At 36.2% G+C, this 66,998-nt stretch overlaps 5 protein-coding genes across 5 annotated transcripts in view; 3 read left to right on the top strand and 2 right to left on the bottom strand.

Moving 5' to 3' along the window:
- LOC120624617 (probable chitinase 2) overlaps positions 1–4,000 on the top strand; it is a 6,330-nt gene extending 2,330 nt beyond the window's left edge. Inside the window, exons 4-8 of the mRNA XM_039891269.1 lie at positions 179–444; positions 981–1,141; positions 1,452–1,606; positions 1,975–2,272; positions 3,662–4,000. Of these exons, the coding sequence (XP_039747203.1) occupies positions 179–444; positions 981–1,141; positions 1,452–1,606; positions 1,975–2,272; positions 3,662–3,855 (1,074 nt within the window). The 3' untranslated portion in view covers positions 3,856–4,000. The remainder of the gene's footprint in view (positions 1–178; positions 445–980; positions 1,142–1,451; positions 1,607–1,974; positions 2,273–3,661) is intronic.
- Positions 4,001–12,859: 8,859 nt separating this feature from the next.
- Positions 12,860–20,490, top strand: LOC120623372 (protein SAND). Its single transcript, XM_039889369.1, has 6 exons — positions 12,860–13,189; positions 14,088–14,245; positions 14,857–15,057; positions 15,714–16,133; positions 17,299–17,773; positions 18,972–20,490. The coding sequence occupies exons 1-6, from the start codon at positions 12,923–12,925 to the stop codon at positions 19,110–19,112; spliced, it is 1,662 nt and encodes a 553-aa protein (XP_039745303.1). The 5' UTR covers positions 12,860–12,922; the 3' UTR covers positions 19,113–20,490.
- A 2,589-nt stretch (positions 20,491–23,079) lies between these two features.
- LOC120623377 (pre-mRNA-splicing factor 38) lies at positions 23,080–24,241 on the bottom strand. Its single transcript, XM_039889381.1, has 2 exons — positions 23,560–24,241; positions 23,080–23,296 (listed from the first exon to the last, which is right to left on the bottom strand). The coding sequence occupies exons 1-2, from the start codon at positions 24,219–24,221 to the stop codon at positions 23,107–23,109; spliced, it is 852 nt and encodes a 283-aa protein (XP_039745315.1). The 5' UTR covers positions 24,222–24,241; the 3' UTR covers positions 23,080–23,106.
- Positions 24,242–25,799: 1,558 nt separating this feature from the next.
- On the top strand, positions 25,800–42,858 carry LOC120637211 (structural maintenance of chromosomes protein 4). Its single transcript, XM_039908931.1, has 24 exons — positions 25,800–26,266; positions 26,709–26,900; positions 27,761–27,937; positions 28,021–28,125; positions 28,577–28,764; positions 29,013–29,153; positions 29,339–29,507; positions 30,331–30,443; positions 30,757–30,969; positions 31,440–31,562; positions 31,856–31,973; positions 32,412–32,614; positions 33,214–33,398; positions 34,135–34,264; positions 34,551–34,692; positions 35,197–35,325; positions 36,324–36,481; positions 36,993–37,131; positions 37,779–37,958; positions 38,737–38,919; positions 39,498–39,627; positions 40,517–40,634; positions 41,115–41,298; positions 42,267–42,858. Exons 1-24 carry the CDS (start codon positions 26,000–26,002, stop codon positions 42,432–42,434), a joined length of 3,855 nt encoding a protein of 1,284 aa, XP_039764865.1. The 5' UTR covers positions 25,800–25,999; the 3' UTR covers positions 42,435–42,858.
- A 3,900-nt stretch (positions 42,859–46,758) lies between these two features.
- LOC120625582 (UBX domain-containing protein 6) lies at positions 46,759–55,655 on the bottom strand. The gene is made up of 8 exons (XM_039892646.1): positions 55,319–55,655; positions 54,806–54,942; positions 50,894–51,035; positions 50,048–50,142; positions 49,658–49,811; positions 48,632–48,789; positions 47,998–48,127; positions 46,759–47,089 (listed from the first exon to the last, which is right to left on the bottom strand). Exons 1-8 carry the CDS (start codon positions 55,568–55,570, stop codon positions 46,814–46,816), a joined length of 1,344 nt encoding a protein of 447 aa, XP_039748580.1. The 5' UTR covers positions 55,571–55,655; the 3' UTR covers positions 46,759–46,813.
- Positions 55,656–66,998: the final 11,343 nt, after the last annotated feature.

Raw genomic sequence — 66,998 nt, forward strand, 5'->3', positions numbered from 1 at the left:
GGTAACTAGCCCTAGCCAAAGCCTCCCACCAGACTAGACCAGAGAAAATTCAGAAATTATAAATTCCCAAATTGCCGGGAATCGAACCCGGAACCTGCTTAAATTCACAGCTCTCATCATTGCACCAGGGAGGTCGTAGAATGCTTTCTAAGATAGTGCTGTTTCTCACCTTTCATAGATGGCCGGCAACCCTACTCTTCGAAAGAACTTCGTCAAAACTGCCCTTGAAATGGTTCAGAAATATAACTTCGATGGCTTAGACATTGACTGGGAGTACCCCAACCGGTACGACTCAGTGTATGGGCCTGCCGACGTTGATAACTTTTCTCAACTCTTGAAAGAACTACGAGAAGAATTTGATAAAAACGGACTATTGTTAACCGCTGCCGTCTCATCTATAAAGAAAGTGGCTTCGCAGTCGTACGATATACCGGTTATTAGCCAGTAAGTATCCTAATTGTACAAAGATCAAAAACTACAAAAAACAGATAACTTTCAGAATTCATGAATATAATCATAATTTTTAAACTTAATTATTTAAAAAATATTTTAGACAATAATCAACATCAATAATAATTATTATTAACCCCCAACGCAAAAATTACGGGGTGTTATGAGTTCGATATGTCCGTGTGTGTGTACTGTGTGTTCTTCTGGGGCTTGTTTCTACCGAACGGATAAACCGATTTTGATTTTGTTTTTTTTAGTTTGACAGGTAAATTAATTGGAAGCATTGTTAGCTATGTTTAAAAAAAATAATAGCAAATTACATATTTTTTCACAACTTTCTCATTATAGGTATTAAATGAAAGGGATTGGCTAGTAGAATAATATACACTATATTGAAAGTCGTAGGATTTAAAATTTTACTCTTTATTGATGGTACTGATTGTAATCAGTGAGTGCCAACCAATACATATGATTGAGATTGTTATGTTACACTTTTATTAGAAAAGCTTCAAATTCTTTTTATTTTTCAGATATTTAGATTTTATAAATGTAATGGCGTACGACATGTACGTAGCGACGGATCCTGAGACTGGTCATAATGCTCCTCTACATAAAAGCGAAGATGATGACGACATACCGATAGAAGACTTAAATACTGTTGATGGTGTTTTGGAGTATTGGCTTAGTCAAGGTATAAAAATACAATAGAAAAGTGATATAATTTTAAGCCTGGAAATAAAAGTGTCGTTCATTCATAAACAATAAGTACTACTTGTAGTTGAAAAAGTGGGTATCTGAGATTCATGATACGTGAAGTCTGGGTACAACCTTGTACTTTGAATTTTGTATAAAAAAAGATACATAAAGATTTGATGGACATACTGAAATGTACAAAACTCTTGTATGATTTTGATTGAAAAATTCGTACTCGACCAATTCGTAGTTAAACATTTTTCCAGGAATAATATTGAATACTCTTTCCATTTTGTTATTTTTTTAAGGTTGCCCACCAGAGAAACTTGTACTGGGTGTACCATTATACGGCCATACCTTCAAATTAACAAATGCTAATGAGAATGGAGTTAGAGCACCCTCAAGTGGGCCTGGTATCGCAGGGCCTTATACTGCAACAAAAGGCCTCATCGGATATAATGAGGTATGATCTTTAAATTTAAACTACGTAAGCTTTCGTTATTTATTAAAAATATTCGGAGCTACGAGAGTAATTCGTAAACTCACTTCTAAATAATATATACTAGACTAGCAGAGGATTAAAATAGAATATATACTAGACGAGCATTCCATATTCCAACAGATACTTTTAAGAATTCTTGCTGCCCACAAAAAGTGATGTATAAAGCCTTAGATAACACCTAGGGGAATCCCCGTAGGATTTATTACGTCAAATTGAAGCTGCATAGGTTTTGCTGCGTTGGTTGAGTAATAAAACCACCGTACAGTGATGGATATTTTTTTAGTATATGTTATACTGAAAAAATATTCATATATTTTTTTATATTTTAGTTGTGCCAGAAATTTAAAGCAGAAACTTGGAATCTTCTATATGACGATTCAGCCAAAGTACCGTATGCTGTACAAGGTGAAAATTGGATTTCCTTCGATGATGCAGATTCTATAGCAGATAAAGTACAATATGCCCTTGAAAATAACGTCACTGGTGTTATGGCTTGGAGTATAGAGACTGATGACTTCCGAGGAATATGTCAAGATGAAGATTATCCTTTGCTAAGGTCAATTAATAAAGCTTTAGGACGATCTGTGGAAGCTCCGAATACAACACCTTCCAGTCCACTGACTACTGGTAAAATCATTATGTTAGATCTTTGATCAATTTCATCATATCAAGTGATTGACGTCCACTGAGCATAGATCTTTTGTAGAGGGTTATAAACCCTCGGTCTTGGGTCACTTGTTTCCAGCTAATTCCGGCAACTCGGTTGATGTCGTCTGTCTACTTTGTTGCACGCACACAACGCTGCGTTTACAGTTTTTGTCTTCTACACCGTTTAATCAACCGTTTTGTTGGACTGCCTGCCCTGCTGAAAAAGGGCCTATACCGGCTTTAATTCAACAACTATTATTATATTTCGAAACTAGCGGACCCGCGCGACTTCGTCTGCCAATGAGTCAACTTCAAAAGCTGTTGTTGGCGCGGACTGTTTTATAGAACTTTAAAGAAACAATTCCGATATACTAACCACATATATCCGTGGCGTAACGTTTACGCACGCATCGGAATCTCTCAAAAAGCATTTTTTTGTCATAGCGTGATGTTATACAGCCTTAATTGATACTACCAATCCAAATAAAATACCAAAAAAATCGAAGTCGAAACAGCATTTTCTGAGATTAGCGCGTTCCACCAAACAAACTCAAAAGCTTGATAATATTTCAACTTTGCCTATCTAAAAAAACCACGTCAATCTAAAACTCCGTTGCGCGGATTTTGAAAGACAAATGCGGAAAATATAGCGAAGCTAGGAGCTGTTTGCTTTTACGGGATAAAAAGAAGCCTATGAGCTATTCCAGGCTTGTACGCATGCAATCGATCGTAATATTGATAAAAAATTTCAACCCATTTCCCGGAGGAAACTTACTGTTTATGGGGATAAAAAGTCCCGGGACTTTTTAGTTTCGGTTGACCCGGAATATCAGCTACAACTATACCAAATTTCATTTGAATCCGTTCAGTAGTTTTCACGTGAAGCCGGGACAGACAGACAGACAGATAGACAGACATACAGACAGACATACAGACAGACAGATAGACAGACAGACAGACAGACAGACAGACGGATGGACAGATAGACAGACAGACAAATATTAAATAAAAATCTGTTTTGGACTCAGTATCGATTATAAAGCATCCCCCGTTCAAAATTTTCAAAATATATTAAATGTACATAAATCTTCCAGTTACAGATTTATTATAAGTATAGATATTTTGAATTTAAATTCTTTAAACACAAAGAGCAACTAGCTCCTCTGGCTTAACATTCATATAAGCTGGTTATTAGTTTAGCGACTATAAATATTTATGAGTGACACTCATGAGTATTTATAATCGCTAAACTATACTTTACATTCATAAATACTAACATACGATTACGATTAAGGTTGATCCTTTTCTGTCCTAGTACAAATTAACTACTGTTACATTTAGCAATATAATTATCATTATTTCTTTCAGCAACAACTGTTTCTACAGGAGCTGTTTGTAAAGAAGACGGATTTCAAGCAAATTCTGAAGACTGTTCATCTTTTTATTATTGCATACGCGATTCAGGTGGTAACTTTGTAGCAAAGTTGCTCCACTGTCCTGGAACCCTTTTATGGGATCAGACAAATCAAATCTGTAACTATCCCGATCAAGTTATTTGTTAAATTTATTGTTTATGACTTTTTTTTTGTATTTGAATTGTACCGATGGAAAAGAGACTAATAAAAAAGTGAGCTTTAAGAATAAAAGTATAATACTGATCGGACAGAACCAGCTCCTTTGTTAAAAAAACACTAATGTTTAAACCCATTCTATTTTTTTTTTATTTAAACAAAAATAATCTAAGTCTAAATAATTCAAAGGGGCAATAGCGCCTTCATTTTGGGTACCAGGCAAATAAGTAAACAGTTGGACTGCTTATATTTATCGTAAATATTAATTTTAGTTTGTAATTATTATTACCCTAAAAAAAATATTTTTCGTTGGTTTATTAATAATGAATATTTTCCGCAGTCATCTACTCTAATAAGAATAATAAGTGTATATGTAAATATTTACAAAAACTGTTCACCTTATAGGGATGGTAACTAAAAGTCTGGCACTATTTCCACTTTGAATTGCTAGATTGGAGTCTCAAACGTAAGCAAAACCTCGATACAATAAACAGACTCTGCAGTTGCCCCTCTTTTTACACGTGTACGTCCCAAAAATCGGGTACTTGACGATAAAAGAATACTCTGCCACCGTACCAATGTTAAATCGCATCCCACACTATCGTCCCCCGATAGTCATCGTCTGGTCTCTTACCGACATCCCTGAACCAATCGGAAGGTTGTTGCTAGGATGAATGCATAGGCCAGAGCGTGACGCAACGGCCCATTCGATTATTAGTTATACCGCAGCGACACTTTAAAAATAAGAACCAAAAAATTGGATAATTTCAATCAAAAAAAACATCTTTGAATATGTGGCTAAAATTGGAAATTGTCTAAAATTGGAAAATCTCTAGCTACATTGCACAACCTTCTCTTAGTACTCTTTCTTTTATACATACATAAATCTGACCTTAGATAATGCTTTCCAGCTTTATCTGTTACCCGGGATAATAAACTAATTTTCGACGTCGTCAAACTAAATAAAGGAATAAAACATAATCATACCAGTCTATTTAGACAAAGGGTCAAAAGGATATTGGATATTTAAATAATTCGTAATGAAGGATTCCGGAGTACAAACAAAGACTTCGCCGATGGCAAACATAAAATAATATTTGCAAAGGACCTTAGACCTTTCCATTATAAAACATTGGACAACTCATTTTTGTAAGAGATTTTAAATAATCACATCCTAGAGGATGATGACTTTCGAGATATTCAAATATGTACTTCCATATGTGTATGGCAATTCAGCCAAAAAATGTAATTTTGTAAGGTGTTTGACATACTAAAGCAAGGCCTCCCCTGTGGAAGATTCATTCGTTAAACTCAAAATCAATAACAGTGTATTCGGTAATATACCTATTAGTAACCGATTATAAAGCGTTTGTTTTTAAGTTACACGCTAGTTTAAAGTTAATAAATGTAGCCATCGCATTACAATAATAAAAACAATTATGGGTAACTTACGGATCTCCTCATTACTGATTTGATCACATAGATATACTCCCAAAATAGCCCTCTCCATCGCCCGCTGAGTGACTCTGAGCATTCCTATGAGGCCCATACAAAAACATAATTTAATATTTGACGCCTTTGTTAGTAAAACGACTTTCTTTTGTACTTTTATCGTCATCAACCTATTAAAGTACTACCGCTGATAACAGGCCTCGTCAGTCTTGGAGTGAGAATATTAGACCCCAGATTCATAACGCTGTTCTAATATGCGCTTCATACAGTTTTTACTGTCCTATGAGAAAGGAGGCTTGTTAAACGCTTGAGAAAATTTAAGCCCTACTTGAAAAAAAGCGGAGGACATAAAAAGGCTGAAACTGATTTTTTTATTTTTGCGTTTGATGGGTAAGTGTTGATGCAGTCTAAGATTGTAGTGGGCTAACCTGTTAGGGAGTATGCCAGTTATATTTAAACTATACATCTAATCGGTTTCTACGCGACATCGTACCAGAACGCCAAATCGCTTAGCGGCACCTCTTTGTCGTTAGGGTGGTAACTAGCCACCCTAACGACAAAGCATCCTACCAGACCAGACCAGAAATTATATATTCACAAATTGCCCCTGCCGGAAGTCGAGCCCGGAACCTCCAACATAAAACCACAGCGCTCACAGCTGCGCCAGGAAGGTCGTCAAAATAATGAATAGTTGAGTTTTAAAATTCATTCCGAGGGGATAGCCGTGCTATGTACTTGGTCGGTCATCATATCATCCCATTACCGGCCCACTACAGAGCACGGGTCTCCTCCCACAATGAGAAGGGTGTAAAGCCGTAGTCCACCACGCTGGCCCAGTGCGGATTTGTGGTGTCCACATATCTTTGAGAACATTATGTAGAACTCTCAGGCATACAGGTTTCCTCAAGATGTTTTCCTTCACCGTCGAAGCAAGTGATATATTTAATTACTTAAAACGCACATAACTTAGAAAAGTCAGAGACGCGTGCTGGGATTTAAACTCGGCCCGAAAGTGAAGTCGAGCTCCTACCCACTACGATATCACCGCTTCTTAGTGGATCGGTAATGGGTTCAAAATAATGATGCTGAAGATCATCATTCCGTTTGCCCGCTTCACCAAAAAACTTCCTAACAGAATAATAAAATCTTGCGTAATGACTTGTTTAATTTAACTATTATTCTGCAAGTGATGAATTGCCGCTCATGAATATGAATTGGCGTATCTAATCCAATCTAAATTTTTATCATGAGAACCCTCCGGGAACACTTAAGCGGTTATTTCGACACTTTATGACGCAATCTTGATCTCTCTTGCGAAGTTGTTTAACAGCTAGAAAAATCGCATTTGATTCTTTTTCCTTCCACTCCAAGTGACCGCTTGACTTTATCTCCTGTTGTTTAATGATTATGTGATTATGCTGTCTAAATGGTACCAGGCTAACCTGTTAGAGGTATGGCAGTTATATTGGAAGCATACCCCTACTAGGTCAATACGCTACATCGTACCAGAATCCTAATTCGCTTAGCGGACAACGCCTCAGACAAATGCGTATCTTTGTCTGAGGCATGGAACTAGCCACAATCTAAACCTCCGATCAATCCAAAATTCAGAGATTGTAAATTCCATTATAAGTCGCCTTCCACTTAAAAAACGCTTTAACAGAACTTCGCTTCAAACGCTCACCGCTGTGCTAAAGAATCCATAGGTACTACTATTGTAATCGCGAAATATTGTCTGTTTGTTTGTTTGTCACATATGTTCAGATATAGGCACAAAGCTTCATGGAACACGGCACAAATATATGATGAAGAGAATGATAAGGATAATGAAGTCATCATTATGAAATTGTGTAGTTGTATGTGTGTTTTGTGGTGACGCCATAACACAATACAGTTGTCCAAACCCCTTCTCTTCCCGCGAGTGTCGTACGAGCCGACTATGTGAATATAACAAAGAAAAGGCTGCAGCGTCTTCTGTGTAGTAGCACTACCATCCACTCCGATCACCAACCCGTCTGGCCACCGGTCCGATTACGGGAAAGGCAGTAGACTGTTATAGGCTATAAATGTTATGGTCTCATCATCATGCTGGAAATAGTAAAAAAATATATAAAAAATCTGGGGAATTACTGAGAATGTAGTTTCGTAAGGTATTTGACATACTAAAGTAGATCCTCTCCTGTGGAACATTGACTCATTAAACTCAAAATCAAAAATAGTGTATTCGGTAATGGGCCTATCCATTACCGAATACACTATTTTTGATTTTGACATTTATAGCCTATAAAAGTCTACTGCCTTTCCCGTAATCGGACCGGTGGCCAGACGGGTGATCGGAGTGGATGGTAGTGCTACTACACAGAAGACGCTGCAGCCTTTTCTTTGTTATATTCACATAGTCGGCTCGTGCGACACTCGCGGGAAGAGTTAGTTACACATTCTTAAGCGTTTGTTTTTAAGTCAGGCGCTAGTTTAAACTTAATAAATGTCATCGCATTACAAAAACAATGATGGGTATATTTACTTATGTTTTTATTATTGTTACAAACGTGTTTGGTTCTAAGAAGGAGAACTTCTTAGAGCCAAACTTAGCTATAAATTATCTTCATTATCATCATCATCCCTTCAACCGAAGTGAAGTCCACTGCTGGACATAGGTATTTTATAGAGAGTTCAAATACCACGGACTTAGGCCGCTTGGGTCCAGCGGCTCCCTCCGCTCTGTCCACCTCGTCGGGGTCTACCAATATTATTCGATTGGGTTAAAGACATTGTCTTAGGCATATTAATAAACTGGCATCGAGCTGAGGTCAGATCAAGGTTAGATATCATATTAGGTTCTGTCTCGTTTTATTAATGCGGGCCTAAGAGGAAAAGAGAGCACACTAATCGTGGCCACCCCGAAGTCACTGCACGTGCGAGCACCGTTAGGAGTTCAATAACGTTAGCGTCTATTTATCAAATGTCATAGATTTCAGTTCTCTCTTTTACCTTTGAGCTATGAATTATATCTTTAAAGTAGAAGAGTGTTGAAAAAATACATAAATTGCAGAGTAAGTTTAATCTGCTATTATTTTAGAAGTTATTCAATAACACGGATTTATTGACGCTGTTCCCAGCATGACACCGCTATTGGGGAAGAATGATGGCGTAACGTGATTGATTTATTTGCTCCTCTGTACAAAATTGGCGCTTTTTTGGCTTAGTAAAACTTTATTGCTGTTTTGTACATAAATATCATTTTGCGCATGATTTATTTGCTTTAGGGAAACTATGCAGACAATATTATTCATCGGCTACATCGTTCAGATCCACAATTTTAATCTCGGAATATCTCTACTTGTGACAGGCGTAAATCTCGCGATCTTTGCTGTTAAACGTCCCTTTTGCATACAAAAAAATACAAAAGTCACGTATGACAGCAACGATTGCAAGATGCCTGTCGTAAGCCTGTAGTGAGGTACGTTATCACCCTGCCGGGAAGAGGAGGAGTGGTGACAACTCTTTTCTGATATGCCGTCACCACACGGACACAATTACAGATAAGATACTTATTATTTTCTTAATATGCCTGAGCTGGACACAGGCCTCTTCACTCATAAGTTAACGGACATAAATATAAATACATACAGATATAAATGTAGATCGAAACTGCAATGTTTCCGACTTAGATGCTACAGTCGCCATAAAACTGAAAAAGGCACAGGGAGAGGATGAGTAGTGACAATTATATTCTGATCTGCCATCGCCACACGGCATTATTCTTTCTAGACATGCTCGTAGGTCAATCAATTGAAACGGGCTACGCCTACCGCCTACCGTTAAACTTCAAGTAAGTACCTATGGGCTACGCCACAGAAATGTGCCCACTTATTCCTTCCATAAAGCGTTACAGAATTAGGTATATGATTCATTTTAGATAGCTAATTGAGGAAGTAAGCCAGTAAGTGGCAAGTTATCCAAAAGTGTATAAAACGACTACGTTTTAGTGTTATCTACGCTTTCCACTCCGTCGCCCGCAAGACGCATGGCGGAGAGCGATTTTCGGGCACTTCAGTTGAAGCATGCTATTTATTACATTTTCGAGAAACTCCATTATGATTCTCTTGAATTCCTGGATCGCTAAGCTAGTTGAAAGATGGTTATATGCTAATGGGGTATATATACATGATATTAAAAAAAAACTTTTGTTGCACAACTTTCTACTGAGATCACTACTACTTTTAGAGAAATAGGTCGCTATACAAAATTGATATGAAAAATATTAAGTGACCACCAGCTATGTTTATATTTTTTAAAGTCAAATGAGATCATGGACTAATTATCATCATGATCATCGTCTATCCATTATGCACGGGTCTCCTTCTCAGAATGAGAAAAGCGTTTTGGTCTGGCCCAGTGCGAATAGTTAGACTTACGACATGAGACACGCCCTTGAGAACATTGCGAATAACTGTCAGACATAGACGGTTTCATCAAGATGTTTTCCTTCGGCGTTAAAGCAATTTATAGGTACTTAATTGCTTCAATCAAAAACGCACATAACTCCGGAGAGTAAGTGGTGCGTGCTGGTGATCATACTTAAGACTAAAAGGGCAACAGAAGAAAGGTTATGGACCCACATAATATTGAAACAATATTTATTTACATACACAAAATTATTTCGAGTCGTGACAATTATGCCTAGCACACACCGGGGATGGCAAGGTTGCTAGGGAAAACAAAGCTTAGGTTCTAATGATTAGAGATATACCCGTGGAATGAAAAAAAAACCGCTTAGAATGCCGCCGGTTTTTAATTTTTGACATTCTAATTAGCTTAAAAATAGAAATATAGATTAAAGTCAAACAAAATCTTTCTTTTGTGCATGGGATCTAAGTTTTATTAGTAGAATAACACTTACTATAAAGACCTACATACCTACTCTTACAATCATACTTAGCTTACTCTTAAGCCGTTGTTCGGAAATGACGCGTTATCTGTAGTTTCCAGACTGTTGGCCGCGAAACGTGTGGTCCGTAGCGAGCTTCGGCTGCGCCAATTGCATTTATCAATATGTAGCAAAAAATTAAGACGAAAGGTACTTGCCTGCTAGTAATGGACATTTTATTTTATTTTTACTACAAAATATAACCCATAAGGTGTAAAATGAACATACATAGAAATTATGATACCTACTGTTAAAACGTCAAAATACTATCGCACTGGTATTGAATAGATCTAATAAAAGTTGTTGTTGTGCTCGGAGCTTAAACGGAGCTGGTTTTTGTTAGTAGATTGACCCGTTCGTATCCCTATTCTTGGCCAATGTATTAAAAAACTTTGACTATGCCTGTTCCGCAGTCGGACTTGAAGACAAAACTTATAATTGACATTTAACCTGTGTAGACTAAAAATATTATACCTGTGTAGACTACAATAAGTCAATGTAACAGTGACATTGACAATAATAATAATGTCATACCGTCTAATGTCAACGTCAATTACATTTGACAATTCTCAAAAAGTTTTTTCGGCGGGAAACTTCGTACATGGCGGACGCGGTTTTCTCAAATTTTTCTTTGATTTTACTGTAAACTCGTCTTGAAAAGGATTTGGTGTTGTTTATATTGAACTGTAACTTGGCCTGTCAATTTGTGCACACGTGTTAGTGAGATTCCGGTGTAATTTCGGTGTTTTATGTGAATTTACACAGCAGCAGAAATAGTTGTTATTGGTGATATTCGTATAAATCTAACCGTATTTGGTGTTGGTTAAATATTTATTATGTGTCTGTAGTTATAGTGTTTCCAGTAAAATGGATCTAGATACACCTCCTGAGCCGCCCGACCCGGGGGCATCAGCCTCGTCTCGCAAACGACAAGGAGAGGATACCAACGTATATGCGGCCAAAAAAACTATAACTGATCCTACTCAGGTAAACCCATCCGTTCAAAGCCTTTACATACATCCTTCCTTCACCGAAGGCGCCAAGTCATACTCTGACGATGATAATGGGCCTTTTATCGTCCAAGTCTCACGGGAAGTGGAGGACCCATCCTCTGGAGCGTCATTACGGGCTATAAATTTCGGTCAATTCTTGCACAAACACAAAATTGGTTCAATTATCCACGACGGCGTCAAAAATATAGGCCGCAACAAAATTACTGTAGAGTTTACTTCTGCCCAAGCTGCCAACAACTTTCTGGTTAGTCCAGTTTTGAAGTTATGCAAATATAGAGCTATAATTCCCACATACAACATAACCAGAATGGGGCTGGTGAAAGGAGTTCCCGTGGACTGGTCGATGGACGAGCTTGTTGATTCGCTAGAGCTCCCGCCTGGCTGTGGTGAGGTTCTGAAATCAAGGCGACTGAACAGAAAATCTGTCACAGAGGGTGTCATCACTTGGGTGCCTACCCAATCTGTTGTCCTAACCTTCAGGGGGCAAATGCTTCCTGCTAAGGTATATTCATACCACACCTCACTGCCAGTTGAAACATATAAACTTCCAACAATACAGTGCCAGAACTGCTGCCGTTTTGGCCACATTAAAACAATCTGCAGATCTAAGCCCAGATGCTACAGATGTGCTCAGCCCCATACAGGTGACTCATGTTTGGTCATCAAGGAATTATCTACATGTTTACACTGCTCTGGTAGTCATTTTGCTACTGATAAAGACTGCCCAGAATTCTCCAGGCAGCAATCTATTAAAATGGTCATGTCTCAGAATAATAAATCTTACATTGAAGCATCATCTCAGTTTCCTCCTGTCCGCAGGTCCTATGCTGAGATAACAAAAGAAATGTTTACTCCTACTAATGTAACTTCCTCCAAAACCTCCTACCGGCAAACAGTTTTCCGCTCTCCTCGTCCCCGAGCTCCTCTAGCAAAGGGCTACGATAAAAAAGCTGTTCAGACTATTGTCGGTGATTACTCCTCATCCCTTCCTAATGGATGCGCTCTCAACAACAATGTTGAGAACCCTCCCTCCCAAGGTAAAATGCTTGAGTTTATCTCCGAATTTCTACTTAGTATTGTCGCTCCATGTAGTGAAATTCCCTTACCGCCCAACGTTGCCAAAAACTTAAGCCAACTTTTTAAACTACTCCAAAATGGGCCCAATAACCCTGCTACAGTGGAACTGTAAAAGTTTACGTCCCAAGAAACATGAGTTAACCTTCATAATCCCACCATTCTTCCTCCCAAAGTCCCCCGTCCTTTGAGTGTTAAATGTTTTTTAATGTTTGTTTTCAGTCCTTATTGTAGATTTTTATGTAAATATATAGTAAGTAATAAAATTAAAGTATAATGTACAAAAAATATCCGTGTAAGATATATATGCATGTGTTGTCTGTGTCCTTAGGTTAAAGAGCTAACTAGCTAATAACAACTATTTCTTGGTACAAATTCAAAATTAACTTTTCATTAGTTTCACCGATCAATCTCCTTCGTGCCTTCTTCATCTACAAGACATTGGCGAAATACCTTGTGCCCAGTTGGCGCAGACAAAAGCCATAAACAAGAATTGAATTGAATTGAATTCTCAAAAAAATATTGATGCAGTATCTTCTTGCAGTGATCTAAATAATATTCTTCTTAGAATTATAACATTAAAAGCTTAATGGCGTCCACTTCTAAAGATATTCCAATTCCAACCAAACAACAAAATGTTCCTGACGATCTCGAACCAGGCGCCTGTACTGAAAGCATTCTAAACCCTACTGACTCATTCGAGGAGTTTGCCTCTGAGATGAGCTCCAGCCTTGAAGAGAGGATCAGTTTAATTGCGAAATCCAGTACAATAAGTGAGATTCAAAGTGAAATTGGTGAAAGTTCGAAAGGAGAATTGCGAGAAACGAAATCAAGCGATAATTTGCAAAGTAAAGATGTAAGCTGTTTTTCTATTACTGTTATTTAATTGTGATGTGATGATCGATCCCATCATTGTCTCTAACATGAATCGTTTAATTAAACATGTATTATTAAATCCATGCAACTAGATTGTTTAAAATTCTGTGCCTTAATATTTTGTTTGAAATCCATGAATAGTAGTGGTGGGTGGATAGACTAATTAAGCATCGTTCAATTCATTTATCCGTTTGTAAAATGGTGATGTGATTCAAAACCTTAGATACCCCTTACTGTAACTTAAATAATGTTAAATTGTACCTAACCTTCTAATTAATTAACCACCAGTAGTAAACAGTGAAAAGAAAAGTTATCACAAATCTACAAAATGAGAACTTTTATTCAAAATTCATTTATTTCAAGTAGGCCTTAAATAAGCACTTTTGAAAAGTCAAATATGTCTGCTTGTAGTGACTCTACCTGTGGTTCGGAAACCAGATTCTACCAAGAAGAAGCCTTATGATCATCATTTATTTGATCAAGTGTTTTTTCTTTGCCTATATGTCAAATTAAGTTTGTACTTATAACTCTGCAAGTGCCTATAAAATGGCATCATTATTCTACACAGAATATTTACTGTTTGTCAATACTGAAGAAAAGAGAAGCAACCAAGCTTCTCTTTTGAATAATTACTTGTTTTTAACTGTAAAAATTTGTAACCTGTCACTAATGGTTTAGAATAACAAGCAGACTCTATTAGAAAGATTATGGTTGCATGAAGTAGGCCAAAATGAACCAACCAATTTTGTTGTTGAAGCCTGCCAGTATAATGAGATTGTTCTACACTGTTCTTACTGATACAGTTTCCTTGCAGCTTACCACTTTAGATTCTTAATATTAAAGTGTGTTTGAATAAATAAAATTCTACTAATTCCTAGGAATCAATGTCAGCGTCAGCAAGCAATTCGAATATAACTGAACAAAATGGTGATGATGCAGAGTGTGAAAGGGATGATTACTTACATTCACCAGAGCTGGTGAACAAAGAAAAACATGTTTTTATACTGAGCACAGCAGGAAAACCTATTTACTCAAGGTACATATTTTAGATAGATTTCATAGGGCCAATTGACTAAGCAGGTGAAATATTATAGACATAATCTTAATGTTGCTAACTATGGGCCTTGTAAGAAGGCTCAGAGTCACTCAGCTGGTGATGGAAAGAGCTATCAGGAGCATCTCTAAGTAATCTCTGCGGTAAAACTAGAATTACTGATGCTGCTCAATGAGTCAAGCACATTGCTCAGAGAACCGATGGACGTTGGGGTCCCAAGGAGCCAGCTCAGCTTTGGTCGACTCCCAACAAGGACAGACACCAAACAAGTTTCTGGGAGCAGCTGGAAACAAGTGGCCCGGGATTGTGGATTTTGGAACACCCTAAACAGACCTATGCCCAGCTGTGGGCGTCAATCGCTTGAAGATATGATGAAGAAGTAGAAACTTAATAACAACTTTAGAGAGCTTTTGTGACTCTCCTAGTTTAATATGTAACCATTAATATAGGAATGAAGGTACTTTTAGCAGTTGTGATATCTGCCTTTATCACTGTTACCTGGCCTACCAATAATAAATTATTCTCAACAAGTAAACTTCATAAAACATTTTGTCATATTTAACTGCCAGTAACCAATAACTATTTGCACACAGATATGGTAATGAAGACAAACTCGCAGGTTTATGTGGCGTGATACAGGCCCTAGTCAGCGTGGTCGAGGAACAAAACCAGGATATCTTGAGATCCATCAGCACCAAGGACTGCAAGGCGATCTTCCTGGTCAAGGGCCCTTTGATATTAGTTGCTGTCTCCAAGTCAAATGAAAATGAAACACAACTAGTTCTACAGTTAACGTAAGTGATCTTTTTTATTTGTAGATTTATTATTAACAAATGTAAACTATATATATATTAATATGTTGTGCAAGAACGTACACCTTTTTTCGAAAAATTATAGATTATACATAGAATTTTAATTATGCACAAAAATACATTACATCAATAAAAAAGAAAAAATATTGCACGCACTATTATGTAGGTGTACACACATGCATATGCTCTTTTTCAGTAGTGACATAAGAGAAAATATTAACAATGTAGCCTTGGCAAAATATGTGATTATAGAAGTATAAATCTTTGACAACCAACCTTTAATAATGTACAACTTATAATTAAAAAAAAAGACGGTTGAATTTCGAGCACTAGTTTATTTTATTACCACATGATATTTAATTTATCTTATGTTAAGTATTCAGTTTCCCAAGAATCCCCAAATGAAACGCTAATATTCTTACTTAAAAGTCTTGATCAACGTTGTAAGGTATCCAGTTTGCAATTTACATCGAACAGAAAGTCCTTCCGTATTGATACTTCCGAAAAAAAAAGTTAATAGGTATCTCCTAAGTAAGCACATTCAATCTTAGGCTACATCTGGACTAAAAAGTGTGATGAGATTCCGGTCCAACGACAGTTGTACTCAGCATTTTAACGTAACCAAAATTTTTTCCCAGATATGCCTTCAATCAAATAGTATCAGTCTTAACATTAACACAGTTAAACAGGATATTTGAACAACGTCGGAACTACGATTTAAGACGACTTCTATCCGGTGCAGAACGTCTTATAGACCATCTACTTATATTCATGGAAAAAGATCCAGCATTCTTATTAGGAGCTGTACGATGTTTACCATTGCCAGAAAAAGCTAGAGAAAACATAACAAATGCTATTACATCTGCCTGTAATAAAATAAGGGATTTAGTATTCGCTATATTGATAGCTGGCAATCAATTGATAACTTTGGTCCGGATGAAGAAATATACATTGCACCCTTCTGATATACATTTGCTGTTCAATCTGGTGAGGAGTTCAGAGTCTTTTAAGACTGCGGAAAGTTGGACGCCCATATGCTTGCCGAAGTTCGATGCTACGTGAGTATTAGATTTATATTTTTGAGACATAAAGTGAGTAGCTGATCTAGGCTTCAGAGAGTGGGTATCCTTAAAAATACCTAGAGCCATTATTGGAAATCTATCGCTTAAAAATATGGTAACGAAGATTTTATTTTTCACTCATGAATAATGATTAGTTAAACCGCCTAATTGCCGCGAAAGACGTCACACCAAGCGTGTAACGTATGTTAACACTGTAATGTAATTCGCTCTTCATACGACGTCAATGTCTTTGGCCTTCACATTAGAGGTTTCAGATATTATTTGGCTCCACTGAACACGTACTGGCATTCATACGGACTACTAATTGTATTTCTGTATAGTTAAGACAGCGGTTAAAAGATTGCCCAGTGGGTGAAAGTTCGACTTCACTTTCGGGGGGCAAATTTCAAATCCCAGCACGCATCTCTAACTTTTGTTGGTTGCGTTTTAAGTAATTCAATTATCAGTTGCTACAATGGTTAAGGAAAACATCGTGAGGAAACCTGCATGCCTGAGAATCCTTCATAATCTTCATAATGTTCTCAAAGGTGTGTGGAGTCCACCAATACCGTGGGCCAACCCACACTGGGCCAGCGTGGTGGACTACGTCCTCAATCCCTTCTTATTGTGGGACTAGACCCGTGACCAGTAGTGGGCCTGTAATGGACAATGATATGATGATGATGATATAGCTGAAATATAAAGATAGCGCAGTCCTTTAAGAATAGCTGTATTTCTGTATGAGTTAAACATAGTTATAGAATTGTAATTGTTGGAATATAGGTATAACCCGCGCCATCAAAGAAAAGATTCTTAAATGGCGGCCGTTTGTGTGCAAAAGAGATAGCAAGACATCAGCCGTTTTTTATAAACCTTTTATAAATAACCGGTATCATTAAACGCCGGTTATAAAAACCGGCGCACTGAACCTCATATTATATGTTGACATTCAATACTACGCGTTTTCAACACTGCTGACACCGTATAAAAGCAAAGATCTGTACTTAGAGTCTTAATTAAAAGAGATACTAATGAATGTACCTTACAAACTTTTTTGCGTGTAGACAGACCATATACTGTCCTTTTCACTTACAAATGTCTGTTTACAGTTTAAACCAATAATTTTTAATATTGAAATATTAATTGGTAATGTTCATTTCAGAGGTTTTCTGCACGGTCATGTATCATACATTTCCGAGGACTGCCAAGCTTGCCTTTTACTGCTTACCGTTCAAAGAGACGCGTTCTTCCCTCTATCACAAGCGAAACACACTATCGCGGAGAAACTGAGGCGGTCAAACTGTTTAGTCGCAATAAACGACGCATTGAACAGAAACAAAGAACTACCCACAACAAATCCTCTAAAACATATAGGCATACCGGAAATAAGGCACTTCATGTACAAATGTAAATCAACAGCTCAGCTTTTTACGTCGGATCCTATTAGTTTGGACAGATTACAGGATTACAGATTACGACATAAAGAGGGTGGGGATATCATGGTTAAGAAAATAGAGAAATTATCGGATATGGATTACGTGAGGAATTATAGGAGATTCTGCAGTCAAATACACTGTAGTTCTACACCAGCTAAGTTAATATTTAGATCAAATTCAGACGATACGGTGTTAGCGTGGGTAAGTGCTTTTATTACCTATATATTTTAGTTTTTATGTATCAAATAATAGATACGGAATCCTTGTAGAACCTCCTTATGTGCCTTTTTGACTCAGCCTATTGTTTTGGGTTTGGTTCCCGGTAGGGCTAGCGGGATTTTGTGAATTTATAGTTTTAGAATTTTCTCTGGTCTGGTCTGGTAGGAGGCTCCGGCCATGACTGGTAACCACCGAGGCAGACGTGCCGCCAAGAGATAACGTTCCGGTACGATGCCATGTGGAAACTGATTAGGGGCATAGGTTTAATATAATTGCTGTGCCCCTAACACTTGCCCGCTACCGTGTTAGACTGCATCGTCACTTACCACCCAGTGAGATTGCAGGGCTAACTTAACCGTTAATATATAGTAAAAATTATAAACTCATTTATTTTAGGGCCAATGTTGTATACACTTAATATATCTATTATATTTATTGAACATATATGCAATAAGCATACCTCAATTGAAGGCTAAATCAGCATGCATTTTAAATTTAGAATATAATAAAATAAAATATATATAATAAAATCCTTACTGCTATTATAAATGCGATGTTTGTTTGTTTGTCTTCAATCAACTTGATTTTTGGCATAGAGAGGACGGATGGTAAAATAGGCCCTTGTATTTGTAATCACAACATTTTCCTGTGATAAAAACTCAATATTTTTTATTATTTCGTGTTCTGTGTCCTTACTGCATTAATTGAGTCAAAGACAGTTTCCGATTCTGTTCATGCGTAAAAGAAAGAAACATCTTACGCAACTCGGCAAAAAACGCTCGCGACTCAGTCATTTTTCCCGTCAAACTTACGCTTCGAACACTCACTCGTAATATGAGATTGCGTTTCGTGCGACATGTGCGCAAAAAAGTACCAGGGTAGCAGAATTACAAAGATATCGTCATTCCACGTAGATTACAAAGTAGATTCACCTTTATTCTATTGTATTAAGGTTTAAATTCACGTAAAGACCATCCGTGGTATTTGTAAGAAATAGCGAGTCGGTTACACTGTTTCTTGCAGCATTCTATGCACTCCTAATTATGTATTATGTATTTAATTGATAAGAATTCGTATTTTAGAGGACGAGAGGTCCGAGGGGTGTTTCGTTTTGTACCCAAGAAGCGGATTAATTAAAGTTTTTTTTTTTAAATATTTTGACATATCTTTTAAATTACAGGTTACAAACGGTTTCGAGTTATATGTGACCTTCGACCCACTTATGGAAAAGGATCAAGCCATACGGGCGGTTGATCGTCTCTTACACTGGATAAAGAGAGAAGAAGAGAGAATATTCATCATGCACGCTCCAACCTTCTAGCCAAAGTTGACCCTTGGTGGTATTATAAAGAACACTATATCTCGCAGTGTTGAGAACAATTGAGTACATTTAGAGATTAAAGGAAAGAATAGGCAATAATTCACATCGCAATTCACAGTGATAAAAATGAAGATCATAAACATCCCCAGCTATTACTGACTTGCTATTTTATTGGAGATAGTAATTTAGAACTAAGATCCAAAAAGTTCGTTAAAAGATAACATTATTAGATTATATTTAAAGCAATAATGTAAAAAAAACATTATGCATACACCATTTTTACCTGTCTTATCATGTTAATAGTCTTTTCATTATTGTTTACTTTAACTGTTTTAGAAATTTAAAAGAACACGTGCGTTAATTACAATTTATTTTATTTACATATTTTTTAAACACGCTCTGCTCGTAAAAAAGGGAGTAAGATTACTAACATACAAGACAGTGGAGAGATAGTGACGTCATTCTCTTACGTATTTTTTCACTTTTTAATTTTAGTGTGTAGAGGTAAGGTGAATCGTTTTATATGAGGGAAAAGTCGAAAGTGTCCAGCTGTAAGAATATTACAACTCAAGAACCCACCAAAATAGTGCTAATACCACTGAATTACGAGCAAACACATTCCTCATTTAGCCTTTATTGTATGCAGTGTATTGTGTCCAAATAAGTAAAAACGTCCAGCGCACGTCTCTCTTTACACCGGTGGAATGTTTCTAGCTCACCTTTTTTTTCCCATTTTATGGTGAACGCTTAGAACATTAGAGGTAAAATAATGACTGACAACTGGTAAATGGTATGAAGTGTAGTTCGAGAAACCATTCTAAAGTGGAGTGATATTTGATGCTTCAATATTAGTTGTGTACACGAGATCTGTATGTTCTTAATTATGTGGCTAGTACATACAAAAACGCTAAAAAAAGAAAAAATACATAAGAGCCCTGATTTTCTGTCTTCAGCACCATAATGTCCCGAAATGCGAGTTAGTGTGAATTTAATTTTATAATGAAAGTGGTTTCAGCTCCAAGTTTGACCGTCAATAATTATTGTTGTCACATATTGTGTATGAAAATGTGCTACAATTAAATAAGGCGGTGAATCAGGGCCGTGGCACTACTATCAGGTGTATTTTCCTGTGTGCTAAATTAAATATAATAGTTCAATGAAATTAAGAGCTTGTACAATATAATTGACTTATGTGCGTTTTAAGGAATTAAAATATTTCGTGCTTAAACGGTGAAGGGAAGTATCGTGAGAAAGCCTGCATACCTAGGAGTGCTCCATACTGTTCTCAAAGGTGTGTGGAGTCCGCCAATCCGTAATGGGCCGGCGTGGTGGACTTAGCCTTGACCTTAATGTTGAAGGATGCATAACTATATCTCAAAAGGAATCACCATGTAAAAAAATTAAATCATAAGAAGCATATTTTTTTTCCATACAAACTAATTCAAAACATTCTAAGGGTTAACTCATGACAACCCTACTGAAGATAAAAGACCAACACGCGCTTAGTACCGACGCTACGCGACGCGTACCTAATAAAGTGACAGTAGTCACGTGATTTTAATTTTGCATGTATCTGATGCAGGCAGTGGTTTACTCAAAAACTATTAGGTTTTCGGTTTCACAGATAAGTCTCAGAGACAGTACATCTTGTATTTCAAAAGCCTGTGAAGTATTATTTCGGTTTTCATTTACACGTTGTATTATCGAGAATTATGGCTATGCCAATAACATTATTATAATGACGTAATGTTATAATGCTGATGAGGTATGTATGTTAATAATAAAGTGACATACTTTATTGTGTTAATCTCAGGTAATAAGTCCGATTAGAAATGCGTTTGCTAAGTTCCTACCTCGTGTATTCAAGTGTTAAAGCATCTAAACACAAAAGCAGCCGACACAACGTGGCGGCGTTGTTGTCGGCCTCGCAACTATAAAGTTGGAAAAAGTCGCCGGCAAGCGACCGTTTTTGACATGATACTTCCAAATTAAACCGCGACTTGCCATGGAATTACGGGTGGGTTAAATCTATGCATTCTCATCCAAACTAAAGTGACGTCATTCTAAATTCAACATGGCGGACCTTGTTTTGGCAGTTCTTGTCTTTATTTATTATTTCTCGCACCGCATATGGCAGTGTGCAATCAACTTACATCGGCATTAAAGCGAAGGCCACTGTAGCGTTAACCTACCTCCTAAGCGGCATTAACAAGACCAGCTCGAACGCTCCTTGCGATTGGACGCACGAAATAGCTACTCAGAATGAAAGTTGGACGCCGTGGTTTGGCCTGTCCTTAAATATTTTTTTTTATATAATAACAAATGACGGACTAAGTATATGGCCAGCCGATTATAAGTGGAAAACAATTCCCTATAAAAGACCCGCCCTTCAGACCGGAACAATGCTGCTTTGCGACAGAAATGAGCATGGCTGTAGTACTTACGAGGCACCGAAAGAATCTGCACCGTTACGTGGTTGAAATACCATCAACACGTACGAAGCGTTTTGCTTCTTCCTTTCTGATCCGCACCGCAAAGGCCTGGAATGCCCTCCCATCTTCCGTCTTCCCTGATACCTATAATCTGGGTACCTTCAAATCAAGAGTGAATAGGCATCTTCTAGGCAAGCGCGCTTCATCTTAGGCTGCATCATCATTTACCATCAGGTGTGATTGCAGTCAAGCACTTGTCTATATACTTCTTTCCCGGACGAGCTCTGTTTACAATAAGCTCAACTACTACTAATTTATACGCTCATTAACTCGAACCTACGTTATACTTGTAATGCATAATCAATAATAATGGTCAACTAATTCTGCTGATATATAAATACTTAACATAAAAGTGTATTGTAGTTAGAACGAAAATAAACTCAAGTAAAGTGTGGTTTTATGAAATCATTCGTACATATTTCAATAGAAATTAAAACGGTGGCGTGAATTATATAATATTTAAATAAACTCTAAAGAGATATTGTAATAAACAAATTATTTATTAGTTAAAATGTTTGAAAATGATCAAAGTAGTATTGAATGGTAAGGTTGGCGGTGCCTATGTGTACATAGTGCACGCCACTTTTATATTTTAGTGAGATTTTTAACTAGGTATAAGGTGGGTATGAATTATTTTGTAAATAAAGAGATTATGAACTATTTTCAAATGTATATTAGTAAGTTTGTATGAATTATTGTTGATGTAAATAAAATACTTATTAGCCACAAAGCTTAAATTATTAATAGTTAGTAGTATTTACCAACAATTTGGTCAGAATTTCGTGTTATCCCTATGGTATTAAAGTGTAATTACACCTTCGTAACTAAAAGAATTCCATCAAAATAGGGTGGTCTTTGTGTTGCTACAAAATTCCCACATTCACTCCATGCCTGCCTGTGAATTAGTTTTTAGATTCAACCAGAAAATAATATGAAAAACTGAGTCTAGCCAGATGATACAACACAATTATTAAAAAATTACAGATACTTAGACAATTAAATGTATGTCATCAAAACCTCAGTCTCAGAAATCAACTATTATGATGTCATCTCAAACATTCCTATGCAATATGAGGCTTTAGTTTTGGGCAGGATGGCTGTGAACTAACCATAGAAATCTAAATAACAAGACACTAGAGTTATTGTTGTGTATGACATTATGTGTCACCTTGTCACCAGTGGCATGCACTTCATAGATGCACAAAAGCACTGCATACCCTAAAAATTTTGTATTACTCATAAGAGGGAAGGATTTTTCCGTTTTATGTCATTTTCCATCTTTATGCATACCCTGGTCAAAATCCTGTGCACGCCACTGCTTGTCACTGCAAATGCGACTCAAGAGCACTAAAATTTTAAAAAATCATTCGTAAAATTTAGTCAGTTTTCTATATTTAAAGTGCTAAAGGGCATTTCTAGTCCTTGGTTATTAAGATGTCTATGACTGTAGCGCATAATAGTTACAAAAACATCAGTTCAATAGAAAATGCTTTATTTTTAATCTAATAGCGCCCTCTATCCCTTCGTCTATCCACTTCATGGCGTTCCCTTCTTTCCTTTTCCCTCTCACGCTCACGTAAACGTTCTCTGTCCCTCTCTCTTTCACGTTCTCTTTCTCTTCTTCTTTCGCGTTCTCTGCTTCTGGAGCGTTCCCTTTTACGATCTTTTTCACGTCGTTCGCGATCTCGAGACCTAGAATTTAAAAACAGTGATAACTTGGAACAGTATCATCATTGCAGTTGAAATGTAATATTTAAGAATTAAAGAAGCAGATATCCAAAATCTTTAAGACACTATCTTTTGGTTAAGATATTTGCATACAACAGAATCAGCACCACTATTAATGAATAAGTTTAACCCATTGCTATTTGTTGCTGCTTAGAGCTACCAATGTAAGACATTAAAATAAAAAGTAAGATAAGGAGATGGAGCTGCGAAGATAAATTTTACTTTACCTTTCTCTTTTCCTATCTCTGTCCCTTTTTTCTTTGTCTCTTTTATTTTCTTTGGTTTCACCATCTGCATTTTCTTCATCAGAAGGCATATCTTCATCCAAATCGTCGTCCAGAGCCGAAACTTTCTGTTCCAATTCGTTATTCTCCTCAAGTATGTGTCTTTTTTGGATTCGAGGCAAAATTACGTCGCACAGACGTTCTTCTCGGAGGAGCTCGTCTATGTACTCGTCCATGTGTATTATTTCAAACTGCCCTTCGCGATTTTGTCGCCTCAGCTTTCTGTTATCATTATAAAGAGGTTCTAAATATTTATAACAATCTAAAGACGAACCTGTGAGTCTCATATAAAATGCTCCTAGAGCACGGACATATTTGAACTCCTCATTCTTTATAAACTCAACTACAATATCTTTTTCAGGTTGTATTTGTAACATTTTTAGGACTAAACACAAAAACGGTGTGGGGTAAATAAATCCTCCATGCACACCACCTACATAGCGTATTTCCATTGCTTTGTCCACTAATAACTCGGCAGTTAAAGCGAAGCATTCTTCTTTCCAATATTTGGAATCGTATATGCGCGATCTTATTATTTTCTCTACTAAATATTGAGGATTTGTACCGCGAATAGATTTCGCATCTTTTACAGTTCGATTCGCCATTTTGACAAGTTCGGTTTGAAGTTTGCCGTTTGACAAATTTATGACAGTTCCGTCTATACTCTATTTATGGAGGGTAGAGGTAAGGAGAGTCATCTGTGTATATGAAAAAGTGTCGTCAAAATGTATTAAATTAGGATGGCGCCACATTTGCATCAGGGTAACTCTTAAAAGAAGCGCCAAATATAAATATTGTTAGAGTAGGCTTGAAAAATAAACAAGGAAGTATGGAGATACAAGGAAGTAAGGTTATATTTACCACAATATTTTGTACAACGTAAGTTGTTGAAATTCTCAATAATTAACTACTTTAGTCGATAATGACATTAATTTTTTTAACTCGGCATGCTTCAATTCATCTACGATTGCTACATTCATACCATACCCTGTGCATCCACCAGCGCCATTGTGGAGGATTTTTAAACTGTTATTTAGCGCATACACTGGACACTTTTTCAACTTTTCTCCCATATAAGATGACTCTCCTTACCTCTACCCTCCATAACTCTATTTGCTTAAGGGCTCTGGGGCTTTAGCTGGAACCTCAGATAATCTACCTAGCTGTTTTAAAACAAGTGTAATCCCAAAGTGTAACTACCTAGACGAGAACTAGAAAGTAAATAAAATCCGAGGGGTCTTTGGACCCTCCGTCAGAACGAAGTTTCGCTATACTGAAGTGGTGTTGGAGCCCGGCTTGCGAATAAGTAAGCATTTGATTTGCAAAATAAAATGTGTGTATGTGGTATGTGTGTACGTGTTACTGTAGGTTTCATCCCTCTCCCTACAGTGTATTTTTTTTACAAAATTTAAGAAAAATGAACACCTAATAATTAATCAATCTTGTTTAAAAACTTTTCGACCGCACTACAGACTGCCTGACGAGTAATAACAAACTAACTAATAAGTGATAACTGACCATAGACTGGCAGACTGTCGGACGACAGTCTGACTACTGAAGATAGATAGATTATCATACGCCAAACTGACTAAATACCGATTGACTGAATTATGACTGATTAACGAATGAAGACAAATGAATTGACGACTGACCGACGATAGACTGACGATAGACTGACTGATGACTGATAATAGATGACAGACTGAGAGACATTTTAATTTCTGGCCGTAAAATAAATTGCAATTGGTGGATGCACAGGGTATGGTATGAATGTAGAAATCGTAGATGAATTGAAGTATGCCGAGTTAAAAAAATTAATGTCATTATCGACTAAAGTAGTTAATTATTGAGAATTTCAACAACTTACGTTGTACAAAATATTGTGGTAAATATAACCTTACTTCCTTGTATCTCCATACTTCCTTGTTTATTTTTCAAGCCTACTCTAACAATATTTATATTTGGCGCTTCTTTTAAGAGTTACCCTGATGCAAATGTGGCGCCATCCTAATTTAATACATTTTGACGACACTTTTCATATACACAGATGACTCTCCTTACCTCTACCCTCCGTATCTTGTTGTATAAAGATGTTAATCACAGATTATTTTTATATACAGGTAATGGCGTAATCAATTGATCTGTGGTATTAACCAGTAGTCTGTGGTTCACAATAGGATTTGTTTTGTTCCAGTTCAAATTTCAATTTTAGGTTTTGTGTAATTTTAACGTATTTGTAGTTGGCTTTTAATCAAGTAATTAATTTCATTGTTTTCTTACATTTAGGTCTAAAACTTCAAATAAGTTTAAGGTTTCCTACGTAGAGATCGTTGTTGTTTTGTGCGTTGTGTGCCTAATCAATAACTAAAATAAAACCCCAAACATGGAGAGATCCAGGAAAAAAAGGGACGAAGAGGAACCGATGGAGGTGGACGAAAATTTTAACGAACATAATGGAGAAAATGGAGAGATCGACCATATATCCGACGACGAAGAAGGCGGAGTCCGTATTGGTGATATCTACATTCCCCCGGCACCAAAGCCGGCGCTTACATTCGATGCTACTGGTCCCAGGCTGATAATCACTCACATCGTAAATGAAAACTTTAAGAGTTATGCTGGTGTACAGGTTTTGGGACCATTTCATAAGGTAACTAATATTTAGAGGTTTGTGAGCTTACAGATACCACCATCTTACTTTTAGTTGGCTCTTGGAGACGTTTGTGTATACACAATGTACAATGTCACTATTGGATTCTTGAAAACGAACTGGCACCAGCACCTTTGTGCTTCTACTACTATCCAATACTATACAGTCCAATCTATATACTCCAATCTCTTGCCTGTCTGCCCAGCGTGGTGATTATGGGCCAACCCTCTTGCTGGGGAGGCCTATAGTCCAGCAGTGAACTGGTAAATAACTTCATACATATTCTGTATATAAACAACCAATACTCATAATAGTCAATTTATATGTTAAAAAGTTTTTTTGAACCTAAAGTTAACATATTGGGTGTACCTACTGGTACTGTATTTATGTTCTGTTTTATCTGTTCACAAAATGTTGTTAACATAATATTTTTCCTTCACAGAGTTTTACAGCTATTATAGGCCCTAATGGTAGTGGAAAGAGCAATGTAATAGACTCCATGCTCTTTGTGTTTGGCTACAGAGCAACCAAGATACGTTCAAAGAAGATTTCTGTCCTATTACATTCTTCCAGCAAGTTTCCAAATATAACCAATGCCTGTGTTGCTGTTCACTTCTGTCAGATAATTGATGGGGTAGGTATTTGAAGCCCTTTCAGGGTAACCAAGTCTGATCCCACGTGCACCACCATGCTGGCCAATTGTGATATTTAAAATTCTTAAAATTGACTTATATAACCCCCAAAATTTTTAAGAGATATATTATTTAAATTGAAGATTTTAAGATATTTAAAATATCATACTTGGCCAGGGTCATGGACTATGATCTTAACCCTCCTCATTCCCTTCTCATTCTGAGAGGAGACCCATGCCCTATATAAACATGGTGAAACCAGAGAAACAATGGTCATTTACTATTGGCCTCATAAGAAGGCTCATCAGAGTCACTCAGCAAGCACTTACTGAGCTATATTAAGAGTATCTCTATGTGATCAAATCAGAAATGAGTTGCAGTGTAAGTGGCAGTGGTAGCGGGGCACATAGCTTGGAGTACCAATAGACGTTAGGGCCCTAAGTTGCATAGATGAATATTAAGCATGTTGCTGTAGGTAAGCTGCCCAGGACTGGGTTTGGAACTCTCTACAAAATCCCTATTTTCAGCAGTAGGTGCCAATCGGTTTTAGTGGTGATGATGGTGATGAATTTAATTATTACCATGTTGCAAGATAACTATGTTATATTAATGTAGTTATTCTTAAAGTAACATTAATTATTGTTGTTAATAGTACATTTGTAAAATATTTAAATATATTTTATAAATATACTAGAAACAACTGTTTACTGAGTCCCTTAAGTTTCAATTATATATTATTCCAACCTATTTGGATTTAATGGAATACCCATATAAAGATTTATGAAATTCCACAAAATTGCTGTTCTGGTTAAGCCTAAACAATGCAAATACTAATTAACATTATAAAATTGATTTATTTTAGGAAGGTGAAGAGTTTACTGTTGTTCCGAACAGTGAGATTGTTGTATCAAGAACAGCTCACAAAGATAATTCATCATACTACACGCTGAATGGCAAAAGAGTGCAGTTTAAAGAGGTTGCAAAAATGTTGAGGTCTCATGGAATTGACTTGGATCACAACAGATTTCTTATATTGCAGGTTAACTATTATATTATTAGCTATGACTAGGTGCTCTAAGAAAGAGTCAGGATTAAAATTTCTTATTTTTATTTATGTTTTAGGGTGAAGTAGAACAAATAGCTATGATGAAACCAAAAGGATTAACAGAACATGAGTCTGGTATGCTTGAATATTTGGAAGACATTATTGGGACTTCAAGATATAAGGTAATTCTAAATCACTTTATCTTATCTTATATATCTTGTTGAATGACCTACATGGCCAATAGATTTTGCTTTAACAGCTTATCAAAGCGCCAAATAAAATGACTTCTACATTGTTCATTGTTGGATTGTTCAGCATTTTGTAGCCCTTTAAATCTTCTTAATTAGATAAGTACTTATTTGAGGTGTTTGATAGCACATTCTTAATATATCTCAACATTAAGTATATGCATGGTTTTCTAGAGAAGAATAACTTATCAGATATCTGTATGTTTAAACAATGAAAAAGAAGTTATATATTCATTTCATATTAAAGAAAAAGAGTAATGTAGAACAAACCAAATGATTATAATATGTCAGGTTAATGTAAGAAACAGGGAACCTGGTAACTACTTTCTGGCATTCCTATTCACCTCATTGTCCTGATCCTCTAAATACTGCTGCCAATCAACAGGATCCAATAGAACAATTATCAGTTAAAGTTGAAGAATACACTGAAATGCGCAAAGACAAACTCAACAGAGTCCGTCTGGTTGAACAAGAGAAACTGAAATTGGAACAACCAATGCGAGAAGCTGTGGAGCTCATGAATTTGACTAACGTTACTTTGCGGACTAGGAATATGCTGTTGCAGAAGTATATGTAAGTAATATAAGGAACAATGCCTGATGTTTATTTTGTTGTGTGCTCTTCTAAGACCAGAGTGCATTTGGAACCCTCCTAGCTTTCGTTTTAAGTTAACAAATACAGTTATCACAATCACTAACATTAGTCTAATTAAATGTATTTACGAATTTGAATTTGAACAATACAACTATAAAGTACTTTTTTTCTAGTAAAGCTTACTGTAAAACCAAATTATAAAATAATTTACTTGCAAAACTTTTCAGTCATGAAACAAACAAAATGATAGAGGCCAAAACCAAAGAAATGGATGAACTTAAAGAAGTCTTGGCTAAAATTGACGAGAAACTATCGAAAATTAAAGACACTCTGCACGAGAAAACTACAGAATTAAAGAATGGTACACAGTAAGTATTAATATATTAGATATGAATTCCTGCAGTGAAGTCCAGCAACCACATATAAGTGTAAACTAAAAGTGAATAAGAGAAATACAGCTAAAAGTTTAAAAGTTTAACTATCCAATTATAATCTCAATATGTTAAGTTAACCAACTTCAAGAAAGAGCACTAATTTTTTTGCCATTTTTTAGACAGTATGACCAGTTAAGTAAGCAGAAAGACGAATTAGGCGAAAAGCTTCAGCAGTGTAAAAGGAAAACAGTAACAGCGCAAGCCGATTTGACGCAAGCCAATAAAAAGAAGAAGAATTTAGATCAATTACTTGAACAGGAGAAAGGAAAATTGATTGATTTTGAACTGGTGAGTTCTTCACATATGATGCTTAGTCTCTACTTCTTTTTTATACGCTTAGATCTTTAAACACAGACTAATGCAGTTTTCAGCAATAGATAGAGTGATTCAAGATGATGGTTTATATGTAGTTAACATGCATATTATAGTAGAGAACAGCAAAAAAATCACAGACATGTAATATCATAACAAACATATTTTTGTGCGCTTGCAATGCAAACACTGCGTAAACCTTAAAATATATATTAAATTAGTGTTCCCGGAATTGTTTTATTAACCACTACAACCTGCCCCACATAAGCATTTACATTGCACTTGAAGCAGGGACACTAGTAATATTAATAACATGACTATGATAATATTGTTATGTATATATGTTAAACGGAAGCTTATAGAAAAGTTCTTTTATAGTATTAAGGACTACGTCAACGATAAAAACACTTGGGTTTATTATTGATTATTGCTCTAACCAGGTTGTTTCTTTAATAGTTTTAAGTTACAGTGTGAGATGGTGGTAACAAAAAAAAAAACAACCGGCTAAGTTTGTTGTGGGCTTCTTCTTAGACCAAAGCGCGTTTAGAACCCTCGTAGCTTTTATTTTAAGTTGACGAATTTAGTTATCGCCATCAACTCACTTCTATGTTATATTTTACATGTCAAAAGTGCCTTTTTGAATAAAGAAATATTTGATTTGGACTTTTGATTTTATTGTTTATAATAGACAGAATTAACAATTACAATTGATGCCCATGCTCATACATATTTTTGACATATAATGATTGATGATGATGACGAAACTATATTTTTCTCTGACACTTATATCATTCGTTAGATTCCCGAGAAAAACAGACGTGAAATTGAGGATTGTGAAAGATTACTAGAAAAACATAGGGAAAATAAGGTGTTAGCTGAGGAGGAGCTACAAACTGTTATGGCTGGAGTAAGGTAAAAATTAATTTAATAAATAAATTAAAGATTCCTATTTCCGATATTGTATCACACTTCTGAGAATTGCTTTTTTGTGCGTTTGACGAATTGACGGCTCTTTCAAGTTAAAGCTTTTTTGAGTCTGCCGGCCAATCTATCAAGTTTTCTTAAAGACTATGGTTGCAAATTATTATATTAAGAAAAAAAATTATACTTGAATTTCTTATTTTCTCTACACAATTGTCTGGTGATGTAATAAAACTGTATTTAATTAATTCATTAATTCGATTATAATTCCTACCGTTATCTTACTCTAAATGATGTCTTTTAGATCAAAAACCCAAGGCCTCCAGGAGAAAAAAGATGGACTACAATCAAAATTAATAGATCTGAAGAAAATAGTAGATGAATCGAACAAAAACTTTAGATTGGCTGAATCGGAGCTTAAAATATATTTGAGTACAGAGGAAAAGGAAACGGAGAAATATGAGAAATTAAAAGAGGCCTATGAAAATGCTACCAAGAGTTTGGAAGAGAAGAATTCGTAAGTAAACCAAAGTAATCCATACTAACATCATTATTATAATTATTGACAACATTTAACAACAGTGAGCCAGTTTATCTGCCCAGTGATAAAAATAAAAAATAAAGCCAAATAAAAAAATAATCGATTGGTGTATAAGGAGCATTCTATATGGAATGATCGAGTGTATGCGGTGAGGTGCGGCGGCGTGGCTTGAAAACGCGTGTTTTATACAAAAGGGGTATTTACTCAAAAAAAAAAATAGCTGCATGTTCGTTTGTTAAAAACTATGAGGATATTTTACATGTTGATATATTTGTGACGCAAAATATTGTATACCATATTAATACAATCAATTTATATAATATGTCATGCATGTGTCTCCCTTGAAAAGACACTTCTGCATAACGCTGTTATACATCGATATACAATTTTTAGAACATATTGGTTGTCATTGGTTGTCATCAGATATTTGGGATTTTTTATCGTAGGTTACGCGAAGAGCTATCGTCTGAAATTCCTGCGCAAGAGAGAAAGATAACTGAAATACAGACAAAACTCCAGAAGATTAAGAGAGAAGATACGACTGTATCGTCAGAAGCAAGAAGTTTGAGGTAATTTGATTTTTTAAAAACAAACTATACCTAAGTTTGATACATAGATAGAAAGTATTTATTGCACATACAGAAAAAAAAACAAATGAACAAAACAAAAGGTAAAAAAATATAAGGCGGCCTTATCGCTTGCCTTAACCCCTTCTCATTATGGGAGAACGTCACCCGACATACCGCCACCATCATACCGGCCACCATCATACCGGCCACCGGTAATGGTGATATGATGGTGAAGGTGATGAAATTTGATCACTTGTCAGTTAACTTAATCTGCATTAATCGAAACATTTTAGAGGCCAGTTGGAAGAGTCTAGGCAGGCGATGACGGCTAACAGATCCCGCGGCCGTGTGCTAGATACATTGATGAAGGAAAAGAGGTCTGGCAATTTACCGGGCATTTATGGAAGATTGGTAAGTTACCTAACATTTATAAGAACAGGCTGTAAGGTTCAAGAACGTAATAGTAAACCGTTTTCTTCAATCTTTCGAGGCGTGAAAGTATGAAATGAAGACAACATCATAGATATTATCGCGAAGGGACTACCGATCTGTATTTGTCTGGACTTTGCTTGGAGCCTCAGGCCATGGCTAGTTACCATCCTACCGATAAGGAAGTGCCGTCTAGCGTTTTAGCGTTCCTGTAAGATGCCGTGCAGAAATCAAAGCATAATTTAACTGTATAAATAATTGTTGTGGAATAAAAAAATAGACGCAATCCTTGCGGCTTGTCAGCTCAACCGATTTGGAATATTCTATAGAGATGGCATGCAACCTTGAGATTGAAAACTGAGACACCTAACGGTTAACGTGGAATTAAAACGGAAAGTAATAAAATAAGTACTATTTCAGGGCGACCTCGGCGGCATAGATGCAAAGTACGACGTAGCGATATCTACATGCTGCGGTGCTTTAGACAATATTGTAGTTGACACGGTGGATACTGCTCAAGCTTGTGTGGAGTTCTTGAAGAGACATGACATTGGACGAGCTACTTTCATAGCGCTCGATAAACAGCAGCATTTGATTAACCGGATGCAGAATAAGATCAGCTAGTGAGTATCATCTTTATCATTTGTGATTATTGGTTTTCTTTCTGTTTTCCTAATCCTAAGTAAGTATCCTTTACTTTTTGTGGAGTACAAATAAAGAGTATTAAATAAATAAATAATATTATTATTGTATTGCGGTTAAGTAACTTTAACATACTCAATTACATATTAAAAAGATACTTTGTTGCGAAGAAAACGTCAAAGTTAAACCAGATTGCAAAGAATGTCTTATAACTTAGGGTGATCTTTTAAACGAAAACTGAACGTAATTAGTTAGTAGTAAGATGGCCAGTGAATATAAATTCCGGGTCACCATCAGCATTATCTTTTGTAGCTATTTATTTAAGTGTGGGCCACTGACAATTTCTCTCATAGGATAGAAAAACGACCTCCGACCTTTTAGGTAACGTTTAATATTGACTTTCATTAAAAATTATAGAGACTGATGGCTTAATGCTCCCCGATGCGAAAACAAAGAGTCTGAACTGCATAGTCGGCCTCCGCGCTGTTGCCGACTATGTCTACATTGATTAACCAATAATATGATCTCACCTGCTTCCTTATGTTTACATAAACATAGTAAAACTATTATTTGTTTCCAGTCCAGAAAGAGTGCCACGTTTATTCGATTTGGTAAAAGTGAAAGATGGAAGGGTGTTGCCGGCGTTCTATTACGCTTTAAACGAAACATTGGTGGCGGAAGATTTAGATCAGGCTTCCAGAATCGCGTACGGATCAACAAGATACCGAGTTGTCTCATTGGACGGAAAAGTTATTGAAATCGTTGGTAAGTGTGCACTTTTTAAGATGCTAGATTAACTTCTTTTTCTTGCCCTTATCCCAAGTTAATGGGAGTCGGCACGACTGTTTTCTTCAAACGCAAAAAATACTTGTTGTTTCGGTTTTAGCACTTTTTTTTTTTTACAACCGACTGCCTAACTAATTACAACCCTCCTTGGAAGTTATATTATTATAATCTGTAGAAGAAGATGGGCTACTAAAAACTCCTGTAATTTTACGAGTCGCGACTTTAAAGTGGCGACTCCTAAAATAGTTGGATAAGATAGTTGGGTCGTTCACAAATTATAAGTCGCGCAGCGTGTTATGGAACGAGCTTTGTTATGTGTGGCAAACTGAGGGATAATATTTAACTAGGAAATACATAGGTGAGTCAAATTCATGGAAAGCTAAAGGGACAATGGATACGCCAAGTCTATCTGCAGCCCTATAGTCCGATAGCCTTGGGAAGATGGTAGGAAGTGGGTGGATGTGGAAGGTTAAGCAAAGTTTGGTGTGGCGTTTTTCGGAAAAGATCTATGCCGTTATGTGACTCGCACGTGGTGAATATCATCCGTGTTTGCCGTTCGCGTGGCGCTTAAAATTTTGACGTCATTAATAGTGAAAGTTCATTTGCGAAAAATCTTATCTGATCTAAATGAATCTGATGATACCATCTGTGCCAATAAGGCAAAACTAAGCGAATACAGGTTTTGAATAATTATACTTTTTTTGGAATATTTTAGGTACAATGTCCGGCGGTGGTAAAACGGTGTCGCGCGGACGTATGTCCAGTTCAGTACAACAGGATACAAGTGAGAACAATCCCGCTGTAATCCAAGCGAATGAACGGAAATTGGCTACATTGGAACAAAGGTAACATTCCGCGTAGGTTACTCTCATTCCGATATAGAAAGGAGCCTTATGTCACTAAAAATAACGTCGATTTATTTGTGTGGTGCTTCGTGAAAGGTGGATAAAAAACTTACCAACTTTCGCTTAAAGTATTAAATAAGGATACTCATGTTGACAGAACTATCGTGTGACACGTGCGGGTTGTTACGGGGGAGGAAAATGGTTGGGGTGCCAGTTACTTATACTTAGTACAAGCACATTAAAAAAATGTATATTTTTAAAATACGATTATTTTAACATTTCTCAGATTATCAGAGCTGCGAATTGAACAGGCTAATTTGGAAGAATCTCTTGCGTCCATTAAAAGGAATGTTAGGGAAGGTAAAGTGACTTTACACAAATTGGACATTGAGACGAAAAGTTTGACTGAGCAAGTACCTGCTTTGGAGGTAAGTGCATACTCATGGAACAGTTTCTCATAAAACAAAGGTTAATGGACCTGGTTAAGGGATTAAATGCTGGTTAAAATAAAAATACTCTTACAGCGCGGTAAATTTGATATTTGTTCCGAACCGGGCTTTGTGCTACACTTTATTCGCCTAGACTACAAAACTACGAGACAAATCCAACCTAAACACGATACCATAAATGCTATAGTGTTTAGTGTTTATACGTATTACAGGCATGCAAACGACAAACGAGTGATCAGGGTTGGTTCGCGCAAGACGCTGCTTGCACCATTAACAAATGGCGCTGCCCGCTGCTAAAATATAAAAAAATCTAAATTTTAAATATAAGAAGTATAACCTCTTAAAACAGAGAATATTAGTCCTTTTAAATTTTTGCTATGTAAAGTCACATCTTCGGCAACAATGCAAAATTGCTCCATGCAGATTTACTTGGTTTATGCGGATATTGTTATCATACTTGTTTCTAATATTGTTGTTATACAGAACCAAATAACACAGCAAGAAAGTAAGGTTGCGTCCAGCAAAGTTGACGCTAGACAGAAAGCGAAATTGGAGGAAGTTTTGAAGGCCGCCGAAGAGAAAATGGAGAAAGCGAAACATGACGCTGGTGAAGTAAGTTTATTTTCCTTATGTATAGTCATTTTTAAACGCCAATTATAACTTTTTTTTAATAAAAAAAATCCCCGACTTAAATTACAATTACTCTCATGTGAGTATTTCCCTCGATATCAATAACCTCCCTTCATCAGATCCTGATTTGGTGACAATAGGACCACCCCGAAAGGACCAATAGAAACATCCATTTTTTCAAACAATTGAAAAGAATTCAAATTAGGTTCAAAATAATTCACTGATTAATCGGCTTATAAAATAAAATAACACATACAGTAGAACATAGAACCTGGAGGATTAAGTTGGTTATTAAAAAGGAGTAGTACTTTTTAATGCATGCCCTATTTCTCCAATAATCGGATGCATTTACATCGGTCGATTCAGAACTTATAGAATCGAGAACGGAGGCGAGATATTTACTGAAATCCACCCATTTAAAACATTTCACGCACCCTCTAAGCTCGAAATAGGCCGGTTTGCATGCCATTTTTTTGAAGCTAATGTCTCAGGTATACTCCATTCAATTCTATAACTCAATTGCGCATATTCACCGTCAAAAAATGCTCACACTTCTGGGCCGGAGTACCGCAATACCAACTCCTTCCGTTCCAACGGATTAAAAATGCTTCGACAATTCGGACGATTCGACTTCTTGACTATCCCAAACTTAACAACAGGTTTAAAACTTGCACTCCGTAGAGACGTCAGTTGTCTATGTATTTTCTACCGTCTATAGCATAGAAAGTATTTTAAATATTGGTTTAAGCCAAGATGTATATAATTATTAACTACTTTTAATACGTTATAAAACCATTGCGCAAATTTAATGACTTACACACCAAACAAAATTAGAAGAATTAGCGTAACTCTGGCATTCTGTTTGAAATAGATGATGATTTATGCCACGATCAATATCATATCTATGTTTTTAAAATAATTAGAAAACTTGTATAAGATTGTATGGTATAATAAATACCATAAAATCTAATTATTATTAGGTAGAAAAAGAGGTCCACGGCGTAGACGCACAAATAGCAGCGGTAGCCGGAAACAAAGTGAAAGATTTGCAGAAGAATGTTGACGAATTGACTAAGAAGATAGACAAGATATCTACCGAAGTCACCAAACTGAAGGTCGCTATAAACACTAGTATCAGGTAAGATTGATCCATTACGTTAATAAAGATATTTTTGATTGAACGATAGCCAACACATAAGCAGAAAACTTAAAAGTAATCCAGAAGAGCCGAAATGTAGTTGGTTGCATGAACGAATCCATATCAATAGATTGTCGATATAACAGTGTAAAACCAACGTTTATTTCTATAGTGTGTATAATCTAAAATAACGATGTCAAATTTAGCCAGAATTTCGGTCCACAAGCTGATGAATATAATTGAAAAAAGTCTGCTACCTATTACATAGGTCGCCGAATTCTTGCAGGAATCTATCTTCAGGAACCATAAGCCAAAGTTTTAAAACTTAACCGTCAAACTGTTATTGTAGGTACTAATTCTTAGCACAAACATTACATTTAATGGGATATGGAATGATTGGTAAAATTCAATAACACAAATGAATTAGTTTTTTGAAAAAAGCCGATCCAGAAACTCAGTCTGGCCAGATCTTTTGTAAATTAAGCAATATAAACATACATTTTCTTTATAGAAATGCAAAGAAGTCCAAGGACAAAATAAACCAAATGGAAGCAGATCTCAAAGACACAGAAAAGAATATCGAGAATTTGAATAATCAAAAGAAACAACTAAGTTTGGACAGTGCACAGTTTCAGAAGCAATTTGAAGAGGTGAATATTTGTGTTGTGTCAGACGCCTGTGACTTTATACGCCTGTTAATTTACCTATAGTACCTAGTTAGCAAGCTTCCAGCTTGGGGTTACAGAGGAATTGAACAGTAGGCTTCGTTTTAGTTTTAATGTAAACGTTAGATTACAGACTTGACAGATTTCTTTTACAAAAAAGTTAAATTCGTGAAGTTTAAATACTTGAGGCTCGAAGTTCCTATTGGTCTCATACGATTTGAAGTACTTCAAGCGCTACTTGTCCTAAAATTAAACCAATTTATAAGATGCCCATATCGGTGCCGTCGTTTGTAATTCTCTACCGTTTCCCCGTAAGCCTAGTGGGTAAGGCTTCGACTTTCCTTTTTCCGGAGACAGAGTTCGAGCCCCGGCACGCACCATTAACTTTCCGGAGTTATGTGCTTTTTTAATTTAAGCAATTTCAATATCACTTGCTTTAAACAGTGAAGGTAAACATCGTGAGTCCTGCATTCCTGAGAGTCGTAACGTTCCCAAGGTCGTGCGAAGTCTACCAATCCGCACTTAGCCAGCGCAGTAGACGCCGGCCATGGGTTGATGATTTTGGGCTATGATAGTGGGCCGGTAATTGGTTGTTTAAGAGAGTGATGATGATGATTAATCGTTAATTGTAGTTAGAAGAACAAATCAACGAAGGCACGAGTGAATTCAGCGGTCTCAGACAAGAAATAGCAAAGTTGCAAAGCAAGGAAAACAAGATCAAGAGCGAGCGACTAGAAGCCAACAATGCTGTTAGCAAAATGGAGAAGTCCATACAGGATTGTACCACGAAAATACCTATGTGGGAAAAAGAGGTATGTTTCAAATGGTGAAGTGGGATAACTTTGTCAAGTCGGGTAGAGTTAATGTATATTTTACTAAACAGTAAATTTTAATGCTCTGGTTTAATTTTTTGGTTTAAACGAGCCATATTTATAAGAAGACCACTGTCGCCTATAACAAAGATTTATACCTTAGAGACAGTTGATTTCTGGATATCCAAGTAAATTACAAGAATAATATAAGTTATAACTATTGTGCAGATGTAATGCAACTTGTACCTATGTTTTATTGAACAATAAACAACTATTGTTTTTTTGTTTATTAATGCCGAAAATCATTATTTTAGAAGTTTATTGAATAATTGTTTTATGAGTTTTAAGTGGATTATAAGGATTATGTGCAAGTCAATCTTATGTACACCGTAGTATGGGAAACTTCAGGACACACAACTTCAAATCTCAAGGCACTGAAATTGTTTAATTAACAGTATGTATAGCTATTATTTTCTGGGCTTTTCAAAAACAGTGTGCATAACACATTGCAGTTAGATAAACGTTTTCGACGGCCGACGGCCGACTGCCACCTGGCAGCGACCCTGCTTTCTGAGTTCGATTCCCACTACTGAAAAATGTTTGTTTGAATGTTTTTCAGTGTCTGGGTGTTTATGTATATTCTAAGTAAATATGTATATTATTCATAAAAATATTCATCAGTCATCTTAGTACCCATAGGACAAGCTACGCTTACTTTGGGGCTAGATGGCGATGTGTGTATTGTCGTAGTATATTTATTTTATTATTATCTATCCAGTTGACAACACTAAAACTGGAAGATCCCGGTTTCGATGGCGTGCCGGGAATCGAGCGGCCGACTCCACTCGTGCGGCACACGCCCGAGGAACTAGAAGAGTGCGCAGTGGACGAGATAAGGAACAGACTTGCGGCGCAGAAAGCTAGGGTTGGTGAGAATAAGCCCAACATACAGGCTGTACAGGTAAGGTTCAATTTTGGAAACTATGAACCTTTACGGGACTGCGAGCAACCGTTAGGGGTCTGCGAGTGGAGCGCCGGCCATGCCACATACTGTCTAGGTGCGTTTGCGACTGCAATGGATGTATTCAGATATGACGTTATCCAAAGTGTGCTTTGCTTTGAAATCAATTTGTAGTAGTATTTAGTAGTTTTCTGATAGACTTTTTGTAATTTCTTCCCACAACCTTTTTGTTACATTTGTTAGAATTAATGGTGTTATTTCTGATTTTGTTAAGCAAAATGTAATTTTTATGATTAACATTTTCGATCGGTATGATAAAGCTAATTAGTGTATATAAATGTAATGGGTTTGTTTCCCGGTTTAACCAGATAATTATTTAAAAATCCATGATTGCAGTTTAAATTGTTTTTTTTTAGATTAAAATGAAGTCTTGCTTCATCAAAATGTTCCAATTACAATCTTCCCCTCCTATATTTTGCATCATTTTGATCGTGGTAATTTTTGGCCCGGGAAATCAAACGATTGCCGTTACAAGCAAATAGTATGTAATAAGCATTTCATGGTTAAATATTTTATAGGACTACAGAACCAAGGAGGAATTGTATATCAAACGGGCGGCGGAGTTAGACGAAATAACGACAAAGAGGAATGAAATGAGAGCACTATACGATCAGCTTAAAAAGAAGAGGACTACAGATTTTCTTTGCGGTAACTAATATAATGTAGCCCTCCTGAATTAGATTATGACTGAATTACAAGAAAATGATTCCCAATTATAAATCAGTATATAGTGAGTTTGTATACTCATTGAGAGTACTCGCGCCCAAGCAAAGCCGGGGCAAAACATTACGGGCAGAGGAGGGACGCTGCTCACCTAGAGTTGACTAACTACGTACTAATTACGCATAATCTTTATTCAACTCTAAATAAAGTGTAAAGTACACGCCGCAATATTAAAAATGGCCGAAACTCGGATACAAATTTATCCGTTTTTAAGTATGTTTAAATTATCTTATCGTAGAGGCAATATCATAATTCCGTGATACTAAATTATTCGCTTATCAAATGTTAACAGTTAACTGAAAGTGCCGTGCTTTGTCTGCCTTCAAAAGGTTTTTAATTTTGTTATGTATGTTCGGGCATAACTCTGGCATTAATAGACGGATTGTTCTAAGGGAGTTTATTCTGAAATGGGCCTTTTAAAATTTCACATAGATCTAATGAAAAGTTACGGACACAGACAAGGAAACTCTTAAAAAAATAACAGCAAATCAACTTGCGATTGCAAAAATTTGCATTGCTTACGCAATCACACAACAAAACATCACGCCTGTACCCTCGAATGGGTTACGAAGATGTATTCAGTATATCGGGATACACCCAAATATCCTATCACAGTTAGTATAACTTGCAAATTTTTTGGTGACTGGAATATAAATGTAGCTCCATTATTTTGGAGCTTTATAATAACTTATTTACTTTTAAGTTAGCGTAAAATTTATTTTAGAAGTAGTTTTTTTTGGTGATATTTTAAATTTGTATACCGTTAAAAACATATTCATGGCAAATATCTAACATCCCGATACTTTATTTCTAGGTTTCAATACAATCACAGCAAAATTAAAAGAGATGTACCAAATGATAACTCTTGGTGGTGACGCGGAGTTGGAATTGGTCGATTCTTTGGATCCTTTCACCGAGGGTATTATTTTTAGGTAAGAGACACTCAATGCTGCCCTCTCCTTAGGCTGATAATATAATTGCATGATCACAATCGCACCTATTATCTCTATATCATACATATCTGATAAAATGTGAGCTGTATGTTATGTGAAATAAAGTCAACTTTTCAAAATATTTTTGTTGATATGGATTATGGATATATCGTGCGAAGGCCATAAGATACTGAGTCGATCCGACTGAAAAGTATCCGAAGACGTTTCATTTAACTTCTTTTCTCACATTTCTTTCTCAAGTTTAATTTAATTTATCCATATTAATATTCCTATTATTATTTACCACTTTAGGTTTATTTATGATGTGTCATATTGGCGCAGCTGGACATTAAAATCGAACCGTTTTGCGTCATGAAAAATATTTAATGCTACCGCCTGTACAACATACACCTGTCTGGATGGAAATGTGTTTGTGTTAATCTTATGAAAAACTTTATTTGGAGGATTTCCTTTTTACAGTGTCCGCCCTCCAAACAAATCATGGAAGAACATATCGAATCTCTCCGGTGGAGAGAAGACATTATCGTCTCTAGCTTTGGTGTTTGCATTACATTATTACAAACCCACTCCTCTATACGTTATGGACGAAATTGACGCCGCTTTGGATTTCAAGAACGTGTCTATTGTTGCTAATTATATAAAGGTAAGCTGAGGTGCTGGAATGGCGACCCCGCACCGGTAAACGCAGCCAACCCAACGAGGTGGACAGATGACATCAGGCGAGTAGCTGGCAGCCGTTGGAGACAAGCGGCCCAGGACCGTGCATTGTGGAACTCCCTACAAAAGACCTATGTCCAGCAGTGGACGTCAATTGGTTGAGATGATGAAGCTGAGTAATACAACGTTTAAAGCACTGAGTTAATCGACGGCTGAGCATATTAAGCTATCATAAAGCATTATTTATTGATTTGTGCACCACAAATAAACAAAAAAATTGACACAACGAGAGAAAACTTAAGTAGGATACAGAAGGTGCCCTTATCGCTTAGAAGCGATCTCTTCTTAGTAACCTTAGGACTAGGAATATCAAGAGAAACCATACATAACATGCATCGCTTTAGAAGGTAACTTCCTTTAATCATCTTATCATTTAATCATCTGATGATAGTATTCATCATCATCATCATCAGCCTGTTAATGCCTCCCTGCTGGCTGGGCACAGGAGTTCTCTCTCGTAGGGGTTTTTTAAAGCATACACCCACCATGCTGCGCCAAAGCGGGTTTGTGGGCTTAACAGCTTGTGCTTTGTATTGTTGGTGGTCATTTAGCAATCATACACCTAACCTAAGTCAGACTAAAATGGACCGAATGTTTTTGTTTGTATATCTCAAGTTCGCCCGTATATCTAGCCACTAGTAAAAACTTTGCGAATCAACAATATATTGCATGTACACAGTACAATCTCGCACAATATCTAGGGATCTTTTCGCTCCCTCTTTTTGAGACCCCAAAAGTTAATAATCCAGTCTAAACCAAAATATTCTGATTGCAGATTGAATTTAATAGTGCTACCCGTATATATCGGAAAAAGTGGGAAAGTGATAACAATACTGAATTCAATAGTTTCTAAGAACGTATTGAGGTAACACTTTTTGTCTGATGTATTTTCAGGAACGCACCAAAAACGCACAGTTCATAATAATATCGCTTCGCTACAACATGTTTGAGGTTTCCAATCGACTCGTCGGTATTTATAAGACTGAGGACTGCACTAAATCTGTGACTGTGGAGAACAAGTTACCTGAACAAATGGCGAGCGATGTTGTATCTTACGTGTAAAGGAATAAAGTCCACACTTGCATTCATCATGGACTCCAGAAGATTGCAACCGATTATCTTTGTTAGGTGTAAATTAATAGGGTCTAAAATAAAATCTAGGTTTATCCGTGATTACGGACCAGTGGCGTGCAATGGGTTTCTTACTAGTGGAAAGAGAACCAGTGGATAGGCAGTGCTTTTGTGCATGAACGAAATGCACGCTACTGCTACGGACTCATTCCACTTCAGCGATTCGTTTTCTCAAAGTAAAGAGTACTTACTACTCTTTTACAAAAATTACGTAGATACGTTGTCGCGTGAAAGTACAAACCAGTAAATACACTCGCATTTAAAAAAAAGTAATTAGTTAGCATTAGTAGAATAAGTTACATGTACAGATTGCAATAAAGAAGATAAATAAAAATAAAGACGAATATTACAACTATTTATTTACTTATTTCGCTCTCACGAGTCTAATTCCAATCAATCGAACAAAAATTATTATCTGGACCAATAATTTTATTTCATCGGGTCAATCTGGAGAGCAGTAAACTGGCGCCTATTGATTTTTAATTTTATCGAACTCTAATAGAAGATCGTTTATATGCTATGGACACTAAATAAAAATCTTAAAATTTGTGACTACAATTCACTGTTCACAGGATTTTGTTTTGCTTTTAGACATTGAAAAAAGGCATACGTATGTAAATTTCGACATATTTAAAATCCATAAATGATCAAGAATGGTCAAGATTGCATACATAAGTTTTTATTTATAAAAATGGGCTTGCGCTGTCAATAATCATGCCCGATTAAAAGCAATGTTAGGGTTTTTCTGACAGTGCGTTCACCTATAAAAAACGTATAAACCGATTTTAAACTTCGACGAATAACGGTAGATTACGGGCATAAATAAAAGGATATATCGTGTTTAAGTTTCAATTGGTAGTTTTCAAATAAAACATCAGTTTCGTAACATAAATAAAATGTATTTTGTATTAGGAGAGAATCACGTGTACATAATAATGTATACAGCTTCTTATGCAGTAACAATAATTATTTATGTATAGCTTATTATTATGAAATTATTATTTTGGCAGTAACAGTAAGACTCTTTGCCCTAAACAAACCGTGGATAGCGACACGTTGTATCAAATCAAATGGTAGTATTTCCTTTAGCGACTAAGCCAAGACGTTTGCGTTATTTTATTAAATATCATTATTTTTATTCTGTATTACTATTATTATTCAAAAATTCGTCTACATACATTCCATTTATGACTGAAGCTTTCTTCGTTCCGTTAACGATAGATAGTCAACTCCTACACCTAAAGTATCATGGGTCATAGAACCTTAGTTTATTATGTAGTTTTGTACTACAGTAGCTAATTCAATCGTTCCGAAAAGAACGCTAATGGCTCTAATACAAGTTTGGACGAATTTGAACATTAATTAAAGCAATGCTTATAAGTTTCATTTTACATTGATGTTATTATTTTCATACAATTGCATCGTGGATTGTAAGCGTACCCGTACAGAATAATATTCCAACCCAATGGAAACATCGAGTCGCTTTCCAAAAGTAGCCTTTCGTCTATTCTTTGTAACTGAATAAATTTGAAAAATATAAAACAGAATTCATCATCGTCATCATCATCACATCAACCCATTATCGGCCAACTACAGAGCACGGGTCTCCTCCCACAGTGAGAGAGGGTTAAGGCAGTAGTCCACCACGCTGGCCCAGTGCGGAATGGTGGACTAAAACAGAATTGCTTCTGGCAAATTACGATCTAACTTGTTATCGGCTGATAGTTTAGTCCGTTGATATAATAACTTAGAAGACCTAAGGACGTGCTACTATAATAGAGGAAAGTGCACAAATATAGATATTTCTGTTCTAATTTCATGAAATATATAAATTTCCCAACTATCGGCCGATCGTGGGTGGCTACAGCGAGTTCCCGTATGACAGGACGGATGATTGCGGTATAAAAAAGCTGGCATATAGAAAAGGAAACACAAAGAACATAACTCAAACTGCATGGCCAACAAAAACGTGAAACGAAAGATTGATAACGTAGTATTTCTATGATTCTCATATCAAAATGGATCGAGCAGTTTTTAAGCAAAAAAACAACTACCCACCTCACTTTTGTACACCCAGGGTACTTAAATTATATCCCCTGATAAGAGATATAATTAAAGTTTCGACCTTTTGTTTGCACGGGAACAGGGACTAGGAGAAGTTTACCCCCGTTTATTTTTGCACATATTTTATTTGGATATTATATTCACTTGTCGCCAATGCTCTGAAAGTTGATAAAGCTGTGGGAGAAGATACATTATTCTCCTTTCCCCGGGGAGATAATTGTACCCATGCTAGCCGTGCTGATGGGTATATTTATATCAACACTGCCAGATATTTCAGCAGATATGTTTAAACTATGAGATAAGTGGGTATGTCTGCTCTGTGGCCAGCTGCCACCGATAAACACGTGTTGAGTTTTCCGGTAAGATGCTGCGTAGCGAAATCTTAACTTAATAATATCTAGCCATTTTGCGAAGTCGCAGGAACTCGTCGTTTTGGGTATAAATGTACACGTAATTTAGAGAATACAAAGAGAAATCTATAATAAAATGCTTAAGTAGGAACTGACATGTGAATACAATATTATAAGAAAAAATATTTAGTTGAATAGAAATCGACCTCAAATTTGCTAGTTGAATAAATTGCGCCGCTTTTCCAAAGACTGCAAAGTGCATTAGACGTCTCGTTATAAAGACTGAAATGGTTTGAAGACGTTACGCGAGAAGTTTATGTAAAAAAATATAGTCTGTAATTTTGTGAGAAGAGCTCTTGAGTAATGTACTATGTAATATTGATGACGTCACAAGATCGCTTATGGTCCACTGACTAACAAATGACAAGTGTATGCCCCTTGAATACAAAGCTTGCTGTCTGAAGACATCATTATAAGAAAAAATTCCCTTTGTGTTTATTAAAAATCTACAAATCACTCAAATGGTTTATTAATAATTGTGTTCCACCAGAGTAGGCATTAAGCAGGCAGATTAAGCTTTACTAAAACCAGTTTTAGTAAAACTTAATTGTTGGCAATGCTCTTATGCACGTATGACTTGCATGCCACTGTACATTGACAGACAAGTTTTCCTCCAAATACAAAAAGTTTTGGAATATTTTTTTTTATCTTATTTATTTTAAAAGGGTTTGGTCACAACCCCTTTGGTAACCCCTGTGGTAGCTAAACATTACAAAAAAAAAAGAAACCATCACTAATTTACACGCAGCTTTAAAAGCTATTGAACAAGTTTATAAAGCATTAGCTGACCTACGAAAAAAAAAGTTTTGCTATGATACAGATATTTTGTATTTTTGTAGTATCCCTTTTAAGGCCCAAATAATATTGCACAAACACAATAGCGTGCAATTCATACATGTATAAAAGCACTGTCTACTCTAAAGTTTACTGTAACTCTTATTGGAGAAAGATTTTTTCTTTTGTATCTTTCGTATAACCTGCCTTAATACAAACCTTGTCCACGCCAGTGTCGTTCACCAGGCAATTGTGTGTGCGATCACACACAATTGCCTGGTGAGCAACATGTATAGCATTATTTTACGTATAGATCTTGGATTTCTTTATGGGCCATGACTAGTAACAAACAGGTTTTGGTGGAACGAGACACCCTCACACAATTACTTTTCTTTTCTTTTCTTGCCTTCAAGGATGTCCTTGGTAAAGCGTTTTTTTTAGGTCCTAGTACTAAACTATAGAAAAGGACTAATCAATGGAAATAATTCGACAACTTAGTTATCTCGATAAATAATAAATATCAATATTAATATTATTAATTAATAGTACTATAGCTATAGTAATGCATTTATTTTAAATTATTATGACCATTATATAACAATAAAACATGGTTCCAATAAGTTACATAATATAATATTAAGGCATTTAACAATATATTTTAATGTATGTTCTTGAATCATTTAAAGATGTTTAAGCTGATTTTACACAAAAATTTTGATCTGCATGACAATTTAAATAAGTATAACTTAATTTTTTTAAGTACTAAAAGTTTAGCTTTCCTAATGCGATTAGAACTGAGCCTACTAAAAAAGCTAGCGTGTTTTGTGTCGAGGCACATTTGCGCGTTTGCTTTGCACATAATATACTTCATTTGGGTGACATTGAATCCTTTTGAATTTGACGCATTGCAGTAATTGTCTACAACTATAAAGCATTCATTTGATAATTTTGCGATTAAGAACAATTTTGTATAGAATCAGCTTGCTAAATAAAATGATAAGGCAGTCTTTAGTAAAAGCATAACATCTATTTCTCTTAAACAAACAAAAACTAAAATAAACATTAGATCTCTTGCACTAAAACCATAACTTCAGGTTTCAAATACACATCTCTATTTGGGCTTTTGTTTATGTCTTCGATAATGGAATTGTGCCAAGCGAATGTGAGCACTGTCGCTGGTACTAAGCGTAGGTCAATAAGGGTCTTGTTCGCGTCCTCCTCTTCTATTAGCTTATGGCCGGTGGGCGTGTTAAGGACAAAAGGTAACCCACTGTGTTCGAGGTTCTCTTGAACGAATTCGTGGATGTCTTGGTATCGTTCGTAGATTGAAAATGTGCCCTGTAAAGGGATTTTATTCTATTAAGCACAATACAAGTAACTAACTGTAGTATGTTCATCTAAACATCAAGCTTATTCTAGTATTTTTATATTATTATATATAATGTAAACAATTTTTTCATAACTTTTAAGTGAACATGTAGCTATAAATATACTACGACAAGACACACATCGCCATCTAGCGCCAAAGTAAGCGTAGCTTGTGTTAAAGGTACTAAGTTGACTGATGAATATTTTTTTAATAAATGATATACATAAATACTTATAATGTACATATAAACACCCAGACACTAAAAAAGCGTCATGTTTATCACACAGACATTTTCCAGTTGGGGGGAATCGAACCCACGGCCTTGGACTCAGAAAGCAGGGTCGCTGCCCACTGCGCCAATCGGCTGTCAGTATACTTTATACCTATTTTAAGAAAAATAGAACAAAAACAAGTGCATTAAAATTAATAAAATAAAAAGAGGTTTTCTATATGTCAGCCGGCTAAGGCTGTGTGTTTGATTCTCAAAACTGGAAAACGTTTCTGGGAACATAATGTTTTTCAGTGTCTGGGTGTTTATATGTATATTATAACTATTTATGTATATAACTCATCAGTTATCCTAGTACCCATAACACAAACTACTTTTATTTTGGGGCTAGATGGCGATGTGTGTATTGTCGTAATGTATTTATATTTATATATTATTATAAAAAAAAATATACAGAACCTTGAAGCAATATGAGCCAACAATGTAACTTAACTAAAAATTTTCACAAAATATTTGGTACTCTATTTACCAAAACTGGAACAATATAACTGCTAAATACAAAAGTCCTGCAGAGCTTGGGTAACAATAGATTTATTTGAAATAAACTTGTTATATTTGTTAACTTGATATTAATTGTATTCAATTTACCTGCAATAGTATTCCGTCCGGGAATCGGATCCTGATGATCGCAAATTTGTATTTGCGCATCTCTCTTATCTCATCCTTCTCTCGCATCGCCTTTGTACGCAGCATTTGACTCTTCTCGATTACTTCAGCCCTGGTAAACGAAATTTAATTTTTATATTCTACTACAAGTTAGCCCTAGACTGCAATCTCACCTGTTGGTAAGTGACGATGCAATCTAAGATGGTAACGGGCTAACCTGTTATATTAAATCCATACCCCCTAAGCCCAGTGGATAGAACTTCGACTTCGGGGGGGGCCTAGTTCGAATCCCAGAACCTCTAACTTTTCTAAATTATGTGCGTTTTAAGTAATTAAAAATATATAACTTGCTTCGCCGGTGAAGGAAAACATCTTGAGGAAACCTGCATGCCTGAGATTTAGAACACATGATCTTCACAAAGGTATGTGGAGTCCACCAATCAGCACTGATTTTATTTTTGTTACTTAACACATATTCAAGAAACACTACTCAAGTGGAGTGGTTTTGATGCTTTAATATAGTTACCTACAGGGTTTCTATGTTTTTGATTCTCTAATTAAAAAACGTTAATTGTGTATTATTGGATCCAATGGATAAGAAGAAAGTATTAAATACCTAAGTTGTTGTTCTCTCTTCAATTCTTCAGGCGAGAGGGCGTAGAAGGATGGCGGTAGTTGTACTTTATTAGCGGCTTGCGAAGGCAGCAAAACTTGCAGGTTCCTATCTAACTCTAGCTGAATCGGATCCGCTGTTCTCAATGCATCGATTAGAGTCTGCAAGGTTTTAAGTTAATTTATATACACATTAAAAAAAAAAAAAAGGGAAGTTCCATCCATATTATTTTTTTGGTAATTATTGACAGACCAACACTTTGCAGAGCACATACAAAGTATCCACTAACCTGGGACATGGATGTTAAGCCACATATGCTTGTAATTACACTGGCAACCATGCCTTGGTTTGGAGGATGTTTTCAATAATACAAAGTAGAAGTCTGATGGAAACCTTCGGAAATGGTGTAGGTGACTCCCCCACCGAAAAATGGGAACCATTTACAATCGGTGCAACATATTTTTGTTTAACATTATTCAACTGACGTTATGCTTTTGTTAATTAATTTTTATTGCATGTAAAGTTAACGTTACAAGGTCAAGTATCTGCATTGTAGCGTGATGTCTCCATGGTCTAGTTCTGAACATGTCTGAATGCAGATCACAAGGTCCTAGGTTCTATTCCTGAGACAGGCCAATGTACAACATTGGGTTTCCTATTAAGAAATTATTATTATTATTATCAGTCTGTTAAATTTTTTTGTAGTTTTCTCTGAACAATTTAAGCCACAGTGGTCAGAGATTTTCGAACTATGCAGGAAATATTATAGTGTACTAGTGTGGACGGACGGCAGCTCCGGCACGACCAATCCAAACACGTCACCAATTCCAAACTCCAGGCTGGTACAAAGAATTTCTTAATAAGAAAACCCAATTGCCTGATGCTTCGTGATCTGCATTCAAACAAGCTTGCTACATGGACACTTGAAACGTTATTTGATAGTTTTAGCATTATTTAATATAAAGCTAAATCCAATGGAGATAATCTATAAACAAACAAAGAAAAATTTAGTTAAGGAAGTTACCTCACCGTCAAACTTTCCACTGAAGGCACATTTTCTTTATTGAACACCAGAAAGTCTTCCTCGACACCATCTGCATTTGTCACTTTTTGTTGAGAGAATCCAGCGGCTATTAACAGATCCATCGCCCCTTCTATAGGTTGTACTCTTTCACAGAAAGCTCTGAAAATGTTTAATGTCTTTAAAGTATAACGTATGGGACTGAACCACTACTACGGGACTGAAATTGGGAATGGAGGAATTTAGACCCTGGACTAACACAATAGGCTACTTGTGAACCCAAAAAACCCCAAAAAAAATGCGGGCCCCAGCTAGTAACCTATCCTATAATATATATATATATATATATATATATATAGTTTTGCATCTTTGTATGTAAGGTGAATGTGTGAAATTACCTGTTACTCATTCGAATCCTCTGATACTTTTCCTCTTCCGGATAAGTGACTATATTCTCTAAATACTTGCACAGAGTTTCTACGCATGTATCAACCTAAAAGAAAAGGTAAAAATTACAGTAATTTTATCACTTAAACATGTATTTAACATTAAATTGAATTGTAGTACGTAATAAACCTGTACTTAAGATTAAAATGAATTGTAAATAAATGAAATAAAATGCAATAACTTGTAGAGATTCCCATAAGAGTTTATCAATATTGCATCTGAATGTTTAATAGGTATGAATACTATTGAAATCTTTTTATTATTTATCTTTATGTAATAGTGTATGACAGTACCTCCAGATGGCTTGCCAATAGTCACCACACTAGATAGCAGGTTGGTTGGTTTATAATGGTTAGTAGATGGTAGTAGCTACATGTCCTCTGCTATATGCCATTAATCGCCTTCCATTCATATATAAATCATATGAAGCTGTGATAGCGTGGGAATACCTCTAATAAGCCCAGTTGGTAGGAGCTCGACTTCACTTTTCGAATCCCAGCACTCACCTCTAACTTTCCTAAGTAATTAAAAATACCACTTGCTTCGACGGTGAAGGAAAACATCGTGAGGAAACCTGCATGCCTGAGTGTTCTACATAATGTTCTCTAAGGTATGTGGAGTCCACCAATCTGCACTGGGCCAGGGTGGTGGACTACCTGTACCCCTTTTCATTGTGGGAGGAGACCCGTGCCTTTCAGTGGGCCAGTAATGGGTTGATATGATAATATAAATCATAAATGTATGAATCTCATATTTAACTAACACTTTACAGGGGGTGTTTCAAAATGAAACCTTACCTTTTCCCTATTATTATTGCAGGATTGTATAATGAGGCAGGCAGTCAGACCCCTCTCGTCCTCCAATTGTTCATACAGGAATGTTTTAATGTTCTTCTTCCATTTGTCGCGAGGTAGAATATCATTGCTAATAAGAGGGCACCTGAAACAAGTTTAATGTTCTTAATGGCATGGTTAGGACTTTGGTTCAATGGATGGCCCCCAAAGAGGGGGAGCAAGTTTGATTCCTAGCTTGCACACCTGACTTTAAGTTGTTATGTTTCAAGCAATAAAATATACTTGCTCTAATGGTGTAGAAACATCGTGAGTTAATTTGCATGCTTCAGAGATCTCCATATTTTTTTTTTTGGCAAAACCAGTCATTACATAGAGGTTATTTAACACATACAATAACAATCTTATTATATAGACTAAACATTGCCGAAAAGTACATTTGTTTACAATAGTAGTAATTTTTAAAAATTGGGCAGAGCAGTAAAGGCAGTAGTGGTGGGAATAAAGAATGGGTAAATAATTATTAAAAACAGAAAGCAAAAGAGATAATTATAAAGATAAGTATAAAGGTACATCAAAAGTATTTTTTAAAAGATGCAGTTTGATTTTCTTTAAGCTTTATTTTTAATAACGATCCGAAAGGTGGGTGAAGTCTTCCAATCCCTACTTCATCAGCATGGCGAACTACAGCTCTTTCCATTCTGGGAGGAGACAAGTGCATGCCCTATGCACGTGTCTCTGCAGGCAATAGGTTGATAACGATGATAATGATATCAATTCTTTTATTGATGAATCACAGTTACTTACAGTGTCAATGCAGAATTTTAGTTCTGCCATTTCCTGTTCTTTGAAATAATTGAAAACACTGATTTCCTTCCAAGATAACATCATCATCTTTTTCGTAGTAGTTAAGAGGTGGTGTTGGGAGCTAATATCCACAATACTTATACAATCTGGGGTACAGTGCTTTAACAATTATTATCAATTATAGCCATATAACTTCAAGCTGTTAGGAACGGAGAATTTCTCTCTTTAAAACTGTTGGCCCAACCTGGGATTTAAACTTCATGTTCTATAGTCAATAGTCACTAGACCAATGAAGTTTAGAGTTAGAGTGGCCTTGATTGCCCTACTTGTAAAATGTATGTACTGTTTTATAAATATACAGGATGTTTGGTGCATCGTGTGCCAAATCGAATCTGATGATTGGAGGGGTCTTTGGCTATCTCTTCAGCCCTCGTAAAAAAATCTTGCTCAAACGGTTTTTTTTATACTGATTTTAAATTGTTTTTTTAAAAATTGTAAAAATTCTACATTTAAATTTTAATAAAAAATAAAGTTGTTAAGTATTAATTAATTTTCTTTTTAATCTTTAATTTGTAACGTTTTACGCTTCTTTTGAAACTAGAATTACACGCCAGCAACATCTAGTTTTTGTTTTACAGCCCCGCAAAGTTTTTTTTACGTAAAAAAATAAGCTTGAACGTCAACTTTCGGTTTTAATAAAAAAAAAACTAAAAGTGATCATGTTCTTCCAATTTTTTTAAAACATCTCTGGACTGTCCCCTTTCTAATGGTGTGCAATATGCCATGAAAAGTAATTAGTAACATCACTAATTTTCAAATTTTCTAAACTTGGTCGCAATTTTCTAATATTCAACAGGTGAAAGAAAAACAAGGGTTTGCGTAAATAACACTCACAATTCACAAGGCAGATGACATTTTCTGTCTCTTTCATAAAGTTATACGCCCGTTGTTCGTTTAAACAGGCAAAAATAGTTTTTTCACTCTAGTGAAGCGAAATCTATCTTCTATTCCTTTCTTGCATAGTGCAAACCTGTTTGAACCAATCGCGAACGGGCCCCGCGTCGCGTCGACACGGCGGCCATCTTATTTTTTAGTCGAGACATCACTGCCTCTGCTGCCTAACGTGTGTGCTAGCTTACTGTACTCCACGATTCTTTTATTTAGTTTTCGTTAAGTTTTGTTGTTTTTTGTTACGTTTTATTTACTTTTGGTGTTATTGTTAAACTTTGTTGACTTTTTTGTTGTTGCAATGACGACATACTCTAACGAGGAATATGCGGACATCATAATGGTTTATGGTGCAGCCCGTGGTGTCGCTCGTGCAGCGCAACGACTTTACCAGGAACGCTTTCCTGGTCGACGATTACCTGGCCGCAGAGTCTTCCAAGACACATACCGACGTTTACGCGAGACTGGGAGTGTCAATTTTCATGAACCAAGGGGACATGTTGTGCGACATAATGTTGAAGTGGACGAGAGAATACTGGCACTTTTTGAGGAAGACGACACAAGAAGCATTAGATATGTGGCGGCACAACTTGATATTTCAATATGGAAAGTGTGGAAAGTCCTTCGACAAAACGAAAAATATCCATTCCACGAGACTCCGGTTCAAGGTACGTAATTTAAAACCTTTGTTTGACGTTGCCTTTGTTTAGCAGGTATCCATAATCTTCTAGTGCAATTAATTACTGCTCAAGGGGAATTAAAAAGATTTTTGGTTGTTGCAGGTCTTGAGGGTGGCGACTTTGACAGACGAATGCACTTTTGTCGGTTTTTGTTACACACAGATGTGGATAATCCTGATTTTTTAAAAAGAATACTGTGGACTGACGAATCCAAATTTACCAGAGAAGGGATTCTTAACTTGCACAATTTACACCATTGGGCACCGAAACGGCAAAACCCACATGCCAAAAGACAGCAATCTTTTCAAAGACGGTTTAGTGTGAACGTTTGGGCAGGAGTGATTGGGAATCAGGTAATTGGACCGCACTACCTGCCTGATAACTTAAATGGCGATAATTATTTAGAGTTCCTGCAAAATGATCTGCCGGAATTATTGGCCGAGGTGCCCGTGTTTAATGAAGATGTGCCCATAGTATTTCAAAATGACGGCTGTCCCGCGCATTGGCGTTTAACTGTGAGGGAATACCTCGATAATGTGTTCCCCAATTCGTGGATTGGGCGCGATGGGCCTATTGCATGGCCTCCACGTTCCCCAGACTTAACTCCGTTAGATTTTTATGTCTGGGGACGTGCCAAAGAGCTAGTATACGCCACAGAAGTCCCAACGAGGGAGGTACTAATACAACGCATAGAAGCGGCCTTCGGTACAATTAAGAACGAAATACGGCTTCGGACTACAACTGTAACAATACGTCAAAGATGTCGGGCCTGCATTCGAAACAGGGGTGAACAATTTGAGCAGAATTTGTAAAAATTATGAAATAAATGTTTCAAATGCAATGTATTATTTTTATTTCAAGTAAAACCTACGAAATTTAAAAATTTTACCTGCTTGTGAGTTTTATTTACGCAAAAACTTGTTTTTCTTTCATCTGTTGAATATTAGAAAATTGTGACTAAGTTTAGAAAATTTGAAAATTAGTGATGTTACTAATTACTTTTCATGGCATATTGCACACCATTAGAAAGGGGACAGTCCAGAGATGTTTTAAAAAAATTGGAAGAACATGATCACTTTTAGTTTTTTTTTTATTAAAACCGAAAGTTGACGTTCAAGCTTATTTTTTTACGTAAAAAAAACTTTGCGGGGCTGTAAAACAAAAACTAGATGTTGCTGGCGTGTAATTCTAGTTTCAAAAGAAGCGTAAAACGTTACAAATTAAAGATTAAAAAGAAAATTAATTAATACTTAACAACTTTATTTTTTATTAAAATTTAAATGTAGAATTTTTACAATTTTTAAAAAAACAATTTAAAATCAGTATAAAAAAAACCGTTTGAGCAAGATTTTTTTACGAGGGCTGAAGAGATAGCCAAAGACCCCTCCAATCATCAGATTCGATTTGGCACACGATGCACCAAACATCCGGTAGAAAGATTGCCACTTTGAATATGTTCAAGTTTTAGTAAAACAAAACTTACTTGAAGTACACTCCAGATGCAGCAAAATTTTTAGGCACTTCACTTTCTGTCTCCACTTTATAACTCGGCTCCCTTGGCTCTGCGACTGATTTGGAGTTGCATGCAGTTTCATTTTCCAATTCTTTCTTCACTTGAGCCTATCATAACAAATAATAATTCTATATTGGACACCTTTAATTTGGCATTACTAGTAACTGCCATACCTATGCAACAGTTATTAGGGTATTAACCCTTAATCAGTTTTTATGTGTATTGTCCAGGATGGTGAAATTGCTTGGAAACATGAACTTATCACTAGCTTAACACATGCCATGCCAGAGCCATGGCTAAAGGTTTTCGCAGGACCAGACCAGACGAGAGAAAAATCAGGAATTATAAATTCCCAATTTGGCTTTACCAGTGATCAAACCTGGAGTCTCCCTAATATTAGACTACAGCACTCACCACTGTGTGTAGGAGGTCTTCAAAAATCTGTTAGAGAGACAGCAAAAGGAAATTAACTATATATTGTACCTTTATTGCAGCCAAAGAAGTATTGAATGTAGGATTATCTCTTGTCTGTTGCAGTCTCGCCAATGCAGCTTCTGCAGCTACCTTACTTTCCTCAGACAATCCTGACCTTGTCACAGCTTGAACATCCTTTCTTGAATGATTTGATGATTGATTACTAATTGTAGATTCACTGAGCTTATGGCCAGGGCCTGCGAGCTTGAATTTAGCATCAATCTTCTTCTTTTTAAAGAAATTTTTTATTTTGTCTGCCATTTTGTATGGATTAGATTCTAGGAGTGTGCTCTTTAGGGAGTTTAAGCTTTGAAACACTCTCTTTTAGTTGCTCAATAGTTGCTGATGTAGCTATAACAGAGATAACACCAATGTAATTCTAGACTGACAGAGGAGGACTGTCACTTATTTTAGCATCAGAAGCATAGGTGGCAAAACACTCAGGCACCAATAGAAGAGATGTGAAACTACAGGTTCTTAAATTTTGATCAGCTAGTTAACAAGTAAGCAAGTTAACATAACTTTGTTAAATTTTATTTGTTGACTCTTTATCGGGATTAACTACTATGTTGTACCTGTGAGAACAATAGTTTTTTTGTGGATACCTAAGACTAATTCATATTTGTGAAACCCTTCTAGCTCTCTTTTAAAGTTGACACATAATATCTTCACACTAATGGGAAAAATAAAAAATTATGATTCTCAATAATGTCTTACAAGGGTACTAGGGAAGCTAGCAAGAAACTGAGGTGTTGCTTTTTATCAATAACAATATTGTTGGCTATGTTGACCAAAAGAGCTTGATTGGTAAACAATTACAGCAGCTATAGGTCATCTGTCTTGCTCATGTGTAGTTTTAGTATGAATATAGATTCAATTCAAAAGGTACACTGCATTAAAATACTAGCCTTAAAGTCGCATAACAAATGGGGCATAAATATGCTGCAATCGCGTTACAAAACTTTTTCTTATGTAATTATCAAAATCTAAGGTGATCGAAACTTTTCCAAATAGCGATGCACTGCACCTTGCCGTGACTGTAAATATACATTCACTACTATACTATTATGGCAAATTGCGACTTACCCGGCTTCATAAATCGTTCCGAAATACGTTTCCCATACACTCTCCAAGACACGAAAATCAATAACAAAGTAAACAGCAAAATCAAAGAAAACGTTTTAAACAACAAAAACTGAAACTCGTTGAAGTAGAAAACTTCCGCAATCTCCTCATAAAAGGATAATTCACTGAAATTCACAAAGGTTTTTGGAAGATTTTCAATCGGCAACGATGACACGCAGGACTGAAAGAAGTCTTTCGCGAAGCCTAACGTATCCTCGATTTGAAGATACAGAGCTTCGTAAAGGGAGGAATTGAAAACTGCGTTATCAAACAAAGACATTACAATTACATTACATGTATTAAAAAAACCTTCGAATGAAAACAATGAAAAAATAAATTTACCCTACCATCAGAAGAATAAAAATGTCAAACTTATTTGACTTGACATTACACTTTTTATGTTATTGTATTTTAAGTTTGTACTCTTCAGGACAGGCAAAGATCATTGACCATACAGCCTATTACATTTTTTATTTTCTTTCTGCTCAAGTGCCGGGTTCTAGACTTCTTGCCATAGTCTTAGTTTATGTATTGACGTAGTGATTATATTCTCTTTGATTTAGATAGTCTTGTCTTTTCTTGCTTGCATGATAATTAAAATTCTTTAAATACAGTTCCACTACTAGCTTAATACCCCTTCTCTTTTCTATACCTACATAACTCTCCTTATTAGATACATATTATAATAAAGAGCAACTAGCTTTACGCGTCTCTCTGTTTATCCGCTTATTCTTCCAAAACCAAGCAATGGATTGATGAAAATCAATTCACATTTCACATGGCAATAGGTAATTTCATTATTTTTCGAACGTATACCCGTGCAAAACGAGTCGCTGGTAATACTTTATCAGTATAGTGCTAAGATTCACCAAGCTGTCTTTATACAGGCTGACGTGTATAAGTGCGTTACTTTCTATTCTGTAGGGTTAGGAACATACACAGATAGCTCAACGTGCTCTGCGAGGCACGGGAAGAAGGCAAAACAAGACAACGCAAGCGTCTGTAGATACAAAATTCGTTAAAATCCGTGACCGTGACTCATACCTTTATACAACATACGAGTAGGTACTTATCTAGTTCCTTAATATTTTGGTACCTACATTTCCGATTCAAATACTTTTCACTGGCTTATTTTTAATTTGCTTGGTAAACGGAAGGTTCTATTAAAATGTTAATTATTCTATTTTCGTTGTAGGAACGTAGGTAGATATTTCGGAATAGTATACACACGAATTATCTAGATTAAAACTCATCTAGGGATATTGCATGCAAAATGAATTCAAGATGACAAATTTAATTTTACCTACATAATTGTACATAGCGATATTTACTACACAGAGTACACAGGCATCATCATCGTCATATCAACCCATTACCGGCCCACTACGGGGCAAGGGTCTCTTTCACCAATGAGAAGGGGTTAAGGCCGTAGTCCACCACTCTGGCCCTATGCGTATTGGTGGACTCCACAAACCTTTCAGAACCTTATGTAGAACTCTCAGGCATGCAGGTTTCCTTGCGAAGTTTTATTTCACCGCAGGCAGGTAATAACTTAATCTAACCTCGAACTCTAAAATAAATCCAATGTTATGAATGTCTTAGTCCTAAATAGGTTTATTTATGCATCAGCATTGTTCATAAGCTTATTAATTCTTTTATCTTTATCGAGCAAAATGTTGGTTAAATTTTTTAAATAAATCTTCCGTACGTACCTAGGTATATTCTATATTTTTCAGCTAATCGGGATTTATGAATACGACCTTCCTGTTATAAAACTCCGTCAATTAAAAAATCAAACGTTGCACGAGTTGTGTGCGATAAACTATTATGACTGGTATTTAAAAATTAAAAAAATATTTATTGAACTGCATTGTGGATAATCTTCTTGATGGATTAAGACATGCAACAGTGCCATTTATCCTCCTATCAATAATGAATAGTGTGCATCCATCAATATATCATACGTTTGAAGACGGTGAGGGTACATATCAACCGTTCTTCGTAAAAATGCACTAAATAATTAGCCAACCATCACAAAGGGCTGGGAAGAGGAGTATAGATAAGCTGTACGAGTTTTTGTGATATCACCTCCCGTTGCTAACGAGTCATTGAGTTTTAATAATAGAAACAGCTCATCCATATATGTATTGCGTTAAATAACAAAATATCAGCAGGCTCTCGGTCTTGTAGTTCCTAAAAAACTTTTGTTCTATGACTTTTGAAATTTCAGTACTAATTTATTTCATACAAAAACATTCACGAATCATATTAGTTCTGTCAAACCAAAAACATTTGATTCGAAAGCATCATTCGTCGTCGAGTCAGTGACCCCACAGTGGAGTCGTGGTTCGCACGCTGTTCCATTACAGAGTAGTAACATGTATTTTATTTGTGAAGTTCTGAATATTTACCTGTAAAGTTAAAAAAAAAGTAGTTTTTATGCGAACAACTACAGGCCCAGAGCTTTTTGTTATTTTTTATTTAACCCTGTATATATCATGACTGTTCTGTCAAGGAGCAATTGCAGCACTAGAGCTGCAACCGAGGTAGGTACTAAGTTGAGTTTAAAACGTTTAAATTATATACTAGTAAACGTTTAAGTTTGATAGTAAAGAAACACGATCTCCGTTTAACCTGCAGGCAACTCAAAGATCGACCTTTAATGTAGTACTTATTCTGGTTTTATAGGTAGATACATATTCCTTGTTCAATATTATTTCTACACTTTAGTTTTTTTTTTTATTCCACTACAAGTTAGCCCTTGACTGCAATCACACTGAACAATCAGACTGATCCTATGAAATTGAGCCAGCCCTTCTGTCACCAGATGAGGCAATAAACGGTGGTGTAATGTCTAGAAAATATTTTTTTGCTTTACATATTACAAATCGAAGCCACATTCCGCTTTTGTCTGTTTATCCGCAAACCGCATCAAAATCCATTGTGTGGTATACCACCGGTTTACACTATTGTTTAGTTAGTTTTCACAATTTATAATACAAGAATATATAATAATGCGTAATTAATTTTTTGCCAACTATCCGCGTGTAGACGTGGCGGGTCGCTCGTTGGTACATAATTGTTATATTTTCTTAAATATAATTACTTTCACATCTTTTATATGATATTTAAGAAAATGTATGAAAATATGTTTCACAGTGGATTGATTATTATTTATTAAGTGGTACAGACGTTTAGAAAATTACGTGTCACAATTGTGCACATGTCTAAAGGTAACGTCCATAGGCAATACATTATTTTTTATTACATTAAATAAAATAATAAATAAATAAATATACTACGACAATGCACACATCGCCATCTAGCCCCAAAGTAAGCGTAGCTTGTGTCATGGGTACTGAGATAGCTGATGAATATTTTTTATGAATATAATACATATAAATACTTATAATATGCAGATAAACACCCAGACACTGAAAAACATTCATGTTCATCACACAAACATTTTCCAGTTGTGGGAATCGAACCCACGACCTTGGACTCAGAAAGCAGGGTCGCTGCCCACTGCGCCACTCGGTCGTCAAACTTTACATTATGGTTGTCCACAGATACAGAATATAATTAGAGTTACCCTATATAATAATAATAGTTTATAACATGTTTTACGATAAGTACGTAAATTACATAATAAATCGCAATGGCTGTTGAAAAAAGCGGGCGGAGAAAAATAACTAAAAATTCCAACAAGCTCGTAATAATCTGTACCCACCTACTGGTACCTACTCCTTTTTAACCTAATGACAATGAATTAATAAAATAGCTCATTATAGCAGATACACTCCAACATTTTTAAATAAAGAATCGCAAAGTTTATTCTCTATTCTAAATAATTTTATCAACGCGTAGGCGTTTTAAACGTAACGGCAAATAAAGGCTTTAAAAGTTTAAGAGACCCAATTAGAAGTACTTTTTCTGTATTCTTTTGTCATTTTATTATGTATTAATACTACAAACGGATTAATGTATGATACATTTTCTCCCTCTGTCCTCTGGTTCTCGCGTCATGCTAATTTCCTTTATAAAAAAAATTCTTTAGGTATGCTTACAATTATTACAAAGAGCTTGTAGAGAATAGTAGGCTAAGGCCAACTTCATACTACAAGCGAAATATTTGCACGGATTAGGTACATCGATATCACCGGATCTCGGTTAATCCCGATAAAACGTTCATCGCGAATAGAACTCTTTGACGGTGTAATTACTGTTGTTGAATTCTGTTTTATCTGTACTTAATCGAACTTAAAATAATAAAAAAAAAAAACTGAATATTAAGCTTATAGAATATTATCACTTAACTCACAAAATAAATAATTAAATTAAAATAAAACCAAACAAATATTAAAGGGGGGTCCCATACATCAATCATGATTTTCAACGCTAGTAATATTCTCAGAATATTGACTTTTAAAATTACTAAAGAAATTAAAATAAAACTTTATATTTAAGGGGGCTCGCATTTTGTGGGTTTTTTTACATTACCCTTTAGTGCAAATACGCATGACTAAAAATCATCGGCTTAAATTACTGGAGTATACATAAGGTCTAAGGTCTAGGCTTAGCTTTCTGGAGACCGAGTTCACCTCTAAATATTCGGAGTTACGTTTTAAGCATTATTGCTAGGTGCTTTTTAATTAAATATTTACTGTCACGGTCAAGGCTAACATCGCGAGGAAACCTGCGTGCCGAGCGTTCTCTTTGTTGCTCTTAAGGACGAGTTAAGTTGCTGTAACTTCGAACAGTGACATAAATAACTTTAATTATTCGCAGACTACAATGCGGAATCTAAGTTTTCCTGATTTGAATAAGTCACAAGTGCAAGTACTAATAAGTACCTAAATGCCATGTCGTGCTATGTGGTGACGGCAGATACTTTTGTCACCAGACCTGCTCAGCCCGCGGATGGTTTACGAGCTGACTTTGGGAATATAACGTAGAACGGGCCGCAGCGTCCTCTATGCTCCTACCATTTAATGTGATCACCAACCCGTCTGCCCAGCATCGTGATTATGGGTAAACCCTCCCGTTACCAGAGGCTTTTAGTCCAGCAGTGGAGTCTTATAGTCTACAGATAAGGTACATAATTAAATAAATAAATAAAAAATATACTACGACAATACACACATTGCCATCTAGCCCTAAAATAAGCATAGCTTGTGTTATGGGTCCTATCATAGGACTGATGAATAATTAATGTATGTACCTATATGAATAATATACATAAATACTTTCAATATATAGATAAGCACCCAGACACTGAAAAACATTTCATGTTTATCACACAAACATTGTCCAGTTGTGGGAATCGAACCCACGGCCTTGGCTCAGAAAGCAGGGTCGCTGCCCACTGCGCCAATCGGCCGTTAATTGTGCGAGATTGCGATACTCCGATCAAAGTTCTCTCCAATTTTTACTTAGAGACTTTCATATTAGGCCCATAGTTCCATTTTTCTCATTTAAACATAATAAAAACATTACCTATGTACGGTGTGTTTTAATATCTGGAATATTCTATGTTCTTTTCGTACATGAGCTCCGCGTCAAACTAATTATTGTCCTCGTGAAAGAGCCTCCTTAATTAAGGGACCTACCCATGTGACGCCCTTATTAAAAGATAATTAGGTAGGCACGTCGGTTTTTCTTTCAAACAGCATATTTTATATAGGTACACCTAGAAATGGGTTCTTCGTGAACGAATCCAAGAAATAAACTGGGTTAGTACCTACCTACCTATTTAATTTTACCAAATTAACTGATTTTTCATTTCTTCGCTGCTCATTCAAGAGTATCTCTGATGAAGTATATGAGTACTTATACGAAAGTAAAAAAAGCATCCCACATTGCGAGAACTGTCAAAAATAAAAATGACAGCTATTACAGATTCTTATAATATAAGATAAGTTACAATAGTTTTATGAAGTTGGTAAATAATTAATCTTTTGTTAACTATATATATATATATATAATTTTCATGAAATAATTAATATTATTATGAAAATTAAGCTTAATTTGCTATACTCCGCGAAAAGCAGGAGAATCTGTATGGTGTAATTCATCATTCCTTCAATCCTTATACTCCACACCACACAGATCGTCGGCAATGTACCCTCTATGCACATTTCGCTCCGAAATCGGAGCATCCTCAGGAGATTTAGTTGAAATTGACTTTAGTAAACTTTTTAACAAATAAAGCTTAATTTTCATAATATTTTATTGGTTTTCTGCAAAGTAACCCCTGTTTCTGTCCAATAATTAATATTATATTTTATTAACAACCAATGTTCATGACATTGGGTTGGTGGGTATTTTGATATAAATACGACTGCATTATCGGTACACTTCACTACTTTGAAAATGCAGTCCGACACCCCAACCCCCTAGTGGTCGAGGCGTCCACTTATACCCCCGTCCCCGGCGTCGAACCAAAGCGGCGACGTCCGAAGCATGTCCTTGACGACCCTGACGACAAAATAACTACCGACAACGTGTCCCAACAACACACACACACGCAACATACACAGCGTCTTCGCCGGCGAAGACGAGGGCCCCGATTTCTGACATCATCCGGACGTGGATCCTTACCACGATCACGGGGGCGATCGGACTAAACAATGATTAGTCCAAAAGTCCACCAACAGTCAGATTAACGTCGAACCGAGCCGAGGTCCGAGTCCTCGCAGGAGGCACCCTCGGGTCGACGTCTCCCACTTCCCCCCCGATGTCGTCGAGCCCTGGGGCTCTTCTCATGGCGAGCTTTCTCGCTCGCCCCACTCCCCCGGTGACGCCGTAGCAACCCCTCAGGTGGTTAGCGGCAAGTGTCCTTCCGAAAAATGAATGGTACACTTCAGTCCTACATGGACTCGAACGATGCAGAGATACGTCCCGGTGTCTTAGTCGTTTATCATGTCATTGTGGATGTAATTAAATCAGATAATTTATTTACAATTGGCTACTTTTATGCGCTTTAATAGCGTGAATGTTGATTCTCGTACAACTCTTTCTAGTAACTAACTAGTAGTTCGTAACCGATAACTCTCTCTGATGGATATCGGTGACGAACTAAGTATGGATAGGTCACGCCTGCCTGATAAATAAGGTCCTAAATATCGCGAAGGTGTGCGTCGCAATTTTCGTGAATAAATATTTTTTTCTTTGTCAAGCCCAATGTGAGGCCAAACCTCTGCTCAGGCGACATTGGAGTGAAGGGATTTCGGACGGTGATTAGTCCGCACGCCTCCTAGATTGAAAATTGAATGTTACAAAGTAAACTGTTGATGTTGGAAAAAATCAACTGCTGAGTTTCTTGCTGGATTCTTTTTGGTAGCACCACTCCGGTGGCACTACAAACAGACAGACTTGACGTTTCGATAATGAGTAGAGTACCTAAGCCGAAGTACTTCAAAAAAAGAGTGGGTTTTTTTTTTTTCTCTAGGTGTTTTGGAATATGTTTTCATCGCGGATTTGTAAGAAAACATGACTTACGATAATTTTACGAAGAAAGATACGAGTAAAACCGGAAAGCGACATTATTGCACTGTAAGTGGTGTTAAGATGTCGATTACATGATGTGATAAGATTACATCAAGATTGTATCATCTCATAAAAGTCATCATGAGACTAAAGCAAGCATTTATCTTATTTTACTATCTGGATCATTTATACAAAACAAATTATTGTTGTGAAATACTTTGTTGAAATTTGTTCAAAGGTTTTTCATATACACCTAAAAAGAAACAGTGAAAAGGCAGGCTTTTAGATAACCGCACGGAAACTTAATACTTCATAATCATTGTTTTCTTTCGGATATAATTGTAGCCAATCGTACATTTTCAAAATTTTGTGTTATTTTCTAAATGAACATAATATGTATACTTACATTACTGAGTAGATATTAGATTACATATTAAAAGTGTGGAACATCGTAAATGATCTGAGTTCAAGAATTCTGTGGGTAAGTTTTTTTTTTGTTTTCTTGTTCATATCTTTTTAACTTTACTAAGTCATAACTACCTATGATATATTTTTTAAGATAATGCTGTATTTTAATTTGTACTTTCAGGATTAAGAACATTAGGATTAATTAAATTTTCGACGTTGTCACAAAATTAGCTCTATAACTATATATTTACTTAAAAAATAAGTCGATCAGTTCACCATTGCTGCGTTTATATTACAAAAGTTTGACATTGAAATAATTAGTATTCACGCATAAAATCTTACGATAGTCCAGGCTAAAGTTGACTTATGGTTTATTGTTACACGTTTCAGTTTTAATTTGTTTTCTCCCTCTGTTTGAATTAATCTTCGTTGAATAATATCTTAAAATGCTCATTGTAGTTCCTTTTCTAACTTAATTAAAGACGTTCAAAAAAATTACGTTTTTCTCGCGGTACAATAACTCCCCTTGATCGCTCATTAGTTCTCTTAGATAAACGGACAGATAGATCGTCAAACAGCCAGAAAGTCTGTTATATATTTACTTCTTAGTTGCCTTAGCCTACATTTAGATTTGTGGGATCGGCACAACATGATGCCAGATTTGTTGTTTGTTTTTGTAAGGACGAACAGCTGTCAGTCGTTTGCTTGGGAATGTTTTTGTTCATGGAATAAATGTCAGAGCTTTAATGGCACTTACTGGCCCATTAAGAATATTGGAGTTGTTTACACTGTGGCTACACTGTGGCTGTGTGGCACGTTATGCTCTCGATCCTGGTTATTATTGCTAACATTGATGATACACACACAATAGTTGTAGCGCGCCGCTGATGCGGTTATAGCCCCTGGGCTTTAACCGCGTTGGAACTTCAACTTCGGGTGGCCGAGTGCGAGTCCAGCACGTACCTCTAGCTTTTCGGAGTATTTATCATATTTTGGAAAGCTATTCAATTTTGGGTCGTCAAGGACAATTTAAGCGGGTTTGTTGACGTTTAATATCACCAGTATCCAGGTTTTTTTGTATTTCCAGGGCTTCGAGGATGATGTAGTTGATAAATACGTATCTGATAGAGCGTTTAAATGCATGCGTTAAAATATTAAAGCAAAAATGAAATATGCTAGGAGTTAGGCGAAAATTTCGACTAACAATTCTAAATTTCATCATACTCGTCGAACTATACAGCAAACTGGACCAGACAGTAACCACAGGAACTGAGCGAGCGGAATATCGGATGCCAGGTGCTAAATTATACAGTCCCACAGTCAGTTCATAGTTCGGATGGCGTACGGTCGAAATTTTGAATATTTTAAATACTTTATTAAGCTAGCTAGCGGGTAGCCGAGTTTGAGTCCCAGCACGCACCTCCAACTTTTCTAAGTTACGTGCGTTAAAGGAATTAAAATATCAGTTGCTTCCACGGTGAATGAAAACATCGTGGGAAAACCTACATACCCGACAGTTCTCCATAACGTTCTCAAAGGTGTGTGGAGGTTACAAATCTGCACTGGGCCAGCGTGGTAGACTACGGCCTTAACTCCTTCTTCTTAACTCCTTTTCATTGTGAGAGGAGACCCGTGCCCTATAGTGGGCCGTTAATGGCTTGATTTGATGATGATGATGATTAAGCTATGGTATGGTTTAGCGGCCATATGTTAAAAATGCTCTTTATTTGAATTCCTTAAAGGTTCTTCTGGAAAGTCAAAAAAATCTGTTGCATAAACTTGAGCGATTCTTACACCGAATGTGAAGTCCAAAGAGCAAGTTTTATTTTGCAAAGGCATTAAACTTATGATAAACGACTAAGACACCGGGAGGTATCTTTTCATCGTTCGAGTCCATGTAGGACTGCGGTGCATCGATAATGCAGTCGTATTTATATCAAAATACCCACCAACTAAATGTCATGAACATAGTTATCTGGCAAATATGAAGTTATAGTTATCAAAAGTTTAATTATTTACCCACTTTATAAATTCACTGTAACACTTACAAATAACGTCATGTAATAGGATAGAAATCTTAAATCGATCGCGTGTCTGTCTAAGTCTAAGTCGAGACGAGTAACTACACAATTACCAAAAGGAGTAAAAGTAAAAATTAGTGGTAAACTTTTTTTGAACTTTAGCCCTTAACTGCAATGTCACCAGCTGGAAAGTGATGCAGTCTGTAACGGGCTACCCAGAGACCTCACACTTCAAACCACAGCGCTTACTACGCCAGGGAGGTCGTTAAAACATAGGTACACTTCATTACACTGCTGTAAAACTCTCTCTTTTAACTCTTAGTTACGTTTTTTGTAGCTTAGTTTAGTGAATAATCCGCATAATGGGCATAAATGCAATAATGTCATGAATTATCTGGTTTAGCTCCAGTTCGAGCTCACCGCATCTGATTCCCCGGCGACCAGCTCGTTACGCAAGTTCCGTGGAGGCCTCGCACCGCAGCCATTATTTGCATTTCCATACAATCCATGACGTTTATATAACCGCGTACATAAAATAATATAAGTACCTATAAATAGAACTTGTCAGCAATTCGTTTTTTTAATTAGAATCACTCTGTAAAAATATTAAATCAAAGGAAGCATATTTATTTTTCCGTACAAACGAA

This window comes from Pararge aegeria, chromosome 1 (assembly GCF_905163445.1).
Source record: "Pararge aegeria chromosome 1, ilParAegt1.1, whole genome shotgun sequence".
Taxonomy (NCBI): domain Eukaryota; kingdom Metazoa; phylum Arthropoda; class Insecta; order Lepidoptera; family Nymphalidae; genus Pararge; species Pararge aegeria.

Bases quoted from the DNA above. Each gene is read 5' to 3' on its own strand.
- LOC120623372 (XM_039889369.1), top strand. From the start codon at position 12,923: ATGGCGTCCACTTCTAAAGATATTCCAATTCCAACCAAACAACAAAAT. The intron at 14,246-14,856 runs GTACATATTTTA...ATTTGCACACAG, and splicing joins GGAAAACCTATTTACTCAAG to ATATGGTAATGAAGACAAAC. The intron at 17,774-18,971 runs GTAAGTGCTTTT...TTTAAATTACAG, and splicing joins ACGATACGGTGTTAGCGTGG to GTTACAAACGGTTTCGAGTT.
- LOC120623377 (XM_039889381.1), bottom strand. From the start codon at position 24,221: ATGGCGAATCGAACTGTAAAAGATGCGAAATCTATTCGCGGTACAAAT. The intron at 23,297-23,559 runs GTAAAGTAAAAT...TTTAAATTCTAG, and splicing joins AGAGATAGGAAAAGAGAAAG to GTCTCGAGATCGCGAACGAC.
- LOC120637211 (XM_039908931.1), top strand. From the start codon at position 26,000: ATGGAGAGATCCAGGAAAAAAAGGGACGAAGAGGAACCGATGGAGGTG. The intron at 31,974-32,411 runs GTAAGTTACCTA...GTACTATTTCAG, and splicing joins CGGGCATTTATGGAAGATTG to GGCGACCTCGGCGGCATAGA. The intron at 38,920-39,497 runs GTAAGGTTCAAT...AATATTTTATAG, and splicing joins CCAACATACAGGCTGTACAG to GACTACAGAACCAAGGAGGA.
- LOC120625582 (XM_039892646.1), bottom strand. From the start codon at position 55,570: ATGGCAGACAAAATAAAAAATTTCTTTAAAAAGAAGAAGATTGATGCT. The intron at 50,143-50,893 runs GTAAGGTTTCAT...CTTTTCTTTTAG, and splicing joins GCAATAATAATAGGGAAAAG to GTTGATACATGCGTAGAAAC. The intron at 49,812-50,047 runs GTAATTTCACAC...AAACATTTTCAG, and splicing joins AGGATTCGAATGAGTAACAG to AGCTTTCTGTGAAAGAGTAC.